This window comes from Pelodiscus sinensis, chromosome 1 (assembly GCF_052426305.1).
Source record: "Pelodiscus sinensis isolate ZL-2025 chromosome 1, ASM5242630v1, whole genome shotgun sequence".
In the NCBI taxonomy this organism is placed as follows: Eukaryota; Metazoa; Chordata; order Testudines; family Trionychidae; genus Pelodiscus; species Pelodiscus sinensis.
Genome location: NC_143052.1, coordinates 358,492,489 through 358,562,461, shown reverse-complemented (window position 1 = coordinate 358,562,461; position 69,973 = coordinate 358,492,489). Strand labels below are relative to the sequence as shown.

Sequence of the window (69,973 nt, the reverse complement as noted above, 5' to 3'; positions counted from 1 at the left end):
TTGGAGGTCCCGCCTGCAAATAGAAATGTGTCACCTGCTGTTCTTTATCACTGGACTCAAAGGGTTTAATGTGCCAAAGGACAATTCAATCACCCATCTGAGCTCCTGTGCAGACGTTCCTCCCAGTTGCCCCGTATGCAGCCCCCTGACTCAGGCCTGGTCCCTGCCAGGGTTTTACATTGGGGAACGCTGCAGGCCGGGGCGGCAGTCCATCGGTTTCAGCAATGCCATGTAGACAAGCAAAATCCGTCCCCATTTCTGCTCTCCAGTCGCCTGTTTTTGCACCCTAGACTCCTATCAGCCTTTTTGGTCATGGTATCGCCCAGGAGCCCAAAGGGAGAGGGTCTCCCCATGGTCCCTATCGCCGATTTGGAGACCCAGGGGTCCGTAACCCGGGGCATTCCCTAGTCCACGCATTTCACTTCCGTTGGTACTTTGTGTGCGTGGTCCCAGCTCACCAAATGCTCCAGATCAATTCTCAGACCTGCCCTGTCCTCCTCCTAAGGACAGCAGAGCGGCCAGACTGAGTCAGACCAATGGTCCATCTAGTCCATGTTACACTTTGGTTCCTAAACTTTGCTGTACTTAACTAATTACAAACTTCTTTGATTACAATTCAGCTATACCAAATCACTGTCTCTAATTTGCTTAACAAAAGATACAAAAACAAAGCCAATATAATGATAATAAAAAACTCCGTCCAAAGCCAGCACCTCTATGGTTATTTTAGGGCAGCTGGTGGAGTTAGTCATAAATCTACTTTTACAACTTAACAACTCCTGGGCTTCTATTTCTAACACTTAGACTTAACCTAAATACAACACTGCTACGCAACACAAGATTAGACAATTTACACAGTGTGGTTAACAGAACTTAGATACACTTTACAGAATTACACAGTGAAATTAACACAATGTAACTATTAATTAAACCAATAACCATACATTTAAGGAATACTTACAAATCCAGCAACGATAACAACACAAAGACACACTAGAACTTGGAGCATGCTCAGGACTCGCGCACCCCTAGATTTGTCTTGAAGGGTGGGGAGGCAGCCTCAGGGTGATCAGTCCTTTAGAGAGGCACAAAAAAGACACGTGCCCTCAACACACGGAACCTCCGTCGAACAAAGGGGTTGAGGGTCTTTTATACCAAAATTGGATGTCTAATGCCATGCTAGGGTCTGTATTTGGCAGGGCCTGATAGGCTCGTGATGAGGTAGTATGAGAATACTGCCCTATAGGAATTTTCATGATGTATATATGATCCCCTTGTGGACAGGACTAGATGGGGCATGGTTAGTGTGAGACAGTTGTGTTTTATTACCCTATGTTTTCTTTTTCTCTTGCCTCTAAGACCGGTCAAGCTCCGGTCAAACGAGGCTCATCCGTAACTGCAGCTAGGCGCTATCTAGTCATGCTCACCTCCCTGTTTTCTGGTGCCTGTGAGTCTCAGGAAGCCTGTAAGGTCAAATTCTGTTCACAAAAACTGCACTGTGCACTTACAAGTTATGCTTTCTCAAAGTGTGACAGAGGCCTACATTTCCTGTGAGCTGCTTTGTGCGGCTGGATGGGCTATACGCGAAGGCCATGGACAGAAAAAGCCTGCTTTGCAACAGTCCAGTGTCCTGTCTGCCCACAGTGGTCAAAGCAGATGCCCCAGAGGGAGGGATCACAACTAGTAATCCTCACACGATGCCACCTCCAGAGGCCAGAGACGCCGTTCCTACCCATTCTGGCTAACAGCCATTGATGAACCCAACCTCCGTGAATTAATCTAGCACTTTTTTGAACCCTGTTAAAGTCCTGGCCTTCACCCCATCCTCTGGCAAGGAGTTCCACAGGTTGAATGTGCGATGAGTGAAGAAAAACTTCGTTTGGTTTGTTTTAAACCTGCTGCCTGGTTAATTTTATTTGGTGACTCCGAGTTGTTGTGTAATGGGAATAAGTAAATACCTTTTCCTTATTCACTCTTTCCATACCAGTCATGATTTTATAGACTTCTATCATATCCCCCCTTAATCTCCTCTTTTCTAAGTTGAAAAGTACAAGTTTTTGTAAACTCTCTTCATATGGGACCCATTCCAAACCCCTAATAATTTTTGTTGTCCTTTTTTGAACCTGTTGTAATGCAGATAGATTTTTTTGAGATGAGGTGATCACATCAGGACACAGTATTCAAGATGCGGGGTCACCGTGGTTTTATACAGAGGCACTAAGATATTCTCTGTCTTATTCTCTGTCCCTCTTGTCATGATTTCTAGTAGCTTTTCTGACTGCCTCCACTTGTGCATGCCGTGTGTCATATTAACGTTGTCTCTCCATCCAGGCATTTGTGCTGTGACCATCACCCTAGAACCTGGGCCTATATAGCCATTCAAGGGATCGTACTGTACATGCAGGAGACACGGTTCTGCCTCAGAGATCTACACCTCCTCTGCTCCATGTCAAATACCAACAGAACCCATTTCACCAACCCCTCCACCTTCATCCTTCTGGGCATCCCTGGATTGGAGCCGTTCTATGTCTGGATCTCCATCCCCTTCGGGGCTATGTACGCCATAGCCCTCTTAGGGAACTCCACCATCCTGTTCATCGTGAAGACGGAGCCGAGCCTCTATCAGCCCATGTACTATTTCCTCTGCATGCTGGCCATCACCGACCTGGTCCTGACCACCTCCATCCTACCCAAATTGCTGAGCATCTTCTGGTTCAATTCCAGAGAGATCGATTTCAGTGCTTGCTTCACCCAGATGTACTTTGTGGTCTGCTTCTCAGTGATAGAGACTGGGATCTTTGTGGCCATGGCGTTGGATCGCTACGTGGCCATTTGCCACCCCCTGAGACATTCCACCATCCTGACAAGCCCCATTGTGGCCAAGATTGGCCTGGCCGTGGTGCTGCGCGGTGCCGTAATCACCCTGCCCTTTCTCATCTTAGCAAGGCAGTGGCCATATTGCAGAACCAATGTCATCCCCGAGCCATTCTGTGCGCACATCACCGTGGTGAGTCTGGCCTGTGGCGACACCCGTGCCAGTAACTACTATGGCCTCTTTGTGCTGTTCTGTGTAAATGGTCTGGATGTGACTTTTATTACTATTTCCTACACCCAGATCCTCAGGGCCATCTTCCGCCTCCCCACCAAGGACGCCCGGCTCAAGACTTTTGGGACCTGCACCTCCCATCTCTGCGCCATTGTGGCCTTTTACATCCCAGGTCTCTTCCTCTCCCTCTTGCAACGTTTTGCACACAACATGCCTGTGTATTTCCATGTTCTCTTTTCCAGTATGTGTCTCTTATTGCCCAACATGCTCAACCCCATAATCTTTGGGATGAGGACCAAACAGGTCTGGGAAAGACTCTTTGGGCGCTTTAGACTCAAAGGGACCTAACGTTTTTTCCTGGAGCTGTAGGGAGAAGTGGGCATGAAAGAAATGGAACCTCCCCAAACCAGTTTATTCCATCTCTGCTACAACATGTCTAAAGTTGTATGTATTTCATTCCTTTCAACATTTCCTTCCTTCCTTCCTTCCTTCCTTCCTTCCTTCCTTCCTTCCTTCCTTCCTTCCTTCCTTCCTTCCTTCCTTCCTTCCTTCCTTCCTTCCTTCCTTCCTTCCTTCCTTCAACATCCAAGGAAGTGAGTTGTAGCAGACGAAAACTTGTGCTCTTACACCTTAATAAATTACAACAAATCATAGAATCATAGAATCATAGGACTGGAAGGGACCTCGAGAGGTCATCGAGTCCAGCCCCCTGCCCTCAAGGCAGGATCAAGCTCCGTCTACACCATCCCTGACAGATGTCTATCTAACCTGTTCTTAAATATCTCCAGAGAGGGAGATTCCACCACCTCCCTTGGCAATTTATTCCAATATTTGACCACCCTGACAGTTAGGAATTTTTTCCTAATGTCCAATCTAAACCTCCCCTGCTGCACTTTAAGCCCATTACTCCTTGTCCTGTCCTCAGAAACCAAGAGGAACAAATTTTCTCCTTCCTCCTTGTGACACCCTTTTAGATATTTGAAAGCCGCTATCATGTCCCCCCTTAATCTTCTTTTTTCCAAACTAAACAAGCCCAGTTCATGAAGCCTGGCTTCATAGGTCATGTTCTCTAAACCTTTAATCATTCTTGTCGCTCTTCTCTGTACCCTTTCCAATTTCTCCACATCTTTCTTGAAATGTGGCGCCCAGAACTGGACACAGTACTCCAGCTGAGGCCTAACTAGTGCAGAGTAGAGCGGCAGAATGACTTCACGAGTTTTGCTTACAACACACCTGTTAATACAACCTAGAATCATATTTGCTTTTTTTGCAACAGCATCACACTGTTGACTCATATTCAACTTGTGGTCCACTATGACCCCTAGATCCCTTTCTGCCATGCTCCTTCCTAGACAGTCGCTTCCCATCTTGTATGTATGGAACTGATTGTTCCTTCCTAAGTGGAGCACTTTGCATTTCTCTCTATTAAACCTCATCCTGTTTACCTCCGACCATTTCTCTAACTTGCTAAGGTCATTCTGAATTATGTCCCTATCCTCCAAAGAAGTCGCAACCCCACCCAGTTTGGTATCATCTGCAAACTTAATAAGCGTACTCTCTATCCCAATATCTACATCATTGATGCAGATATTGAACAGTATGGGTCCCAAAACAGACCCTTGAGGAACTCCACTTGTTATCCCTTTCCAGCAGGATTTAGAACCGTTAACAACCACTCTCTGACTACGGTTATCCAGCCAATTATGCACCCACCTTATCGTGGCCCTATCTAAGTTATATTTGCCTAGTTTATCAATAAGAATATCATGCGAGACCGTATCAAATGCCTTACTAAAGTCTAGGTATATGACATCCACCGCTTCTCCCTTATCCACAAGGCTCGTTATCTTATCAAAGAAAGCTATCAGATTAGTTTGGCATGACTTGTTCTTCACAAACCCATGCTGGCTATTCCCTATCACTTTCGTCAGGTGATCTGAAGAAGTGGGCTGTTCCCATGAAAGCACATGATCCCATCGACATATTTTGTTAGTCTATAAAGTGCTACCAGACCATTTGTTGTTTTTTTCTGTAAGGGTATGTCTACACTACAGCGCTATTTCGAATTAACTTATTTTGAATTAGTTAATTCAAAATAAGCTAAATGGAAATAGCGCATCTAGACACAAAAACTAATTCGGAAGAGCATTTTTCTAATTCGAAATAGTGAGTCCACAGTGAGTGGACCCTGAATCGAAGGTAAGGCTGGCCGGAACCAGTGCCAGCAGGGCATCAGGGTCGGACTTACTGTGTGGGGCTGCTGCCTCAAGCTAGCCTAGGGCTGTGCTTAAAGGGACCCGAGCCCCACCCCGGACAGACAGTTCTCAGGTTTCTCTGTTTGCTGGTCCACCTCGCTGAGGGACAGCAAAGCATTTGTGTCTCTGTGTGCTCTGCTTGCCCTCACTCGGGACACCACAGCACTCTGTAAAATGGAACCAGACCTGCTGCTATCTGGGAGGACCATCAAGGGACTGTCAGGGTCCAGGGGGCCCTGTGGGAGAGCTTTTGCCCTGAGGGGTGCTAACAGTCTTCCTGGTCGGACCCACTGGGAGCTTGTGTCCCATTCCTCCCTCTCCTCCTTCCACTTACCCTTCCCTAGCCCCCTCCCCTTCCTGATGTCAAATAAAATACGTGTATTTTCAAAACTAGAAACTGTCTTTATTTAACACAACTAGAGAGGGGAAATGAAACTCTGGGTAGACGGGGGAAAGGAGGTGGGAGAGGGCAGTAGAAAGGGTGGGAAAGGAGAGGAGGAAAATTGGGAGGAGGGAGCTAGAAGGGGGAAACAAGGAGAAGAAGGGGAAGGCGAATCTTAGGGTTCTGGGTGGGGGGTCTCGTCGGGCCACATGTCTCCCACCATGGCGAGTACGGGGGCCATGGCATCCCCGAGAAAATAGGAAGGAGGGTGCAGAGGTTGAGGTGGGGGGTGTGGAGGTTGAGGAGGAAGAGGTGGGAGTGGGGCAGGAGTGGGAGGAGGAACAGCAGTTGGGTGGGCAGCAGGCACAGGACCGGCACGGGGCAGCACGCTCTGCAGCAGGGCCTGCAGGTTTGAGCACATGGCACGGTCCTGAGGTAGCTGCTCCTGGTGGAGCTGCAGGTCCTCCTGCACCCAGGCCTGGCTGGTGCGGTGCAGGGCTCACAGGGCCCCCAGGTGCCTCTGCCGTGTTGCAATGGTTCTGCTGAGGCCGCGGGTGCGGGAGCATGTCCCGGGCGGGGTGATGCTCCTGCACAAACATCTGGTGCAGCTGTAGAGACAGAAGAGATGTGGTCAGTTCTCCCTGGGGACACAGTGGATGATGCCGTGCTCCCTCGCGACATGAGGGCGACCATATCCTGCACCGTCAGAGCCACTGTGTCAGGATGTCTGGCTCTCCCCAGGACTGGGAGCTGCCCCAAGACTGCATCCATGCTCCTGTGCCGTGTATAGTGCGGACGGGGTTGTGGGACGGGGGGAGTAGATGTCCCCTGCCTCTGTGCAGAGGGGGCGTGTGAAGAGAGAGCAACCTGCTGGGTCCAGCCCTGGGGTCGGGAGCGTGTCAGGTGTCTTCACACACGCGTGTGCCTATTGGGCCACGGCCCCTGGGTGTCACGCAGCTGGAGCCACCTGCCCAAGGTTGACATGGCATGTGCTCACACGTGCACAGGTGGCTGCATGATCTGTGGGATGCGAGGCCCACATGCACGGTCCCTGATCTCCCTCCCCACCTCCGCCCCGCGTAGGAGCCAGTGCTGGCACTTACCTGGTATAGCCTCCCTGGACAACCCTGCCGACTGCGGTACTGGGACAGATGGTGGTGGCCCCTCTGGTGTGCCTGGGTCAGGGCCCTCAGCTCCCGGCTTGCAGTCTCCTGCGCAGGCGCGGACCGCTCCACCCTCTAGGATTCAGTCAAGGGTGGGGAAGTAGGGCTGGGGTGAGCCCCTGCAGCAGCGCCGCCCCTGGTGGCCCTGGTGTACGCCTGCCACAGCGCCTTCACCTTCAGGTGCACCTGGGTGTGCTAGTGGCCTTTCCTAGCCATGGTGGCTGCTATGTGGCCATAGACGGCTGCGTTCCTCCACCTAGTGTGGAGATCATGGACGTTGGGGGCCTCCCCCCAAACCTCAATGAGGTCCATGATCTGAGCACTAGTCCATGACGGCGTGCGCAGTCTACGGCCTCTGGTTGGCCCTGGGGTGCTGGCGGTCTGGGCGGGGGAGAGCTGGCTGCCATTGGCTGCCATTGTGTGGCCACTGGCTGAGAATCTGTGGCCGCTGGCAGGCCTGGCTCTTGCACGTGGGAGAGGAGAGGAGTTTTCCTGGTTTGGCCCAGACTTGCCACCAGGGGAAACTGGGAAGGGCTGGAGGCCCCCTAATTTGAAATAAGTGTCTACACAGAACTTATTTCCACTCAGCTATTTCAAATTTGGTGTTATTCCTCGTAGAATGAGGTTTGCCAAATTCGAAATAAGGGCTCCGCTATTTCAAATTTATTTCGAAATAGTGGTTTGTATGTGTAGACGCTATTACAGTTAATTCGAAATAACGGCTGTTATTTCGAATTAACTTTGTAGTGTAGACATACCCTAACAGACTAACTCGGCTACCCCCTGAAGCTCTTAATAAATTGCTTCGTCTTTAAAATGCCACCAGACTCCTTACTGTGTCTGCGGAAAAGGACTAACCATGTATCTCTGAAACGTGCTGTGGGGAGTTTCCTATTCCCACGGCTTTTCACAATCTGAGACTGGGAAAAAGGATATCTCTGCCATAAATGTGGAAGTCACAACACCCCAGCTGGAGCAGAACTCAGAGAAAAGCCCGGGCTGGCATGGATATACACACCAGCAAAAGAAATAGCTGTTAATTGTAGGAACAGGTCTATGTCTAGACCACAGAGTTTTGTTGGAAAACCCACTGGTTTTCTGACAAAACTTGAGATACGTTCACACTGCAAGCACATTCTTCTGAGAGTAAATCAAAAGAACAACGGGCTTTTTGCGCAATTGGTAATCCTCATTCTACGAGGAAGGCGCGTTTTTGTGTTATTGAAGAACATGAATCTATAACAATCTAATGATCCGGGAAGAGGGCCAGCCAGATGCTGGAGAAGTGGGAGATGCCCAAGTCCATGGGCCAAGATCTTTCCTAGCGATATCGCACTTGACAGCATTGGTACAAGTGTTGCGGCAAATGGAGAACCGTGACTGTGCACTCGGAGGAAGCAGAGCGGGTTCGTAGTCCAGCCCAGCCCTGCTTCAGGTTGGTCCCACAACAGTGTGTGTTCTCTGGCTTATGCTTGGACCAGACAGCTGTCAAGATGCCCAAGCCCTAGTTCATGGTGGGCACCACAGAGCCCAGGGCTCAGCCTCTGCTCTGGCCGAGCTGCAGCCAGTTCACCCGGGCCCCAGCTCAGGGCAGGGCGACACGTAGCCCAGTCACTCAGGCCTCTGCTCAGGAGCAGTGACTGCGAAGAGGCCCAGGCCCTTGACCAGGGCAGGACAACGAGATGCTAGAAGGCTCAGGCCGGGTTCCAGGCCGAGCCGCCGTCAATAGGCCCAGGCCCTAGTGCTGGGCTGGGCGACAAGCAGAAGCAGTTCAGGGAGGTCAGGCTGAGCGACAGTTCTCAGGCCCAGGCCCTGCTCAGGGCGCCCAGCCGGCAGCCTGTGGGGTCAGGCCTGTGCTCAGGCTGGGTGGCTGTTGGGTCCCTGGCTCAGATAGAGAACCGACAAGTGCAGCTGCTTTGCCCCGAAACGGGGGAACCTGCCACCAAGTGAGTGTGGTTCCAGGGGGATGCAGGGGGGATGCAGGCGGTTCCAGGGCGGATGCAGGGGGGGATGCAGGCGGTTCCAGAGGGATGCAGGGGGGGGGGATTCAGGCGGTTTCAGGGGAATGCAGGGGGGGATGCAGGCGGTTCCAGGAGGGATGCAGGGGGGATGAAGGCGGTTCCAGGGAGGATACAGGGGGGGATGCAGGCGGTTCCAGAGGGATGCAGGGGGGGATGAAGGCGGTTCCAGGAGGGATGCAGGGGGGATGAAGGCGGTTCCAGGGAGGATACAGGGGGGGATGCAGGCGGTTCCAGAGGGTTGCAGGGGGGGATGAAGGCGGTTCCAGGAGGGATGCAGGGGGGATGCAGGCGGTTCCAGAGGGATGCAGGGGGGGATTCAGGCGGTTTCAGGGGAATGCAGGGGGGGATGCAGGCGGTTCCAGGAGGGATGCAGGGGGGGATGCAGGCGGTTCCAGAGGGATGCAGGGGGGGATGAAGGCGGTTCCAGGGAGGATACAGGGGGGGATGCAGGCGGTTCCAGAGGGATGCAGGGGGGGATGAAGGCGGTTCCAGGGGGATGCAGGGGGGATGCAGGCGGTTCCAGGGGAATGCAGGGGGGGATGAAGGCGGTTCCAGGGGAATGCAGGGGGTGGGATGCAGGCGGTTCCAGGGGGGATGCAGGGGGGGATGAAGGCGGTTCCAGGGGGATGCAGGGGGGGATGAAGGTGGTTCCAGGGGGATGCAGGGGGGGATGAAGGCGGTTCCAGGAGGGATGCAGGGGGGGATGCAGGCGGTTCCAGGCGGGACGCAGGAGGGGATGAAGGCGGTTCCAGGGGGATGCAGGGGGGGATGAAGGCGGTTCCAGGGGGATGCAGGGGGGGATGCATGCGGTTCCAGGAGGGATGCAGGGGGGGATGAAGGCGGTTCCAGGGGGATGCAGGGGGGGATGCAGGCGGTTCCAGGGGGGATGCAGGGGGGGATGAAGGCGGTTCCAGGGGAATGCAGGGGGGGATGCAGGCGGTTCCAGGGGGGATGCAGGGGGGGATGAAGGCGGTTCCAGGGGGATGCAGGGGGGGATGAAGGCGGTTCCAGGCGGGACGCAGGGGGGGATGCAGGCGGTTTCAGGGGGATGCAGGGGGGGATGCAGGCGGTTCCAGGGGGATGCAGGGGGGGATGAAGGCGGTTCCAGGGGGATGCAGGGGGGGATGCAGGCGGTTCCAGGCGGGACGCAGGGGGGGATGAAGGCGGTTCCAGGGGGGATGCAGGGGGGGATGCAGGCGGTTCCAGGAGGGATGCAGGGGGGGATGCAGGTGGTTCCAGGCGGGACGCAGGGGGGGATGAAGGCGGTTCCAGGGGGATGCAGGGGGGGATGAAGGCGGTTCCAGGGGGATGCAGGGGGGGATGAAGGCGGTTCCAGGGGGATGCAGGGGGGGATGAAGGCGGTTCCAGGGGGGATGCAGGGGGGGATGCAGGCGGTTCCAGGGGGATGCAGGGGGGGATGAAGGCGGTTCCAGGGGGATGCAGGGGGGGATGAAGGCGGTTCCAGGGGGATGCAGGGGGGGATGAAGGCGGTTCCAGGGGGGATGCAGGGGGGGATGAAGGCGGTTTCAGGGGGATGCAGGGGGGGATGCAGGCGGTTCCAGGGGGATGCAGGGGGGGATGAAGGCGGTTCCAGGGGGATGCAGGGGGGATGAAGGCGGTTCCAGGGGGATGCAGGGGGGGATGAAGGCGGTTCCAGGGGGGATGCAGGGGGGGATGCAGGCGGTTCCAGGGGGATGCAGGGGGGGATGAAGGCGGTTCCAGAGGGATGCAGGGGGGGATGCAGGCGGTTCCAGGGGGATGCAGGGGGGGATGAAGGCGGTTCCAGGGGGGATGCAGGGGGGGATGCAGGCGGTTCCAGGAGGGATGCAGGGGGGATGCAGGTGGTTCCAGGCGGGACGCAGGGGGGGATGAAGGCGGTTCCAGGGGGATGCAGGGGGGGATGAAGGCGGTTCCAGGGGGATGCAGGGGGGGATGAAGGCGGTTCCAGGGGGGATGCAGGGGGGGATGCAGGCGGTTCCAGGGGGATGCAGGGGGGGATGAAGGCGGTTCCAGAGGGATGCAGGGGGGGATGCAGGCGGTTCCAGGGGGATGCAGGGGGGGATGAAGGCGGTTCCAGGGGGATGCAGGGGGGGATGAAGGCGGTTCCAGGGGGATGCAGGGGGGGATGAAGGCGGTTCCAGGGGGATGCAGGGGGGGATGAAGGCGGTTCCAGGGGGATGCAGGGGGGGATGAAGGCGGTTCCAGAGGGATGCAGGGGGGATGCAGGCGGTTCCAGGAGGGATGCAGGGGGGGATGAAGGCGGTTCCAGGGGGATGCAGGGGGGGATGAAGGCGGTTCCAGGGGGATGCAGGGGGGGATGCAGGCGGTTCCAGGGGGATGCAGGGGGGGATGCAGGCGGTTCCAGGAGGGATGCAGGGGGGGATGCAGACGGTTCCAGGCGGGACGCAGGAGGGGATGAAGGCGGTTCCAGGGGGATGCAGGGGGGGAATGAAGGTGGTTCCAGGGGGGATGCAGGGGGGGATGAAGGCGGTTCCAGGGGGATGCAGGGGGGGATGAAGGCGGTTCCAGGGGGATGCAGGGGGGGGAATGAAGGTGGTTCCAGGGGGGATGCAGGGGGGGATGAAGGCGGTTCCAGGGGGATGCAGGGGGGGATGAAGGCGGTTTCAGGGGGATGCAGGGGGGGATGAAGGCGGTTTCAGGGGGATGCAGGGGGGGATGAAGGCGGTTCCAGGGGGATGCAGGGGGGGGAATGAAGGTGGTTCCAGGGGGGATGCAGGGGGGGATGAAGGCGGTTCCAGGGGGATGCAGGGGGGGATGAAGGCGATTCCAGGAAGGATCCAGGGGGGGATGCAGGCGGTTCCAGGCGGGACGCAGGGGGGGATGCAGGCGGTTTCAGGGGGATGCAGGGGGGGGAATGAAGGTGGTTCCAGGGGGGATGCACTGGAGGATGCAGGTGGTTCCAGGGGGGCTGCAGACCCAACTGCTCCACTGTGTCCCAGCCCGGGGTCGGTGGGGAGCCTGGCCACAGCATACCTACCCACTCACTGGCTTAGCGCCGACACTGACTGGACTATGCTGCCCAGTTCAGCTCCATGTCCTCAGCCGGACAGGGGTTGGATACCCCTGGGCTGCTTCCCAGTCTCCCTGTGGGCCTCACTGGGCCTAGCGTGGTTTTTTTTCTCTAATCAACTAGAATTCTTAAATATACAGAGATGAGCAGCCAATTCCTCGCTGACCCAGCCCGGAGCCCAGGAGTTCTCCTCTCTCGTGGGGCAGGGCCCTTAATTGCTGTTTACTCTACAAGCTGGGTAATTAGCCCAGAAGCCCAGACAGGCTGGTCTGCAGCCTCTTTGCATCCAGACGCTGCTTCTCCCAGAGGCTGAGGGATCCCCCGGGCCGGCCCAACGCTGTGCTATAAGAATGCCCTCTCCTCTGCCGGCTCTCGGCGCGGCGTGTTCCTGCCGGTGCTGGGCTGAGAGAGGCGGGGACGCGGCCGCCTTAGGGGGGTTCCCAGGGAAGACACGTCCCTCTCAGCACTCACAGGCACCGTCTCTTCATGAGGAGCTGCCCTGTTTGCCAAATCCAGGCCGACGGGGGCTTGGTGGGACTGAGGGTGAGTCTCTTCACCTTGAGACGTTCGGGGCCCTTCCCACCGGGGGTGAGTTTGCTCCAGTATCACACAACGTCCCTCTGAGCCCCTGATCGCCCCCGCTGGCGCGCTCCAGCTCTGCAGTGGCTGCATGTCCGTGGCGCAGGGACACGGCAGGGTGGGGGGTGTCCGTCGATGGGCAATACGAGGCCACGATTTGAGCCCTAGGCCCAGCGTTTGCTCAGGCCACTCGGAGGTAAATCTCCCCTTGGAGGGAGACGCCAATAAGGACCTGGAGGCCCAGCCGTGCGCACCGGGATCAGAGTTCCTGTCCCCCAGACTGTCCCGGAGCCAGGGGAAATTCTCGCATTCTGTGCCTGGCTCTCACTGCTGGCTGGTGCAGGGAGGAGGCAAACGAGTCATTTGCAGCCTGCAAGCTCCTTCGCCTCACTCCAATAGTCCGGGCCACAGGACGGAATGCGAGTTGTGTCCCGCTGCACACGGCTGCTGCCCCCACCCCCTCACTCTGCCACCCTGCCGTGTCCCCGCTGACACACTCCATGGTGGCCGCATGTCTGTGGCGCAGGGACACAACAGGGTGGGGTGTGTGATGGACCCCTCCTATGGTTTATGAACTGGACTCCTGGACATGAATATACAGAACTCAAAGGTGGTTTGAGCGGATTATTTCACGTAACCCATCGATCTGCATGTCATGGTCTGCTGGTTCTGTTGATCTTACTCTGTTGTACGTATCATTTGTGTGTGGAAAATTAGACACATGGAGCGGGGATACTCGGTGACTTTCCAGTGTGTGAAGGGGAGACATGGAGGGTGTTACCCGCAACTTCTAGATGAGCCGCTGTTCAACAATCTTTTCTCCTTCAGTCTGAGCAGTGGTTGGTAGGGAGGGGCCTCAACTCCTTAACAAAAGGAATAGGGAAGGAGGGGCCTGGGTCTTTTGGCTGGGCTGCACCTGAGGGAAGGAGTCGGAGACCCCAGGGTGGGGAAGGCAGCCCTGGTTTGAGGTGCAGTTGATAAAGGGGTTTGAGGATGAGTGTGAGTGTGAGGAGTTGGCACTGAGGTTTCAGTGGAGAATTAGCCAAGCGGTTTTGTTTCTTTTAAGAACATAAGAACGGCCGTACTGGGTCAGACCAAAGGTCCATCTAGCCCAGTAGCCTGTCTGCCGACAGCGGCCAACACCAGGTACCCCAGAGAGGGTGGACTGAAGACAATGATCAAGCGATTTGTCTCCTGCCATCCCTCTCCAGCCTCTGACAAACAGAGGCCAAGGACACCATTTCTATCCCCTGGCTAATAGCCTTTTATGGACCTAACCTCCATGAAATTATCTAGCTTCTCTTTAAACTCTATTATAGTCCTAGCCTTCACAGCCTCCTCTGGCAAGGAGTTCCACAGGTTGACTACACGCTGTGTGAAGAAGAACTTTCTTTTATTAGTTTTAAACCTGCTACCCATTAACTTCATTTGGTGTCCTCTAGTTCTTCTATTATGCGAACTAATAAATAACTTTTCTTTATCGGCCCTCTCCACACCACTCATGACTTTATAGACCTCTATCATATCCCCCCTCAGTCTCCTTTTCTAAACTGAAAAGTCCCAGTCGCTTTAACCTCTCCTCATCTGGGACCCGTTCCAAACCCCTCATCGTTTTAGTTGCCCTTTTCTGAACCCTTTCCAAGGCCAAAATATCTTTTTTGAGGTGAGGAGACCACATCGTACACAGTATTCAAGATGTGGGCGTACCATAGTTTTATACAGGGGCAGTAAGATATTCTGGGTCTTATTTTCTATCCCTTTCTTAATAATTCCTAGCATCCTATTTGCCTTTTTGACCGTCGCTGCACTCTGTGTGGAAGTTTTCAGAGAACTGTCCACGATAACTCCAAGATCTCTTTCCTGATTTGTCGTAGCCAAATTAGCCCCCATCATACTGTACGTATAGTTGGGGTTATTTTTCCCGATGTGCATTACTTTACACTTATCCACATTACATTTCATTTGCCATTTTGCTGCCCAATCACTCAGTTTGGTGAGATCTTCTTGGAGTCCCTCACAGTCTGCTTCTGTCTTGACTATCCTAAACAGTTTGGTATCATCTGCAAACTTTACCACCTCACTGCTTACCCCTTTCTCCAGATCATTTAGGAATAAGTTGAAAAGGATTGGTCCCAGGACTGACCCTTGGGGGACACCACTAGTTACCCCTCTCCAATCTGAAAATTTACCATTTATTCCTACCCTTTGTTTCCTGTCTTTTAACCAGTTCTCAATCCAAGAAAGGACCTTCCCTCTTATCCCATGGCCATGGAATTTACACATTGATTTGTAACCTACTTTGTTCTGCTTGTTTTCACTTATTACCACTTAAATCCTACTGCTTCCACTTCATAAAACCATTTTTAGTTTCTTTCAAGCCCAGTGCAAGCGATTGTTACCTGGGAAGCAACCACTGTGCACGTTCCCCCTTTCATTGCTAAAGGGGGCTCACCTAATTCTTAGGGGTCTGATCCCATCTGGGGAGGGGTCTCCCAGGGTGCTGGGCCCTAAACTGCCCTCTCCTTGGACCTGGAGTGGCTCAGTGTCTGTGCTACTTCTCGGTGGGGGCAGGGACGTCGGCTCAGGGCTTTGGCTGGGGGAGAGCAGAGGGCTGGCCCAGCAGGACCGGGCGGTGAGGAGCCCCAGAGAGAGGGAAGGTGAGTGGCAGTGGCTGCGTCAGCACCCTGGGTACCCCTGCCCCCGAAGGGTCATCTGTGACCTCACCCCGTTCCAGTAGACCCTGCTCGCTGGGGGTCCTCACCGCCTGGTCCTGCCGGGCCAGCTCCCTGGTCTCCCCCAGCCAAGGCCCCGAGCTGACATCCCTGCCCCCACCGAGGCACAGCACAGACCCTGAACCATTTCAGGTCCAAGGCGAGGGCAGTTTAGGGCCCAGCCTCCTGGGGTACCCCTCCCCAGATGGGATCAAATGCTATACGCTTACCACACTCCTGTGCTGTCATTTGCCTGTTTGATCGTTTCTTTTCGCTTTGATCCTGACTGTGTGCATCTGCGTCCCAGGGTGATATGGGGTGGATCGGGCCGGGGGTAACCGTGCTCTTTCTAACACTAAGGTTCCATCATTGATGCTGTTGAACATCCTACTTCAGTGCTGAGGACTGGAAACTGAGTCGGGGCCTCTGTCTCTACCTGCAAACCATCCGGCTACTTTGCAAGGGCGGAACAAGCCTAGTCCCTGAACACGTTTCTTCTTCAGATCCTCGACTCTCTGGTTTATCATCCTCAGCACTGACAAGCCTGGATCTTTCCCTCCTCTCCTCCGTGCCCCTTCTCAATTTCCGTCACTTCTCATTTGTGTTATTTTCAGTCTAGTTTCGCTTTTGCGCATTTGTTTCCCCTCCACATGGCTGCCTCCCCTTTGCCAGTTAGCAAGGCCTTTCTCCAAATTGCCCCCTCTCTTCAGTGTGGAAATGTTTAACTATGTAATAATCTCTTTTAAAGGAACTCCCAGTGTTCATTCCCTTCTTTCTGTCAATAATTTTCACCCAAACAGTTTAGCTGATAATCTGCCGCTGGGTAATTAGCTGTTTTAAAGGAGTAACTAGCTCAAACCTTACTAGCTGAGGATAGTTCTCTCTCTTTTGAATATAGTCCAGTCCATGCTGTGTTTTGCTCCCCTCTATCACATACCCCCTTCCTTGTCTCTTCTCCAGGTTTAAAATTAATAAAAGAAAGTTCTTCTTCACACAGCGTGTAGTCAACCTGTGGAACTCCTTGCCAGAGGAGGCTGCGAAGGCTAGGACTATAATAGAGTTTAAAGAGAAGCTAGATAATTTCATGGAGGTTAGGTCCATAAAAGGCTATTAGCCAGGGGATAGAAATGGTGTCCCTGGCCTCTGTTTGTCAGAGGCTGGAGAGGGATGGCAGAAGACAAATTGCTTGATCGTGTCTTCGGTCAACCCTCTCTTGTCCACCAATTCTGTCCACCAATTCTATCCCCTGGCTAATAGCTATTACGGAATAGGGGTCAATGTAGACACAGCCTAATAGATTAGTAAGACAGGATTTCCCTTTACAGAAACCATGTTGACTTTTGTCCAACAAATTATGTTCTTCTACATGCTTCACAATTTTATTATTCACTATTGTTTCTACTAATTTGCCCTGTACTGAAGTTAGACTTACCAGTCTGTAATTGCCAGGATCGCCTCTAGAGCCCTTTTTAAATATTGGTGTCACGTTGGCTACCTTCCAGTCATTAGGTACGGACGCCGATTTAAAGGATAAGTTACAAACCACAGATAATAGCTCAGCAATTTCCCATTTAAGTTCTTTTAGAACCCTTGGATGAATGCCATCCGGTCCCAGAGATTTGTTAACATTAAGTTTTTCTATTTGTTCCAAAACCTCCTCTAATGACACTTCAATCCGGGACAGTTCCTCAGATTCATCACCCACAAAGGACGGTGCAGATTCGGGAATCTCCCCAACATCCTCAGCCATGAAGACTGAAGCAAAGAAATTATTTAGTTTCTCCGCAATGGCTTTATCGTCCTTGATTGCTCCTTTTATAGCTTGATCATCTAGGGGACCCACAGGTTTTTTAGCAGGCTTCCTGCTTCTAATGTACTTAAAAAACATTTTGTTATTTCTTTTTGAGTTTTTGGCTAGCTGTTCCTCACAATCTTTTTTTGCTTTTCTTATTACAGTTTTACACTTGATTTGACAGTGTTTATGTTCCTTTCTATTTATCTCACTAGGATTGGACTTCCACTTCTTAAAAGATACCTTTTTGTCCCTCACTGCTTCTTTTACATGGTGGTTAAGCCACGGTGACACTTTTTTAGGTCTTGTGCTATGTTTTTTTAATTTGGGGTATACATTTACCCCAAATTAAAAAACATAGCAAGAGACCTAAAAAAGGTCGTGTGGAGAAAGTGGTGTGGAGAAAGTGAATAAGGAAAAGTTATTTACTTGTTCCCATAATACAAGAACTAGGGGCCACCAAATGAAACTAATGAGCAGCAGGTTTAAAACAAAAGAAAGGAAGTTCTTCTGCACACAGAGCATAGTCAACCTGTGGAACTCCTTGCCTGAGGAGGCTGTGAAGGCTAGGACTAGAACAGAGTTTGAAAGAGAACTAGACAAATTCATGGATGTTAAGTCTATCAATGGCCATTAGGCAGGCTGGGTAGGAATGGTGTCCCTAGCCTCTGTTTGTCAGAGGGTGGAAATGGATGGCAGGAGAGAGATGGCTTGATCATTACCTGTTCAATTCACTCCCTCTGGGGCACCTGGCACTGGCCACTGTCGGCAGACAGGGTACTAGGCGGGATGGGCCTTTGATCTGACCCAGTATGGCCGTTCTTATGTACAGGTTTTTGTATATTGCCATTCGTAATATCTGATTTGTGTCCATTTATTCTTTTCCATTGGTAGAGGTGCAGGTGACGGAACCCATGATGGCGTGGCTGATCTGGTTAGGTCCTGTGATGGTATCGCGGGTGTAGATATGTGGGCAGAGTTGGCACCGAGGTTTGTTTCAGGGATTGGTTCCTGAGTTAGTTACTGTGGTGCGGTGTAAAGTTGCCGATGAGAATTTGCTTCAGGTTGGCAGGTTGTCTGTGGGCGAGGACTGGCCTGCCTCCCAAGGCCTGTGAAAGCGAGGGATCATTGTCCAGGATGGGTTGTAGATCACTAATGATGCGTTGGAGAGGTTTTAGCTGAGGACTGTCGGTGATGGCCAGTGGTGTTCTGTTGCTTTCTTTGTTGGGCTTGTTTTAAAGTAGGAGACTTCTGGGTACAAGTCTGGATTTGTCGATCTCTTTCCTCACTTCCTCGGGCATTTTTTGGTCGGGTGACCAATCTGCTTCTCCCATAAGAATAGCCTCCATTTGTGCATGTCGTGTGTCATACTAACATTGTCTCTCTACCCAGGAATTTTTCCTGTGACCATCACCCTAGATCCTGGGCCCATGCATCCACTCAGGGGATAGTATGATACATGCAGGAGACACGGTTCTGCCTCAGAGATCTGCACCTCCTCTCCTCCATGTCAGATACCAACAGAACCCACTTCACCAACCCCTCAACCTTCATCCTGCTGGGCATCCCTGGATTGGAGCCGTTCTATGTCGGGATCTCCATCCCCTTCGGAGCTATATACGCCATAGCTGTCCTGGGGAACATCACCATCTTACACATCGTGAAAACAGAACTGAGCCTCCATGAGCCCATGTACTATTTCCTCTGCATGCTGGCTGTCAGTGACCTGGTCCTTCACACCTCCATCCTGCCCAAATCGCTGAGCATCTTCTGGTTCAATTCCAGGGAGATCGATTTCAGTGCTTGCTTCACCCAGATGTACTTGGTGCTCTGCTTCTCAGTGATAGAGACTGGGATCTTCGTGGCCATGGCGTTGGATCGCTACGTGGCCATCTGCCATCCCCTGAGACATTCCACCATTCTGACAAGCCCCATTGTGGCCAAGATTGGCCTGGCCGTGGTGCTGCGCGGTGCCGTAATCACCCTGCCCTTTCTCATCTTAGCAAGGCAGTGGCCATATTGCAGAACCAACCTCATCCCTCAGCCATTCTGTGCTCATATCGCCGTGGTGAGTCTGGCCTGCGGCGACACCCGCGCCAGTAGCGACTACGGTCTCTTTGTGCTGTTCTGTGTAAATGGTCTGGACGTGACTTTCATTGTCATTTCCTACACCCAGATCCTCAGGGCCATCTTCCGCCTCCCCACCAAAGACGCCCGGCTCAAGACTTTTGGGACCTGCGGCTCCCACCTCTGCGCTATTGTGGCCTTTTACATCCCAGGTCTTTTCCTCTCCCTCTTGCAACGTTTTGCACAGAACATGCCTGTGCATTTCCACATCCTCTTTGCCAATCTGTGTCTCTTGACACCCTCCATGCTGAACCCCATAATCTTTGGGGTGAGGACCAAACAGGTCTGGGAAAGACTCTTTCGGCTCTTTTGCCATAAAGAGGCCTAAAGTTTGGTCCTGGAGCTCAGGAGAGGGGTGGGAATGAAAAAAATGGAACCGCTCCAATACAGTTTATTCCATTTCTGCTACAACTTTAGAAATGTTTTACGTATTTGATTATTTTCACAATTTCATCTTTCTTTCTTTCTTTCTTTCTTTCTTTCTTTCTTTCTTTCTTTCTTTCTTTCTTTCTTTCTTTCTTTCTTTCTTTCTTTCTTTCTTTCTTTAACATCCAAGGAAGTGAGTAATACCTCATGAAAGCTTGTGCTCTTACACCCTAATAAATTGCAACAATTGCTTGGCTACCCTCTGAAGCGCGTAATAAATTGCTTATTCTTTAAAATGCCACCAGACTCCTTACTGTGTTTTCGGAAAGTGACTAACACGTCTACCTCTGACACATGCTGTGGGGAGTTCCCCATTCACGTGGTTGTTCACAATCTGAGACTGGGAAAAAAGGAAATGTGGCAGCAGGAACACCCCAGCTGGAGCAGAACTCAGAGGAAAGCCCGAGCTGGCATAGATAGCAGCTCATTCTCCTGCTCTTCTGCAATAGGGGCCCAAAGAAAGGCAATGCTCACATACCCTAAGGACAAGGATCTAGACCTGATCTAGAAGTACCTCAGTTTTGGTCTCCCAGTCTCTCAAAAGCAAATCACAGAGAGCAAGGGGATTTCTGTGACTCTCTGAATGGAGGATGCTGCTGTATGAGGAGAGCCTGAAAAGTCTGGGACTGTTAGATTGAGAGAAGAGATAAGGAAGAGAGAGAGGAGAGCAAAATACAGCCTGGAATTGATCATAGGAACGGTCAGACTGGGTCAGATGAAAGATCTTCTAAACCAGTGTCCTGTCTGCCCACAGTGGACAATGCCAGGTACCCTAGAGGGAATGGACAGAACAGGGATCATCATGTGATCCCTCCACTATCAGCCATTCCCAGCCTGACACACAGAGGCTGTGGGCACCATTTCTACCCATCCTGGCTAATAGCCATTGATGGACCTAACCTCCTTGAATTTATCAGTTCTTTTTTGAACCCTGTTAAAGTCCTGGTCTTCACAACATCCTCCAGAGTGAGAGAGAACAGTCCCCAGCTAGTAATGTTTATAGATACTTACTCCTTTAAAATAGCTAATTACCCAAAGGCGAGGCAAATCATCAGGAAAAATGTTCGGAAGGGAAAATATAGACAGAAAAATGGGAATGAAAACTGGGAATTCTTTTAGAAGCCATTATTAGATACCTAAAAGCACAAGATTCCACACTGAAGAGAGGGGACAGCTTTGGGCTATGTCTAGACTGCAGGGTTTTTTCGAAAAAAGTAGCCTTTTTTTAAAAAAATACACCTGAGTCTGGACTACAGCCATGTTCTTTCAAAATTAAATTGAAAGAACGCGGCTTTTCTTTCGACGGCGGTACTCCTCATTTCACAAGGATTAACGCCTTTTTTCAAAAGTGCGCTTTCGAAAAAAGGCGCTATGTAATGCAATCTGTGCTTTTTCGAAAGAGAGCATCCAGACTGCCTGGGTGCTCTCTTTCGAAAAAGCAGCTTTCTTTTTTGAAAGTACTGACTGTAGTCTAGATGCTCTTTTTCAAAAGAAGCTTTTTTGAAAGTATCTTTCGAAAAAACCTCTTTCAAAAGAGGCTTGCAGTCTAGACGTAGCCTTGGAGAAAAGCCTCCTTAAGTGGCAGAATGAAGACAGCCACTTGGAGGAACAACACTATGAAAGAAATGGGGAAAAGGGAAATTGGAAAATAATATGTATTAGAAATCATGAAAATGGATAAGAGACGTTGAAGACATTGGGGAAACATCCATGCTTGTCAGTGCTAAGGTTAATAAAACTAGATATTATCAAGTCTCACAGGGGTTACCATGTTAGTCTGTAACTTTAAAAAATGGGTTGTCATTTGGCACTGTTGCAGCAAATGCTCCTCTCTGGTTCGGCGGCTGATAAATAGCTTTATTGATCAATAAGGCACAAAGTGAGCCAAACGTGGTCCCAGCAGTGCCGGGCCCAGTAAGGCTGCTCAACCCAATCAATCCTAGTATCCCAGCAGAGCCGGGCCCCAGCTCAGGGCAGGGCAACACATAGCCCAGTCACTCAGGCCTCTGCTCAGGAGCAGTGACTGCGAAGAGGCCCAGGCCCTTGACCAGGGCAGGGCAATGAGCTGCTAGAAGGCTCAGGCTGGGTTCCAGGCTGAGCCTCAGTGAATAAGCCCAGGCCCTAGTTCTGGGTTTGGCAACAAGCAGAAGCAGTTCAGGGAGGTCAGGCTGAGCGACAGTTCTCAGGCCCAGGCCCTGCTTAGGGCGGCCAGTCGGCAGTCTGTGGGGTCAGGCCTGTGCTCAGGCTGGGTGGCTGTTGGGTCTCCTGGCTCAGACAGAGAGCTGACAAGTGCAGGGTTTGTATGGAAGGGTACAGCTTGCTCAGGAAGGATAGACAGGGGGAAAAGGGAGGAGGTGTTGCATTATACGTTAAAAATGAACACACTTGGAGTGAGGTGGAGATAGACATAGGAGACGGAAGTGTTGAGAGTATCTGGGTTAGGATAAAAGAGATTAAAAACAAAGGTGATGTCATGCTAGGAGTCTACTACAGGCCACCTACCCAGGTGGTAGAAGTGGATGAGGCTTTTTTTTAACAACTAACAAAATCATCCAAAGCCCAAGATTTGGTGGTGATGGGGGACTTCGACTATACAGATAAATGTTGGGAAAATAACACAGCGGGGCACAGACTATCCAATAAGTTCTTGGACTGCATTGGAGACAGCATTTATTTCAGAAGGTTGAAAAGCTACCGGGGGGAAGCTGTTCTTGATTTGATCCTAACAAATAGGGAGGAACTAGTTGAGAATTTGAAAGTGGAAGGCAGCTTGGGTGAAAGTGATCATGAAATCTAAGGAAGGGTAGAAGAGAGAACAGCAAAATAGAGACCATGGATTTCAGGAAGGTGGATTTTGGTAAGCTCAGAGAGCTGATAGGTAAGGTCCCATGGGAATCAAGACTGAGGGGAAAAACAACTGAGGAGAGTCGGCAGTTTTTCAAAAGGGACGTTGTTAAGGGCCCAAAAGCAAGCTATTCCTCTGTGTTGGAAAGATACAAAACGACCGCCTTGGCTTAACCACGAGATCTTGCATGATCTAAAAATAAAAAAAGGGTCACATAAAAAATGGAAAGTAGGACAAATTACAAAGGATGAATATAGGCAAACAGCACAGGAATGCAGGGGCAAGATTAGAAAGGCAAAGGCACAGAATGAGCTCAAACTAGCTACGGGAATAAAAGGAAACAAGAAGACTTTTTATAAATACATTAGAAGCAAGAGGAAGACCAAGGACAGGGTAGGCCCACTGGTCAGTGAGGAGGGAGAAACAGTAACAGGAAACTTGGAAATGGTAGAGATGCTCAATGACTTCTTTGTTTCCATTTTCACCGAGAAGTCTGTTAGGAATGCCTAACACAGTGAATGCTAGTGGGAAGGGGGTAGTTTTAGAAGGTAAACTAAAAAAAGAACAAGTTAAAAATCACCTAGAAAAGTTAGATGCCTGTAAGTCACCAGGGCCTGATGAAATGCATCCTAGAATACTCAAGGAGCTGATAGAGGAGGTATCTGAGCCTCTAGCTATCATCTTTGGAAAATCATGGGAGACAGGAGAGATTCCAGAGGACTGGAAAAGGGACAATCTAGTGCCCATCTATAAAAATGGAAATAAGAACAACCCAGGAAACTACAGACCAATTAGTTTAACTTTTTGCCAGAGAAGATAATAGAGGAAGTAATTAAGGAAATTATCTTTAAACATTTGGGCTACGTCTACATTGGCATCCCTTTCCGGAAAAGGGATGCTAATGTAGACTTCTGAATTGCAAATTCCGTGGGGGATTTAAATACCCCCGCAGCATTTGCATTTACATGGCTGCTGCTTTTTTCCGGCTTGGGGATAAGCCGGAGAAAAGCGCCAGTCTAGATGTGATTCTCCAGAAAATAAGCCCTTTTCCGGAGGATCTCTTGTTCCTACTTTCAAGTAGGAATTTGTAAAGAACATGGATTTGTAAAGAACAAATCATGTCAAACCAATCTGATAGCTTTCTTTGATAGGATAATGAGTCTTGTGGTTAAGGGAGAAGCTGTGGATGTGGGATACCTAGAGTTTAGTAAGATGTTTGATACGGTCTCGCATGATATTCTTATCAATAAACAAGGTAAATACAAATTAGATGGGGCTACTATAAGGTGGGTGTATAACTGGCTGGATAACTGTACTCAGAGAGTAGTTATTAATGGTTCTCTATCCTGCTGGAAAGGCATAACAAGTGGGGTTTCGCAGGGGTCTCTTTTTGGATCAGCTCTGTTCAATATTTTCATCAACGATTTAGATATTGGTATAGAAAGTACGACTTATACCCCAAGGAGAGGGCGGGAGCGATGTACAGCAGCGCTGCTCCTCCCTCACCTCTGCCTCCTCTATGGGAAACTGTCTGTAAGGCAGTTGGCAGACCTCTAACTCAGAAAGAGGTTGAGCTTCTCCTACGGATAGAGGAGAGGCGAGCACAAACTGAGCGTGAGGAACAAGAACACCAGGCAAGGCTAGCACAACGAGAGGCCGAGGCCAGGCGTGCACAACAAGGCTGTGTGTAGACTACATGCCTCTGTCGTCAGAGGCATGTAGATTAGGGTTATAGGCAAAGGCAAATGAAGCCGCGATTTAAATGTCGACGCGCGGGTGTCGACATCAAAGCCCTTTGTCGGCAGCCCCGTTATTCCTCGTGGAATGAGGTTTACCGGAGCTGCCGACAAAGGGCTTTGATGTCGACAGGGGGAATGTCCAGACTAGCGGCCGAGCCGACAAACAGCTGATCAGCTGTTTGTTGGCTCAGCGCGGCAGCCATGTAAATGTAAATGAAGCCGTGATCATTTAAATCGCGGCTTCATTTACCTTTGCTGAATAAACAAATCTACATGCCTCTGCCGACAGAGGCATGCAGTGTAGACGTACCCCAAGAGACCTCGGCCGAGGCCAGATGGGCACAAAGAGAGACCTCGGCCGAGGCCAGACAGGCACAAGGAGAGGCCGAGGCCAGGCGTGCACAACAAGAGACCTCGGCTGAGGCCAGGCGGGCACAAGGAGAGGCCGAGGCTGAGGCCAGGCGGGCACAACAAGAGGCTGAGTTCGAGGCCAGGCGGGCACAAGGAGAGGCCGTGGCCAGGCGGGCACAACTAGAGGCCGAGTTCGAGGCCAGGCGGGCACAAGGAGAGGCAGAGTTCGAGGCCAGGCGGGCACAAGGAGAGGCCGAGTTCGAGGCCAGGCAGGCACAAGGAGAGGCCGAGTTCGAGGCCAGGCGGGCACAAGGAGAGGCCGAGGCCAGGCGGGCACAACGAGACGCCGAGTTCGAGGCCAGGCGGGCACAACGAGAGGCCGAGGAGAAGCGTGCCCAGCAAGAACATCTGGAGAGACTAGCAGCAATAAAAGCAGAGACAAGGCGAATGGAAGTAGAAGCAGAGGCCAAAAGAGCCAGACTAAAAGAAAAACCCCAAATTCCTTTGTCCCAGTTTGAAAGTCCCACCTACATTCCTATTGGCCACCCCACCTGGCTAGGTTTAGTTAACCCCTTAATCCCCAGGCTGCTGGCTACCCCTCATAGTCATGCCAGGGAGGGTCACTTGGTGATTTCTTGTTCGGTTCGTGCCCTCTGGGGCACCCGGCATTGGCCGCTGTTGGACAACAGGCCACAGGGCTGGATGAAACTTGGGTCATTCTCATGGTGGCAAAGGCCATGGGGCGCTGGCAGTTGAAAGGGTGGAAAGGTGGATTTCATGCCCCTGTTCAGCTCGGACAGGAGGTTTGTTCAGTCTCGTTCCAGTGCAGAAAACCTCATGTCCTCCGCCCCAGAGCAATAGCCCCATTAGCCAGAGGGGCAGGCAGAGCCCAGCGCTGGGGGTCCGGAAGGCAGAGACCAAACCAACGCCAACACCAGTCCTGCCTGTATCCTGCCTACAGGGCCCCCCTTGGACCAGAGCCGCTGTGGGGCCGAGGGGAATGTCTCTGTCCGCTCTGCAGAGCCCCGGCTACACTGCGCTCGCGGGAACAGTCTGTTCCTGTTGCCCTTAGTGAGTCGGATCCCGCAGAGCGACCCCAGGGCCGGTGCTGGGTGGGCAGGTCTCTGAGTGAGAGGGGAAGGGGAGTCTCAGGAACTCCCAAACTCCAGCCAGCTCTGAGACCTTCAGGTCCCGCTGGCGAGGACGGGGAAGACTCAGCCCCATCTCCCAGCCTTTCCTCTGCCTCCCACCTCACGAACGGTCCCCACCAAGGGACCGCTGGCATGAAAAGAGACTTAGACGTGGCAGGGGAGTCAGGACTCCTGGCCTCTGTCTGTCATCCTGCATCTCATTCCCTGTGTGTCTTTGGCCAATTCACGTCGCCCTGTGCCTCAGTTTACCTATCCGTAGAATGGGGATCTGAGCTCCCTGACACACTGCCCTTCCTATGTCATTTCAAGGCCTTTCAAGGGAAGGGGCTGCCCAGGATCAGGCTAGTTACTGGGGAGTATCATGGATCTGTGGGGCCTTAACGAGAGGCCCTTGTGCCTGCAGAAAGTCTTGTGTCCCGTCAGTCTTGTGTGTGCAGATCTGCCTGTCTGCCACCTTCCCATCCCCCCCGGGCGTCCTGTTGTATTACACTCTCTGGAAACGCATCCCTGGGGTGTTTTTTTTTTCCCTAATCAACTATAATTCTTAAATATACAGAGATGAGCTGCCAATTCCTCGCGGACCCAGCCTGGAGCCCAGGAGTTCTCCTCTCCTGTGGGGCAGGGCCCTTAATTGCTGTTTACCTCTACAGCTGGGTAATTAACACCAAAGCATGGACAGGCTGGTCTGCAGCCACTTAGCATCTAGCTGTTGCGTGTCCCCGGGCCGGCCCAGCGCTGTGCTATAAGAATGCCCTCTCCTCTGCCGGCTCTCAGCGCGGCGTGTTCCTGCCGGTGCCGGGCTGAGAGAGGCGGGGACATGGCCACCTGACTCTACCCTCTCGGAGCTCACAGGCACCGTATCTTCCTGAGGAGCTGCCCCGCTCGCCCAGCCAGGCCAACGGGGACGTGGCGGGACTGACGGTGGGTCTCTTGTATTTACTTTTTGGAGACATTCAGGGCCCTTCCCCCGGGGGTGAGTTTGCTCCAGTATCACACAACGTCCCTCTGTGCCCCAGCCCGCCCCTGCTGACCTGCTCCGGCACGGAAGTGGCTGCATGTCCGTGGTGCAGGGAGATGCAGGGTGGGAGAGGTCAGTCGATGTGCAAGGCGAGGGCAAAATCTAAGGGCCCGGCCCATACTTTGCTCAGGCCACTCTGAGGAGAAGCTCCCTTGGAGTGAGACGTGAGCACAGAGCGGAGCAGCCGGCTGAGGGTCACTGCACGGAGCCTGCCCAGCCCCCTCCGGCCCCTCAGGCTCCGGCTGATCAGCAGGGAGGGGAAGTAGCTGCTGACTGATGTTTATCTCCTGGAAAGCCAGGAGGTGGCCGGTAATGTGGTTACAATTCATGTCCTGTGTTATGTAGGAATCAGACTGGGTGTGCCCCGACCCAGGCCCGGCTCGCACTCAGATTGTGCTTTGCAGAATCACGGAGCAGCAGGGTCAGAAGGGACGAAAAAGTCCAGCTAGTCTGACCCTGCCAAGAGGCAGGACGTGTTCGGTCCAAACCATCTCTGGACAGGCGGGCGTCCTGCCTCTTTCTGAAAACTGCCACTGAAAGGCCTTCCATGCGCTTCCCAGGCATGTGAACCTTCGTTCTCTGCTTCCTGGTCGGAAGTTTCTCCTGAGACTTCATCTCCGTTCTCTGAGCAACCGTTTGGACCAATTCCCTCTGGCCCTGCCCTGTGCGGGAAGAGAACAAATCGCTCTGTCACGTACCTCTGAATCCCTCCCGTTTCCAACAGCCCAAGCTGAACACAGAGCTCCATGGGCCTGTCCACACCATGTAAAGTGTTACCCTCACCGTCTGACGGGCATGCCCTGTGCCTGGCGATACACCCCCACTGCATTTCCCTTTTTAGAAACAGATACAAACCCACCCGCCGTGATTTGTGGCTATTTCCCCCTGACTCCACTGCAGAGAGCCTGAAATCTCCAGGCGAATCCCTCCCCTCACCTAGCTGCCGGCTCACGGGGAGGGGTTACCTGCGCTAAGGGGGGAACCCTGCGGGCTGTGTTACTGGTGTCTCCAAGGAGCGCTGTGCCGGGGCTGTGTGGCCTTCTCAGCACAGACAAGCCCTCAGCAGATTGGCCAGAAAAGTCTGGCTCTGCCGACACGGGGCGCTGGAGAATCTCCCACGTCCCTGGGCAGGCTACACGAATGGTTAATCATTCCGAGTGTGCAACCTTTGGCCTCGTTCCCAGCTGGGATGCGTCTCGTTTACGTTTCCCCATTTGGGCCTTTCTCGGCCAGGTTCTTCTCTGTGATTACTGTGTAACACAAAGGAAAGTTGTTTTCCCTGTTACAGCCCTTTGTCCAGCACCCGGTCGTTCCGGAGCTCTCTTCCGCTCCCGTTCCACACGTTCGGCATCCCCATTGTCGTGTTGGCACCAGGGCTGCGCACTATTGTCACCAGGGCCACGTCCAGAGGGGAAACTCTTCCCCTCCTCCAGCTCACCTCTCCCCTGATGTGGTGTCCATGGATCGCACCAGATCTTCATGTCACCATATCACACGAAGAGCTCACGAGGAGTGGGGGCTGCACTTTGACCCCTAACTCTGGCTCAGGGTCCCTGGGTTCCACAACCCAGCTCCCGGGTCGCAGGGTCTGTCCTGCCTTCCCTGTTCTGAGCAGGTAACTTTGCATTTCTCTTTATTCAGCCCTTCTGTTTGCCTGGTCCCCACTCACCAATGCTCCAGATCAATCCGTGCCTGCCCTGGACTCCCCATTGTCACCCCTCTGCCGGCCTTTGTGTCGGCCACAGATTTTATCGGCAGTGAGTTTCTCTGTACGTCCAGATCCCTGATGGAAATAGTGATGAAAATCAGACCTAGAATTGATCCCAGCTCAATCCCATTGGATACAGCCCCTTTTGCTGCCAATTGCCCATTGACGACGCCTTTCTGCATTCGCTCAGTTACACGCCATTCATTCCCTTTCACGTGTGCTCTGCTGGAATTGGATAGTGTTGGTTTTCATACGAATATTTTCCCCTTCTAAAATGAATGCGGCAGCGAAACACAAGTCTGTTGCATGTGCAAGATTCCCCTGATCACCCAAACATGACATTAAATGATGAAAGAAATCTGAGTTCACAAGACCTGTTTTCCATTTTGTTGATTGGCAAGATATAATTCCTAGTCTTCTCTAATTACTCCAAGCCCAGCCCTTCCACTGTTCCTAACATTTCTCCAAAATATTTGTTTAAATAATCTCTTAGGCTATGTCTACACTAGCCCCCTAGCTCAAACTACCTGTTATTCCTCCTGGAATGAGGTTGAACAGGTAGTTCAAACTAGGGCTTTAATTTGAACTACCGGTTTCCTGCCACGTGTAGACGCGGGCAGTTAGTCCAGACTTGTAAATTTCAAACATGGCGACCGGCCAGGAAGATGCAAATCAAGCGCGGGATATTTAAATCCCGGGCTTGATTTGCAACTTCGAATGCCTACATTTAGCCTCCCTAGTGCAAACTAGAGGGCTAGTGTAGACATACCCTTTTGATTTTCATAGAATCATAACACTACAACTGGAAGGGACCTTGAGAGGTCATCAAGTCCAGTCCCCTGCCCTCATGGCAGGACCAAGCACCACAGACAATCCCTGATAGATGTCTATCTAACCTGCTCTTAAATATCTCCAGAGATGGAGATTCCACAACCTCCCTAGACAACTTATCCCAGTGTTTCACCACACTGACAGGTAGGAAGTTTTTCCTGATGTCCAACCTAAAACTCCCTTGCTGCAGTCTAAGCCCATTGCTTCTTGTTCTATCCTCAGAGGCCAAGATGAACAAGTTTTCTCCCTCCTCCTTATGACACCCTTTTAGATACCTGAAAACAGCTATTATGTCCCCCCTCAGTCTTCTCTTTTCCAAACTAAACAAGCCCAGTTCTTTCAGCCTTCCCTCATAGGTCATGTTCTCTAGACCTTTCATAGAATCATAGAATCATAGAATAATAGGACTGGAAGGGACCTCGAGAGGTCATCGAGTCCAGCCCCCCGCCCTCAAGGCAGGACCAAGCTCCGTCTACACCATCCCTGACAGATGTCTATCTAACCTGTTCTTAAATATCTCCAGAGAGGGAGATTCCACCACCTCCCTTGGCAATTTATTCCAATATTTGACCACCCTGACAGTTAGGAATTTTTTCCTAATGTCCAATCTAAACCTCCCCTGCTGCACTTTAAGCCCATTACTCCTTGTCCTGTCCTCAGAAACCAAGAGGAACAAATTTTCGCCTTCCTCCTTGTGACACCCTTTTAGATATTTGAAAACCGCTATCATGTCCCCCCTTAATCTTCTTTTTTCCAAACTAAACAAGCCCAGTTCATGAAGCCTGGCTTCATAGGTCATGTTCTCTAAACCTTTAATCATTCTTGTCGCTCTTCTCTGTACCCTTTCCAATTTCTCCACATCTTTCTTGAAATGTGGCGCCCAGAACTGGACACAGTACTCCAGCTGAGGCCTAACTAGTGCAGAATAGAGCGGCAGAATGACTTCACGAGTTTTGCTTACAACACACCTGTTGATACAACCTAGAATCATATTTGCTTTTTTTGCAACAGCATCACACTGTTGACTCATATTCAACTTGTGGTCCACTATGACCCCTAGATCCCTTTCCGCCATGCTCCTTCCTAGACAGTCGCTTCCCATCTTGTATGTATGGAACTGATTGTTCCTTCCTAAGTGGAGCACTCTGCATTTCTCCTTATTAAACCTCATCCTGTTTACCTCTGACCATTTCTCTAACTTGCTAAGGTCATTTTGAATTATGTCCCTATCCTCCAAAGAAGTTGCAACCCCACCCAGTTTGGTATCATCTGCAAACTTAATAAGAGTACTCTCTATCCCAATATCTACATCATTGATGAAGATATTGAATAGTACGGGTCCCAAAACAGACCCTTGAGGAACTCCACTTGTTATCCCTTTCCAGCAGGATTTAGAACCGTTAACAACAACTCTCTGACTACGGTTATCCAGCCAATTATGCACCCACCTTATCGTGGCCCTATCTAAGTTATATTTCATCATTCTTGTTCCTCTTCTCTGGACCCTCTCCAATTTCTCCACATCTTTCTTGAAATGTGGTGCCCAGAACTGGACACAATACTCCAGGTGAGGCCTAATCAGTGCAGAGAAGAGCGGAAGAATGACTTCTTGTGTCTTACTCACAACATACCTGGTAATGCATCTCAGAATCAAGTTTGTTTTTTTGCAACAGTTGTCACACTGTTGACTCATATTTAGCTTGTGGTCCGCTATGTCGCCTATATTTGTACACTATAACACCAAGATCCCTTTCTGCCGTACTCCTTCCTAGACAGTGTGTGTGAAACTGATTCTGTGTGTGTGAAACTGATTATGCCTTTCTAAGCGGAGCACTTTGCATTTCTCCTTATTAAACTTCATCCTGTTTACCTCCGACCATTTCTCCAGTTTGTCCAGATCATTTTGAATTTTGACCCCATCTGCCAAAGCCCTTGTCACCCTTGCTAGCTTAGGATCATCTGCAAACTTAATGAGTGTACCCTCTATACCAATATCTACATAGTTGATGAAGATTTTGACCAGAACCAGTTCCAAAATAGACTCCTGTGGAACTCCATTTGTTAGGCCTTTCCAGTAGGATTGTGAACCATTAAGAACAACTCTCTGAGGGTGTGTCTAAACTACATGGCTCCATCGATGGAGCCATGTAGATTAGGCTGATCGGCAAAGGGAAATGAAGCGGCGATTTAAATAATTGCGGCTTCATTTAAATTTACATGGCTGCTGCGCTGAGCTGACAAACAGCTAATCAGCTGTTTGTCGGCTCAGTGCACTAGTCTGGACGCTCCCACGCTGACCTGAAAGCCCTCTATCGACCTCCCTGTTATGCCTTGTAGGATGAGGTTTACCGGGGAGGTCGATAAAAGTCTTTCATGTCGACAGGGGAGCGTCCAGACTAGCGCGCTGAGCCAACAAACAGCTGATCAGCTGTTTATTGGCTCAGTGTGGCAGCCATGTAAATTTAAATGAAGCCGCGATTATTTAAATCGCGGCTTCATTTCCCTTTGCCAAACAAACAAATCTACATGGCTCCATCGACGGAGCCATGTAGTTTAGACGTACCCTGAGAATGGTTACCCACCCCTCCTGGTGAACCAGTCACCACCTCCTCTTGCTTAGTTACCATCCCTTACCTCATGTGGGGAGGTTCAATTTCTATCGCTCCTGCTGTCAGTTGACACCCCGTACTGAACCCGGGTCAGTGGGTTCCTGTTATCCATACGGAATGTATTGGTACCAAGATCTCTTTTCACCAGGTGTTGTGTTACCACCCCTCTGGAATGTGCTCACAGCCTGTACCTCATGCCTCTTGTGCCTGGGTGTTTCTGTGATATCAGCCCTAATCTTGCCAACTTCCGTGGCTCACCACTTCCCTCTGCTTTCTATGAGCAAAGTCTCCCCCATTGCTGCCTAGGCCTGAGGCCTCACGCCCGCCCTGTGATACCCAGGCTTCTATTTCAGACTTTCCTCTTAGTACAACAGCATTCTCCATTCGCAAAGCCAGCCTCAGAAATTCCCTTGCTCTCTGTGACAAGCTTTACAGGGACCATGCCACCCAAACCGAGGCAGGCCAGTTGGTCCCCAGCCTGTAACAGTGTTTGGGATTCTTCCACACCAAGTGTGGGATGCTGCACTTGTCCTTGTTGAATCGCATCAGATTTCTTTTGGCCCAATCTTCTAATGTGTCTAGGTCACTCTGGACCCCAATCCTGCCCTCCAGTGTATCTACCTCTCCCCCTAGCTTAGTGTTATCTGCAGCCTTGCCGAGGGTGCAATCCATCTCCTCAGCCAGGTCATTGATAAAGATGTTGAACAAAACCGGCCCTAGAAATGATGCTTGGGGTGCCCTGCTTGACAACGATCGCCAACCAGACATCGAGGCACCCCGTAGCTAGCTTTCTATCCAGCTGACAGTCCATTTGTCCAATGCATAGTTCCTTAACTTGCTGGCAAGAATATTGTGGGAGACCGTATCAAACACTTTTTACTAAAGTCAAGGCATATCACATCCACTGACTTCCCTATGTCCACAGAGCCTGTTACCTCATGGTGGAAAGCAATCAGGTTGGTGAGGCATGACTTGCCCTTGGTGAATCCATTTTGGCTATTCCAGTTCACTTTCCTCTCTTTCAAGTACTTCAAAATGGATTCCTTGAGGATCCCCTCCATGATTTTTCCGGGGACTGAGGTAAGGCTGACTGGTCTGTAGTTCCCTGTTTTGTCCGTCTTCTCTTTTTTAAAGATGGGCACGACATTTGCTTTTTTCCAATCATCTGGGATCTCTCCCGATCTCCACAAGTGTTCAAAGATAATGGCCAAAGGCTCCGCAGTGACATTTGCCAACTCCCCCAGCACCCCCAGATGCATTAAACCCAAACCCATAGATTTACATATGTCTAGGTTTTCTAAATAGTTCTTCTCCAAAGCTGTCCACCACCTTCCCATACTGTGCTCCCCAGTGCAGTAGTCTGGGAGCTGACCTGGTCTATGAAGACAGACATGAAGGAAGCATCGAGTACTTCAGCTTTTCCCATATCATCTATCACTCGGGCTATGTCTAGACTGCAGGTTTCTTTCAGAAGAAGCTTTTCCAGAAGGGATCTTCCGAAAGAAACTTCTTCCGAAAGGGAGCGTCAACACAGCAGAAGTGAATTGATGATCTGCTTTTTCGAAAGATAGCGTCCACGCTGAACAGAGGCTATCTTGCATGTATGTATGTGCTTTCTCCTCTGTCCTCTTCTTTTGAAAGAACTCCCTCTTCCCCGTCCACACACACCTTCAAGAGTTCTTTTGGAAAAAGGTTTCTTCCTCATAGAAAAAGGTTTACCAATGTTGGAAAACCCCTCTGTTCTTTTGATTTTTGTTTGAAAGTGGTGGAACAAGGTGTACCGATAGTTCGGAATAGGAAGCCTAATCCGAACTACTTACTCCATGCCGCGTGTAGCCGCGGGCACGGAGTCCGAACTAGCAGGGATTTAAAAATGGCGATGCCCAGCAAGATGCAAAAGAAGCCCAGGAAATTTAAATCCCGGGCTTCATTTGCAACTTCGGTTGCCTACATTAACCACCCTAGTTCGAACTAGGGTGGTAGTGTAGACATACTCTATGGCTATGTCTAGACTGCAGGCTTCTTTCGAAAAAGCCTCTTTCGAAAGATCGCGTCTAGACTGCAGGCGGATCTTTCGAAAGAGAAATCCGCTTTTTCAAAAGAGAGCACCCAGCGAGTCTGGATGCTCTCTTTTGAAGACGGCCTATTTACATTGAAGAACGCGTTCTTTCGAAAGAGGAACTTTCGAAAGAAGGCGTTCTTCCTCGTAAATTGAGGTTTACCGCCATCGAAAGAAAAGCCGCGTTCTTTCGAAATAATTTCGAAAGAACGCGGCTTGAGTCTGGACGCAGGGGAAGTTTTTTCGGGAAAAGGCTACTTTTCCCGAAAAAAACCCTGAGTCTGGACACGGCCTATATGTGATTGCATTGTGGACATAACTGAAGGTTTATTCAGAAAATATGGCCGTTTTTCCAGAAAAACTCTCTGCAGTGTAGACATACCCTGGGTCACCTCACTCAGCCTGTAAGGGCCCCACACCCTCTCTGATCACCCTCTTATTGCTAACATCCTTGGAGAAACTTTTCTTGTTACCCTCCCCGTCCTTTGCTGGCAGCAATTCCAATTGCACTTTTGCCTTCCTGATAACTCCTCTACATGCTCAAGCAATATATTAATACGCCTCCCTAGTCATCTGTCCAAGTTTCCACTTCCTATAAGCTTCCTTTTTGTGTTTAAGATCTCCAAGGATTTCATTGCTACGATAATCTTATCACCTACCATATTTGCTTTTCTTACTGACCATCGGGATGGTTTGTTCCTGTGCCTTCAATAAGGCTTCTTTAAAATACTGCCAGTTCTCCCGGACTCCTTTCCCTTCATGTAAGTATCCCAGGGAATCCTGACCATCAATTCTCTGTGGGAATCACAGTCTGCTTTTCTGAAGTCCTGGGTGTGTATTTTGCAGCCCCCCTTTCTTCCTTTGGTCAGGGTCCTGAAATCGACCATCTCATGATTACTACTTCCCAGGTTGTTACCTCTACTTCCCCCACTCATTCCTCCCTGTTTGTGAGCAGCAGGTCATGCTGTGCATGGTCCCTGCTTGGTTCCTTCACCACTTGCACCCCAACGTTCTCCAAAAACTTCCTGGATTGTCTGTGTACTGGTCTCCCAACAGATAAATTAAATTAATTGAGATTGCCTATCTCCAAGAACTGGAAGGGACCTTGAAAAGGTCATTAATACCAGTCCCCTGCCCTCACAGTAGGACCAAGGATCACCCCTGACAAATTTTTGCCCCAAATGTCCTCTACAAGGATTGAACTCACAACCTTGGGTTAGCAGGCCACTGCTCAAACCACTGAGTCCCCCATGAAAACCAAGGCCTGTGATCTGGAATCTTATCTCAGTTGTCTGAAGAAAGCCTCGTCTGCCTCACTCACCTGATCCAGTTGTCTAGAGCAGACACCAACCACTACATCACCCCTGTTGCTCCCACCTCTGAATTTAATCCATAGACTCTCAACAGGCTTTTCTCCCTCTATAAACTGAAGATCTGCAGGGCCGGCCCACAACATTTTGGCACCTGAGGCGGGGAGCTCAAATGATGCCCCCATGTCCTGTTGCTTGGGCCAAAACTTTGAAAGGTCTCAATTCTGCCTTCTTCCTGTTCTTCTCCTCTCATGGGACTGCTCTGCTCCCTACCCCAATAAAGGAGAACTAACAGCAGCAGACACAAGTGTCTATACTCTGGGTCCTAGTGGCACCCTCCACTCCAGTCTGGCACCTGAGGTGGCTCCCTCAGTTTACCTCATGGTAGCGCTGGCCCTGGAGCTCTGAGGAATCCTTCTGCTCTCTTACATACAGTGCAATTCCTCCTCCTTTTCCTCCCTGAACAATTTATCCCCCCTCCATGACAGTACTTCAGACATGTGAGTCATCCCACCAAGTCCCCATTGTTCCAGTCAAATCATAGGAATTATGGACACGTTCCAAAAATATGGAGTTGGCATCAAAGTGGTTAGTTATTTATATTCATTTTTCTGAACACTGAAAATGTTTTTCTGTGGGTGAAGTGTGACCAATCTACTGCAACCAGGAGAAGAGTCTCCAGTTTTGCATGCACTGTCTAATATTAACATTGCCTCTCTATCCAGGCATTTGTGCTGTGACCATCATCCTAGACTCTGGGCCCATACAGTCACTCAGGGGATTGTACGGTACGTGCAGGAGACGCTGTTCTGCCTCAGCGTTGGACATCCTCTACCCTGCTCCATGTCCGGTTTCAACACAACCCACTTCACCAACCCCTCCACCTTCATCCTGCTGGGCTTCCCTGGACTGGAGCCGTTCTATGTCTGGATCTCCATCCCCTTTGGAGCCATCTATGCCATAGCTATCCTGGGGAACATCACCATCCTGTTCATCGTGAAGACGGAGCCGAGCCTCCATGAGCCCATGTACTATTTCCTCTGCATGCTCTCTGTCAGTGACATAATTCTGTCCACAACCATCCAGCCCAAGTTACTGAGCATCTTCTGGTTCAAATCCAGGGAGATCGATTTCAGTGACTGCTTCACCCAGATGTACTTGGTGCTCTGCTTCTCTGTGATGGAGTCAGGGATCTTCGTGGCCATGGCGTTCGATCGGTACGTGGCCATCTGCCATCCCCTGAGACATTCCACCATCCTGGCAAACCCGATTGTGGTCAGGATTGCTCTGACTGTGGTGCTGCGTGGTGCTGTAATCACACTGCCCATTCCAGGGCTGGCGAGTCGATGGGTGTATTGCAGAACTGACCATATCCCTGGTCCATTCTGTGCGCACATCGCCGTGGTGAGCCTGGCCTGCGGTGACACAAGTGCCAGTAACTACTACGGCCTCTTTGTGCTGTTCTGTGTAAATGGTTTGGATGTGACTTTTATTACTATTTCCTACACCCAGATCCTCAGGGCCATCTTCCGCCTCCCCACCAAGGACGCCCGGCTCAAGACTTTTGGGACCTGCACCTCCCACCTCTGCGCCATTGTGGCCTTTTACATCCCAGGTCTCTTCCTGTCCCTCTTGCAACGTTTTGCACAGAACGTTCCTCTGCATTTCCACGTCCTCTTTGCCAATCTGTGTCTCTTGACGCCCTCCATGCTGAACCCCATAATCTTTGGGGTGAGGACCAAACAGATCCGGGAAAGACTCTTTCGGTTCTTTCATCATAAAGAGGCCTAAAGTTTGGTGCTGCAGCTCAGGGGAGGCGTGGGAATGAAGGAAATGGAACCTTCCCATGACAGGAACAGAGAGAGCAAGTGTTGGTTCAGACCTTCAGAGTCACAGAGGTTTGACTGAGCTCTTTGCAGAAGGAGCTGGCGACACGGTACTGGGTCCTCTCACCCACATTTTTTTATTGTAGAGCCAGTGAATAAAGAAAAGTTATTCATTAGTTCCCATAATATAAGGACTAGAGGACACCAAATGAAATTAATGGGCAGCAGGTTTAAAACTAATAAAAGAAATAGAAATGTAGCCGTGTTAGTCTGGGGTAGTTGAAGCAAAATGCAGGACAATGTAGCACTTTAAAGACTAACAAGATGGTTTATTAGATGATGAGCTTTCGTGGGCCAGACCCACTTCCTCAGATCAAATAGTGGAAGAAAGTAGTCACAACCATATATACCAAAGGATACAATTAAAAAAAATGAACAAATATGAAAAGGACAAATCACATTGCAGAACAGAAGGGGGATGCGGGGGGGGGGTGGGAAGGGGGAGGAAGGAAGGTAAGTGTCTGTGAATTGCTGATATTAAAGGTAGGGAGAGTGGGATGTTTGTGAGTTAATGGTATTACAGGTGATAATTGGGGAAACTGTCTTGGTAATGGGTGAGAAAGTTCAAAGACTTGTTAAGTCCTTGTTGGCAAGTGTCGAATTTTAACATGAATGACAGTTCAGAGGATTCCCTTTCAAGTGCAGATGTAAAAGGTCTTTGTAGCAGAATGCAGGTGGCTAAGTCATTTAGAGAGTGTCCTTTCTGGTTAAAATGGCAAGAAACTGTTTTCTCTTTGTGATCTTGTCTGATATCTGTTTTGTGGGCATTAATCCTTTGGCGAAGTGTCTGAGATGTTTGTCCAATGTACATAGCAGACGGACACTTTCGGCACATGATAGCGTAGATTATATTTCTGGATGCGCAGGAATATGTGTTCTTGATCTTATAACTCACTTGGTTAGGTCCAATAATGGTATCAGCAGAATGAATATGTGGACAAAGCTGGCAACGGGGTTTGTTGCAAGGGGAGGTACCAGGGTTGGTATTAGTGTGGTATGTCCTGTGGTGGTTGGTAAGAATCATCTTGAGGTTAGGTGGTTGTCTATAGGAGACTATGGGTCTGTCTCCCAGAGCCTCTTTGAGTATGGTATCCTGTTCCAATATAGGCTGTAGTTTATTGATAATGTGTTGGACAGGTTTAAGTTGGGGGTTGTAGGTGATGACAAGTGGTGTTCTATTGTTGGTTTTCTTGGGTCTGTCTTGAAGTAGATGGTTTCTAGGTATTCGTCTGGCTCTTTCAATTTGCTTTTTTGTTTCTCTGGGTGGGTAGTTGAGATTTATAAATGCTTGGTAGAGATCCTGAAGCTTCTGGTCTCTGTCAGTGGGGTTAGAGCAGATGCGGTTGTATCGAAGGGCTTGGCTATAGACGATGGATCGTGTGGTGTGTTCTGGATGGGAGCTGGATGCATGTAGGTAACTGTATGAGTCGGTGGGTTTTCTGTAGAGAGTGGTGTCTAATTTTCCATTGTTGATTTGTACGGTGGTGTCCAGGAAGTGGATCTCTCGTGTAGAATGGTCCAGGCTGAGGTTGATGGTGGGGTGTAGGTTGTTGAAATCTCTGTGGAATATCTCCAGTGTTTCTTGGCCGTTGCCAGCTTTGTCCACATATTCATTCTGCTGATACCATTATTGGACCTAACCAAGTGAGTTATAAGATCAAGAACACATATTCCTGCGCATCCAGAAATATAATCTACGCTATCATGTGCCGAAAGTGTCCGTCTGCTATGTACATTGGACAAACATCTCAGACACTTCACCAAAGGATTAATGCCCACAAAACAGATATCAGACAAGATCACAAAGAGAAAACAGTTTCTTGCCACTTTAACCAGAAAGGACACTCTCAGAGGGTATGTCTACACTAGAAAGTTAGTTCGAACTAACGGACGTTAGTTCGAACTAACTTTCCTATGCGCTACACTAGCGCTCCGTTAGTTCGAACTTAATTCGAACTAACGGAGCGCTTAGTTCGAACTAGGTAAACCTCATTTTACGAGGACTAACGCCTAGTTCGAACTAGCTAGTTCGAACTAAGGGCTGTGTAGCCCTTTAGTTCGAACTAGTGGGAGGCTAAGGCTTCCCAGGTTTCCCTGGTGGCCACTCTGGCCAACACCAGGGAAACTCTATTGCCCCCCTCCCGGCCCCGGAGCCCTTAAAGGGCCACGGGCTGGCTACTCACTTTGTGCCAGTTGCAAGGCTGCCAGCACCCGTGCCTGCACAGCCTGCACCTGCCACACAATGAGCCAGCCATCCGAGGGCTCCCAGCCCTCCACTGCTCCCCACGACCAGCCTGGCGGCTCCCAGGAGCCTGCCCGGGGGCGCAAAAGGCGGGCGCCCGCCTGGTCAAGTGCGGAGATCGTGGACCTCATCGAGGTTTGGGGGGAAGCCTCCAATGTCCACGATCTCCGCACTAGCCACCGGAATGCGGCCGTCTATGGACGCATGGCTGCCAGCCTGGCCGCCAGGGGCCACCAGCGCAGCCGGGAGCAGGTGCGCTGCAAGATTAAAGACTTGCGGCAGTCCTACTCCCGGGCCTGCCTGCCAGGGGCTGACCCGGAGGCCTGCCCCCACTTCCATGCCCTGGACCGCCTCCTGGGGGCTCATGCCGTCCCTGCCCCCCGGGACGTGATTGACCCCGGGGCAGAGGGACCGCTCCTGGACACCGAGGAGGAGCAAGAGGGCTCTGAGAGCCAGGAGCCTGCTGCCAGCCTTCCCAGGACCCGGGACCCCCGAGGCACCCCACAGAGCCGCTCGCCTGCATCATCAGAGGCCGGGGAGGCGTCCACCTGTGAGTACCCTCGTGTTCCCCTTATGTGTACGGGGGGCTGGGGCGAGAGGGAGCCCCGGGACCGTGCGCCTGGGCCTTGCCCACCACGGAGCAGCAGCTGGGGATCCTGCAGGGGCCCTGGCCTTGCAGAGGGGAGCTGGGTTTCACACACCTGGGCCCCTGGGGTAATTGACCGCTGGTCTTCTTGCACCACAGCTGCAGCACCGGGGACTGCAGGGCGCACCACACCGCCTGCAGCAGCCGCCCGCGCCCGGGCAAGCAGGACAGCCAGGAACCAGGAGGACTACCAGAGGCGGCATCTCCGGTTCCTGGACCGACAGCTCCATCTCCAGGACCACTGGGTCCAGGAGGACCTCAGGCTGCGCCAGAGGAGTCTGGAGGCCCTGGAGGAGCAGGGCCGTGCCCTGCGAGGCCACCTCCAGAGCCTGCTAGACCGCTTTCCATTTCCTCCTCCCCCTGCTCCCCCTCTTGCTCCCCCTCTTGCTCCCCCTGCTCCCCCTCTTGCTCCCCCTCTTGCTCCTCCTGCTCCCCCTCTTGCTCCTCCTGCTCCCCCTCTTGCTCCTCCTGCTCCTCCTGCTCCTCCTGCTTCCGCTCCTGCTTCCTCCACACCCCCTGTCCTCTCTGCCCCCCCCTCCACAACCATTCCCCACCGACGCCCCCGGACCCGCAGTGTGGCGAGACGGGAGAGGCACCCAGACTCCCACCCCTGAGCTTTCCTTTCCCTTCCTCCCTTCCCTCCCCTCCCCTTCCAGCTCCCTCGTCCCAGGTTTCCCCCTCCCTTCTCCCACCTTCATTCCTCCCTCCCCCACCCCAGTTCTGTGAAATAAACAGACGTTTTTGTTGGAAAAACAGGTGTCTTTATTTGACAGTAGGTAGGGAGGGGAAAGGGGAAGGGGGGGGTAGGGTGGAAGAAGGCCCCGGTGGGGCATGCAGGGAGAGGTCAGTCCTCCTCCTCCTCCACCTGGAAGCTCTCCCGCAGGGCTTCCCGGATCCGGATGGCCCCCCGCTGGGCTTCCCGGACGGCGGCGGTGCGGGGCTGACCGTAGTGTCCAGCCATGCGGTCAGCCTCAGCCATCCAGGCTGGCAAGAAAGCCTCCCCCTTCCGCTCACACAAATTGTGGAGCACACAACATGCCGCCACCACGGGAGGGATGTTGTGCTCGGCCAGGTCCAGACGGGTGAGGAGGCATCGAAAGCGGGCTTTCAGTCGCCCGAAGGCCCCCTCCACCACGATGCGGGCCCTGCTCAGCCTGTTATTGAAGGCCTGGCGGGAGGGATTGAGGTGTCCCGTGTAGGGCTTCATGAGCCAGGGCTGCAGTGGGTAGGCGGCATCCCCCACCAGGCAGACGGGCATGTCCACGTCCCCGACCCTGATGTGGCGGTCGGGGAAGAAGGTCCCGTCCTGCAGCCGCTGGCACACGGAGGAGTTCCGGTACACCCGGGCGTCGTGTGCTTTGCCGGACCAGCCCACATTTATGTCCGTCAACTGTCCCCGGTGGTCACATACGGCCTGCAGGATGACGGAGAAGTACCCCTTGCGGTTCACGTACCGGGACGCCTGGTGTTCCGGGGCACGGATGGGGATGTGCGTCCCGTCGATGGCCCCCCCGCAGTTGGGGAAGCCGAGGGCGCCGAATCCCCGGATGACGGCATCCGGGTTGGCGAGGCGGACCACCCTGCGGAGCAGCACCCGGTTGATGGCCTTGACCACCTGCGGAGAGAGACACAGCAAAGCGTCAATCAGTGGGGCGCCCGGGTGGCTGGGAGCGTGCGTGCCCTGGCAGTGCCCCGCGCCCCACTCCCGGAAGCAACCCCCCTGGCGGCGTGTAGTACGGCCGGGACAGCCCGACCCCTCCGGTGCGGGGCGCTTTCGCCTCCTCCCGCCCCCCCCTTTGTCCCTGGGGCGGCCCATCCCCTCCTCGCAGCCCCCCTCCCCCCCGGCTCGGTGGCCGACGAGCGCCGTACCTGCATGAGCACTGCTCCGACAGTGGATCTCCCCACGCCGAACTGGTTCCCGACGGATCGGTAGCTGTCCGGCGTGGAGAGCTTCCAGAGGGCGATGGCCACCCGCTTCTGGAGGGGGATGGCGGGCCTCATGCGAGTGTCCCTTCTTTGCAGGGCAGGGGCGAGCCACTCGCAGAGCTCCAGGAAGGTGTCCCTCCTCATCCTAAAGTTCTGGGTCCACTGTCGGTCGTCCCAGTGCTCCAGGACGATGCGGTCCCACCAGTCGCTGCTGGTGTCCAGACGCCAGATGCGGCGGGGCACGCCGGTGCCGGGGCGCCGCCGCGGCTCCTCCACGGCCCCCAGGGCGGCCAGGCGGAGAGGCAGGGGGCTGACGTTCCCCAGGTGGTGCCAGGCAGCCTCGAGCCATTGCTGGCAGGCTTGCAGCAGCAAGTCCAGAACGTGCACCAGAAGGTGCAGGGCGAGCCGTGGCTCCATGTTGCCACCTGCGGCGGCCCCCCCGAAGGGAAGCACCGACACAGACGGGCACAGAGACCGACGCTTTGCTGTCCCTCGGCGAGGTTGGCAAGCAAGCAGGAAAAGCTGAGAACCGGCTGTCCAGGGGGGGTCCCTTTAAGCACGAGCCTCAGATAGCCTCAGACAGCAGCCACACAAAGCAACTGCTGACCTGATGCCCTGCCAGAACCGGTTTCAGCTGCCCTTAAATGCCCCCCTGCGTCCAATCAGTGTGGACGCGCTAGTTCGAACTAGCAAAACGCTAGTTCGAACTAGTTTTTAGTTCTAGATGCGCTAGTTCGAACTAGCTTAGTTCGAATTAACTAATTCGAACTAAGTTAGTTCGAACTAGCGCTGTAGTGTAGACGTACCCTGAATGACTTAGCCACCTGCATTCTGCTACAAAGACCTTTTACATCTGCACTTGAAAGGGAATCCTCTGAACTGTCATTCATGTTAAAATTTGACACTTGCCAACAAGGACTTAACAAGTCTTTGAACTTTCTCACCCATTACCAAGACAGTTTCCCCAATTATCACCTGTAATACCATTAACTCACAAACATCCCACTCTCCCTACCTTTAATATCAGCAATTCACAGACACTTACCTTCCTTCCTCCCCCTTCCCACCCCCCCGCATCCCCCTTCTGTTCTGCAATGTGATTTGTCCTTTTCATATTTGTTCATTTTTTTTAATTGTATCCTTTGGTATATATGGTTGTGACTACTTTCTTCCACTATTTGATCTGAGGAAGTGGGTCTGGCCCACGAAAGCTCATCATCTAATAAACCATCTTGTTAGTCTTTAAAGTGCTACATTGTCCTGCATTTTGCTTTAATAAAAGAAAGTTCTTCTTCACACAGCGTGTAGTCAACCTGTGAAACTTCTTGCCAGAGGAGACTGTGAAGGCTAGGACTATAATAGAGTTTAAAGAGAAGCTAGAAAAATTCATGGAGGTTAGGTCCATAAAAGGCTATTAGCTAGGGGATAAAATGGTGTCCTTGGCCTCTGTGTGTCAGAGGCTGGAGAGAGATGGCAGGAGACAAATCGCTTGATCATTGTCTTTGGTCCACCCTCTCTGGGGCACCTGGTACTGGCCACTGTCGGCAGACAGGCTACTGGGCTAGATGGACCTTTGGTCTGACCCAGTATGGCCATTCGTATGTTCTTACGTTATGTTCTTATGTAAGTTCTGAGCAAAGCACTGAATGTCTCATTCTAACAGCAGATGCACCCCAATGATGCCGCTCAAGCCATCAGCTGCAAGTCTGCAGAAAGAACTTTGCAACTGTTGTATGTGTTTGATTCCTTTTGCCATTTTAACTTCCTTCCTTCCTTCCTTCCTTCCTTCCTTCCTTCCTTCCTTCCTTCCTTCCTTCCTTCCTTCCTTCCTTCCTTCCTTCCTTCCTTCCTCCCAACAGTGGAACATGGGAAGCACCAGCTACGCTGAACTGACTTTCCTGCAGACCTGCGATCTTGAATGTGGGCTGTGACAGCCACCTAGAAAGAGCCGAGTCATGGACAGACAGGGGACTTGCATGGTAGCTATTGCAGCCTGACAGGGGGCCTGCTTGTAGGCAGGCGATGGCCCCAGCTGAGCAGGGGCAGTCCTGTGCTAATGACCCCCCTGCTATGCAGGGATCAGACACAGCCATGCCCCTGCCAACCAGACGCGCTAGTTCTAAGCGGGGTACGTGGTAACCCTCACTGCCAACCCCACAGAGAAGGCAAAAACCCACTGTCCAGACCAAACCAACTCTGGGCGTGGAAGGAAGGGAACCTCCCCCTGAAAGGGAGCAGAGAGGGGAGAGGCTGGGCCCAATTTTTTGAAAACACACAGATTGGATGAGCCAGAAGACATTGGGGCAGGAGAAAGGCACGAGGGCAGCAGGGGAACTCTGTTTTTTTGCAGCATTGTGGTTGCAGCAGACAGAGAGACTCCAGCTCAACCAGAGGCCAGGAGCTGCAGGAAGTAGCTCTGGACACCCTAGGAGGGTTGGGCCAATTCCAAAGGGAGCTTCAGGGAGAAAGTGAAAAGATAACCCCAACTATCGATATCAAATGGCCCGGTCTGTATTCTAGCCAAGCTTTGTAGTTCATTGAGGGGATGATGAGTCCATGCGCTACGTCATCTATTGTCACTGGCTGTTACTTAGGGTTACACTGTGGGGCTACAGAAGTGTAGGGCTGGTCAGCATTTAGAGGACCCAAGCACTAGGCGAGTCACACAAGCTGGAGCACAAGGACCTGTAGGTAGAGGCCTGCAACATTTTCGCTTCGCTATTTTAGGTTTTAGAGACAAATACTAACGAGAGAAATGACCAGAAGACAACCTGAGGCCTTAAGACTATGGGACCGAGACATTCCGAGATAATACTGTGCAAAATTACTCAGAAGCTTGATACATACAAAAGTTTAAAAAAAAATGTGAAGCAAGCAACAGAGACACTCCAGTGATGCCATTTAAGCCAGCAGTTTACTGCCTGCACTGAGAACTTCACAATTGTTGGATGTTGTTGGTTTTCTTTCTTTCTTTCTTTCTTTCTTTCTTTCTTTCTTTCTTTCTTTCTTTCTTTCTTTCTTTCTTTCTTTCTTTCTTTCTTTCTTTCTTTCTTTCTTTCTTTCTTCCGACAATGAAACCCTGGGAGGCTCCCAACTCAACTGAATGCACTTTCCTGCAAACCCTCAATCTAGAGAGATGGAAACGGCATCCATCTACCAGTTGTGCCTTTACAGGTGACTTGCCCAGGGCACACCTTGTCCCTGACTTCTCTAGTCTCCTCCCCCAGTTGCTCATTGGATCTTCTCCACTCCCAAACTTGATGGTATAAGTGACCAGGAAACAACCTGATGTCTGAAGATTCTGGATAAGGAGCATTAACTGATAATTATCAGAGGGGTAGCCGTGTTAGTCTGAATCTGCAAAAGCGACGAGGAGTCCTGTGGCACCTTATAGACTAACTGAAATTAACTGATAATATTACACTAAATATTAGAATATTAGATACAAAATTTGTAAAAGTGCATCTGTCTCAGACATGTCTTACTCACAGGATACAGGTTAACCCTACATAGAATTGGGGGCCCACTGATTTGCAGGAGAGACAGACCAAGAAGAGAAAAGAGGGCTAACACTGTTCCAGACATGCACAGAATGTTGTTGTAGGTAGACTCTCATTATAAAAAGATAGTGGGGAATGAATTTTATGATGTGCACCAGTAGCGAAGTAATGAATAGATTTGTGTTATTGGTAATAACAAATAAGTTATCTCAGTGGTAATTACTCCAGCCTGCTTGGCTTGGGCATTTTTAATTTGTTACTGTAAGAATTACATTTAAGCATCCGAGAGAAATGAAATTTTGAAATGCTCAGAGCAGGAAACAAACTAAAATAACAACCCTTGGATATAATAAACTTCAGGAGATGTATGTGCATTGGAAAGTATCCAGAAATTTGAGCAACTGCTGTAACACACAAGTATGTGCTACGAGCTGAGTGTGAAACAGAGTTTGTCTGCAGGTGAGGCTGAGGCAGAGTGTGTGGGTGTGCATGTGTGAGAAAGAGAGAGCTTGTAAGAAAGAGACACACAGATTCTATTGTAGAATAGTGATAGAGATGTAGCCGTGTTAGTCTGGGGTAGCTGAAGCAAAATGCAGGACTATGTAGCACTTTAAAGACTAACAAGATGGTTTATTAGATGATGAGCTTTCGTGGGCCAGACCCACTTCCTCAGATCAAATAGTGGAAGAAAGTAGTCACAACCATCTTGTTAGTCTTTAAAGTGTTACACAGTCCTGTAAAAAGACGTTGTGTCTTGGAAAAGAGATAACTAACGGGGCTGTGAGAGGTGTGTAAAACCAGGATTTGTGTGGAGAAATTGAACGAGGAAATATGATTTCCCCCTTCACATAACACAAGGCCTAGGGATCACCCAATGCGAGTAGCAGGCAGCAAATGGAAAATAAACTCAAGTAAATATTTCCTCTCAGTAGACCCGGGGCCCTCTGGGATGTTGTGAGGGCCAAAACTATATCAGGGTCCACTAAAAACTAGATAAGTTTGTGGAAGGTGGGTCCCTCAATGGCTAGTATCCGGTATCAGCCGGGGTTGTGTCACTATTTTCTGTTTGCCACAAGCTGGAAATGGACGACACGGCTTGTGTCACTTGTTTGGCCTCTTCTGCTCGTTACTCTGAAGCACCTGGCATTGGGCATTGTCAGAGGACAGGACACGGGGCTAGACGGACCATTGCTCCGGCCAGAATGACTGATCATAGAATCCCAGGGCTGGAAGGAGCAGGACCAACCCAACTCAATCATTCCAGCCAGGGCTTTGTGGAGCTGGGACATAAAAACCTCTAGGGATGGAGATTCCACCCCCTCCCTAGGAAACCCAGCCCAGCGCTTCCCCACCCGCCTAGGGAAATAGTTTTTCCTAATGTCCAAGCTGGACCTCCCCCACTGCAACTTGAGACCATTGCTCCTTGTTCTGCCATCTGCCACCAGTGAAAACAGCCTCTCTCCATCCTCTTTGCCGCTCTCCTTCTGGGAGCTGAAGGCTGCTACCAAATCCCGCCATTTTGGAACCCTCCTTCAGGGAGTTGAAGTTTGCTAACAAATCCCCCCTCGGTCTCTTCTGTACACTGAGAGCTCTGTAGACTGTTCCTAGGTTCATGGGCATAGGATGTGCTGTGCTGTAGTGTGTTTAAGAACATAAGAACATAAGAATGGCCGTGTTATAGTGTGTTTAAGAACATAAGAACATAAGAACGGCCGTACTGGGTCAGACCAAAGGTCCATCTAGCCCAGTAGCCTGTCTGCATACAGTGGCCAGCATCAAGTGCCCCAGAGAGGGTGGACCGAAGACAATGATCAAGCCATTTGTCTCCTGCCATCCCTCTCCAGCCTCTGACAAACAGAGGCCAAGGACACCAATTTCCTAGATCTGTGTGTCTCTATATTATGGGATCTGTGTGTCCCTATATTATGGGATTTGTGTTGCAACCTGTAACCAGGGTTCTGGGGGCAAGGAGAATACACTGAAACGGATCAGTTAGGGCAAATTACACATAGTAGGGCTAAGCCCCCCTGAAAAGTGGTGGTGGTTCTAACACTTGAATTTACCAAGACAGAAAGAAAACAGCTTTCCCGGTGCTCTACTGGTCACACCGACACCAAACCGGCTTCCACCCAGACAGCCAAGTCACATGTGACGATGGTTATTGAATATCTTATTCATCATATCCAAAATTCTTAGAATCCCAAAGAGTTGGACACGTCGTCTCCCAGGTGACAGACTATTTCAGATCTGACCCAAAGACACGCTGTGACAAAGGATGTTACCGAGAGCATCCGATTCAGGGCAAACAGCTTAGAGCAGCCACATCTCAAGTGTGATCCTCCGCTGTAAGTCTCTTGTCCATCATTCTGGCTAACAAGAAGCCACACGAGCAATTCCCTCAGACACGCCCATTCCCCTGTGCACCATCACCAGGAGCTCTCTTCATGCAGGCATGACAACCAATCTCATCAAAATAAAAGGTCCTTCCGTTCCCAAAGAATCAACCACATTCCCAGGTCAATTTATAAGTCTGATCTTACCCAAAAAAGCATAATGGGCCCTCTATTAATGTCCATGATCTAATGGTTTATTCATAAAAAGTGAAAGGATGAGAGCTAAAATTGTAAAAGGAATCCACTACCTACAACCATTGCAATACCCTTGGTTCGGGCTTCTAGCCGTGCTGGAATAAATTCCTGGCTTTAGTCTCTGGAGTACATCTGCAGCTTGGATACTCATTTAGTCCTTTATTTAGAGCTTCAGAATGTGTCAAAAGCCTTCTGAGGGGAGGAGCAGGACTGAAGACAAAAGGGAGGGGTTTGGGGATTTCATAGACCTTTCACCCCACCCCCTTAGTTATTTCTTTTCCACGATGAACAATTTCAGTCTGTTTAATCTCTGAAGTATCTGTCTCCTTGTGCATTTGGTCTTCTCCTGCCGTCTTCACCACACTCCATCTGCTAAGGGGGAGGAGGCATCTGCCTACACATAGTATTTAATGACCAACTTGTCCCTCTGACAAAATCTCACCCAGAAAGAAGAAGGGAGTACAGGCAGTCCCCGGGTTACGTACAAGATAGGGACTGTAGGTTTGTTCTTAAGTTGAATTTGTATGTAAGTCGGAACTGGTACATATTGTAGGGGAAACTCTAGCCAAACATTTTTTTTAGTTTTGGATAGCATAGGGAAAGGTTAACTCCCCTCTAATGTTTGTTTTGCTGTCTGTTCCCCTGTTCAGAAGATTTCACATCTATTTCTGTCCCTGTGACAAACTCAGGACTAAAGGAGTAACTCATCAAATACCAAACAGCTCTGCACCATGCTTTGAGCTAATAGCTTTATTTCCACACACCACCCAGGGTTCTAGGAGGAGGGTCCTTTTTTTGCTAACACAATGAGGCCAGCACTTTGTTTGTTTTGGTGGAGTCTTTGTTTGCCCAGGGAGCCCAGCATGTATAGGGGGAGGAGGGGCGGAGAGGCTGCTTTTGTCTGCTGTTCGGCAGCCTGTTGCTCAGGGGAGGGGGCAGCCTGTTGCTGGCAGGGGGGGAGGGGGGAGGCATGCAGGATGCGAGGCCACGGGGGGGGGCAGCGGGCGTGGGGAGGCACTTTTCCTCTGCCCGGCAGCTCTGCGGGATCCCTGTCCCTGTGGCCAGCTGCTGCAGGCAGAGGCCAGTTGGAGCCGGCCGAAGAGGAGGAGACGGTGGATTCTAGGACCCAGGTGAGCGAGCCCCGGGGACGCTGCTGCGCTCCGGGAGCCCGGCATGTATAGAGGGGAGGAGGGGCAGAGAGGCTGCTTTTGTCTGTTCGGCAGCCTGTAGCTCAGGGGAGGGGGCAGCCTGTTGCTGGCAGGGGGGTGGGGGGGGCAGCGGGCGTGGGGAGGCACTTTTCCTCTGCCCGGCAGCTCTGCGGGACCCCAGTCGGAGCCGGCCCGAGGAGGAGGGGGATCCTAGGACCCAGGTGAGCGAGCCCCGGGAATGCTGCTGCGCATGTGCGGGAGTTGCCTCACCCCGTTCGTATCTAGGGATCCGACGTAAGTCGGATCCACGTAAGTCGGGGACTGCCTGTAAACCAATTCTACATCAAAGCAGTTTTCTGTCATTTGGGGGGAATTCCATTGTTCTTGCTGTAGAAAAGTACAATCAGATGGTGTTTGGGGGTCTCATGAGCATGTCACCTGTCCATAAAGGACTCCGTTCTTTGCAGGTAGAAATCATCGCTCCCAGGCTGGTCTGAATGTTCACAGGGAAGCTCATCCAATGTGGACTGGCACAGCCCAAGACCCACTGGCAGCCAAACACTTCTATTCCACTTGAACAGGTCCTTCGCCATACACTGGGCGAGTCTTCTGTTGGGGCGCATCTACACAGCAACGTTATTTTGGAATAACGGCACCTTGTCATCAGCAAGCTCACAAGAAGCTCAGTCTCAGGGCCAGAGCACCAGGGGAAAACATCACTCCGTCTGAGTTATGAGCCGCAGCAGCCTGTCCTGGATCTGTTTGGTTCTCACCCCATAGATAATGGGGTTCAGCACGGGAGGCACCAGCAGGTGCACATTGGCCATGAGGATATGGAAATACAGGGGCACATGGTGGCCAAACCGGTGTGTGAACACGGTGAAGAGAACTGGGATGTAAAAGGCTGAAGTGACACAGAGGTGGGAGCTGCAGGTCCCAAAGGTTTTGAGCCAGGCGTCCTTGGTGGGGAGGCTGAAGATGGCCCTGAGGATCTGGGTATACGATACAGTGATGGAAAACACATCCATAACACCCACCAGGATTGTTACAATGAGGCCGTAGTAATTACTGATGTGGGTGTCAGCACAGGCCAGTTTCACCACGGCCATCATCTCACAGAACGAGTGGGAAACAACGTTGGTGCGGCAATATGGCAACTGTCTCGCCAGGAAGGGAGAGGGCAGTGAGAAGATGCAGCTGCGCAGCACCACGGCCAGGCCTATTTTGGCAACCACAGAGTTTGACAGGATGGTGGAATGTCTCAGGGGATGGCAAATGGCCACGTAGCGATCCAAGGCCATGGCCACAATGATCCCAGACTCCATCGCCAAAAAGCTACCTATGAAGAACATCTGGGTGAGGCATGAACCAAAATCGATCTCCCTGGAATTGAACCAGAAGATGCTCAGTGTTTTGGGCAGGGTGGACGTGGACAGGACCAGGTCGGTGACGGCCAGCATGCAGAGGAAATAGTACATGGGCTCATGGAGGCTTGGCTCTGTCTTCACAATGAAGAGGATGGTGAAGTTCCCCAAGATGGCCATGACGTACATGGCACAGAAGGGGATGGAGATCCAGCCATGGGCTGCCTCCAGGCCAGGAATGCCCAGCAGGATGAACATGGAGGGGCTGGTAAAGTTGATTTTGTTGGACTCTGACATGGATCAGAAGAAAAAATGTCCAACCCTGAGGCAGAACAATGTCTCCTGCATGTACCGTGCACTTCCCTGACTTCCTGAATCTGCTCAGGATCCCAGGAGATGATCATAGAATCAATGCCTGGAAGGAGAGACAATGTTAATATGAAACACGCCCCGCACTGCTGGCGGCTGTTCTCACATGCGAAGCAAACTGATCACTCTTCATACTTCAGAGAAGTGAATTTGGAGCAACTTACCCAGCTCATTCAAGTTCCCTATTTTGTGGTGCTCTATGAGTTGATAACACCTACATGTCGTGATGTGAGAAACCTCAGTTGGCACCAGCAGGAAACACAATCATGATATTGGTCATCCTGTTGGGATTAAAAGTTTTATCCTTTTTATATCTGTATTTTAGAATTAATCTTGTAGGAAACACAATCATGGATACTGGTCATTCCTCCTTATTCTAGACTGTCGGGCAGTTTGTGTTCCCCCACCTGATTCCACAATATCTGAGATTTGGAAAAAATTAAGCTTTGCCAAGATTAGTACCATGGGAAAACTGGACCACACCTTGGGGAAAGGCCTCGGTGTCACTGATGGTAACTCAATGGAAACATCTGCTCAATCCCAGCAGGGGACAAAGAGAGACCATGTTTGTATACCTAAGAATGGGATGGAGGAGAACCTGCTCTGGACATGTGCTCCGCTGTCACCTCTTCTCTATAAAGGACACAGCAGTTAGAAAGGGATTACTTGTGACAAGCCATGAGAATGGGGGGAGTCTGCCATGTGAAGTTTAGTGAGGATGAAGTTTAATAAGGGCAAATGTAAAGTCCTCCCCTTAGGAAGGAACAATCCATTTCACACATACAGAATGGGAAGCGCCTGTCTAGGAAGGAGTACGGCAGAAAGGGATCTAAGGATCACAGTGGACCACAAGCTAAATAAGAGTCAACAGTGTGACACAAAAAAACAATTCCGGGAGGCATTAACAGGACTGTTGTGAGCAAGACACGGGAAGTGTTGATCAGGCCTCAGTTGGAGTATTGAGTTTTTTCTGGACACCACATTTCAAGAGAGATGTGGAGAAATTGAAGACGTTCCAGAGAGGAGCAAGAAAAATGATGGAAGGTCTAGAAAATATGAGCTACAAGGGAAGAAAGAACTGGGCTTGTTTAGTTTGGATATTCCACACCACTCTTCATTTGCATAAGCTTTTCTGCAAGAAGGCTATAGTGTAACCGTAGCCCTTGATGTTGCTTGGTCCTGCCGTGAGGGCAGGGGACTGGACTTGATGACCTCTCGAGGTCCCTTCCAGTTCTAGTGTTCTATGATTCTATGATATGCAGACAAACTGAATTGTCTCGGGTTCTTCTATTCAGAGAAGAGACAAAGAATGGAGCATAATATAGAGGAGTAGAAAATAAAGAATGGAAAATATTACATTCAAATGAACCAACAAAGAAGTATTCAGTCACTTAGTGCTTCAAAAAGGCTAATTCTCTGAAACTGAGAAAATTATCATCAGAACTGATTAGAAGGGAAAAAATTGCATAGAAAAATGAGAGTGAAAACTGGGAGGTCTTTAAGAAGATATTTGTAGATCTCTAAAATGACCCAATTTTACAATTCAGGAAGAAGAGAATTTTGGACTAAAACCAGTGGAAAAGAAAAGGGAGCCATCGGGGAAGGGTGAAATCCAGAGTTAGGGGTAACACAAAGGAAAGTATAACTATTATAATATAAAAAGATTTTGGGTCGTTGTTAGAGGGTGAGAGAAAACGTGTTAATATTACCGAGAAGATGTTTGTGTGCCAAAAATACAGTCCTGCATTTGGAAAGAAGAATGTGACAAAGCCCTGGCTGGGATGATTGAGCTGGGTTGGTCCTGCTTTGGGCAGGGGTCTGGACTCGATGACTCCTGAGGCCTCTTCCAGCCCTGGGATTCTGTGATTCTATGAAAAAAGGCCAATACAGTGTTGGGGGCAGGAGCAGAAGCACGACAAGCAAGTCACAGGAGGTGATATCATTGCTGTATCGGGTGCTGGTTACGCATCAGAAAAAGTCCCGTGTTCGATTCTGGGCACTGCTGGACAGAGAGATGCAGAGAACTTGGAGAGGACCCAGAGGCGAGTGACAAAGTTGCCCCAGAGGGTGGAACACCAGCCCTCCGAGCAAAGGCTGGTGTAAGGGGTGATGTTGAGTTTGCAAAGGCAGCAATGAAGGGCAACCAATACAACTCTCTTCAAAGACTGAAAAGGAGTCAGAACAAGATGGGGAAAGTTGTTCTCCCTCTGCCAGAGCGCACAGCACAGGAGGCAAGAGGGTCCAGTTACAGCCGAGCCGATACAGACGAACTATCCAGCTAGAATTCGTAACCACCGCAGGGGAAGGGAAAGATGCCCTGGGAAGTAATGGAAGCTCCTTCACTGGTGGGTTTCCAAACTAGGTGGCTATTAACCTCCGTGACATTGGCTAGACACAACCAACCTTGCATCCCGGCAGGGGTTAGAGGAGTTGTCCCATGTGATGCCTCGTAAACTGGGGCTCTCGGACGTAAAGTCCTGCTGTAGAAAAGGCCTCATACAAAAATAAGTCAAGGGGCTCAGAACAGGGGTAACTGGGGGGAATGTAATGGCCTGTGTTGTACAGGAGGTCAAACTGGGAGCTCTCCTGACTCGAACCCTACGAGTCTGTGGACAGAGAGAGCCGAGCAGGCATTTCTCTTGACTGCGTCTCACGACACGCAGGCAGGAGAACCATCGATTCCATTGAGTCGCTGAACGTATGACACTGGGAAGAGAAGATTGTTACATTCTACCTATTGGACCTGTGGAACTCCTTGCCACAGACATTATTGGAGCTAAGAGCTTAGCTGAGTGGGATTCATGAATCCATTGGCCAATGCAGGTGGTGCTGGTGGCATAATTCAGGCTGTCTGACCCCTTTGGCTTTTATTAGTCGCTGGTAAGTTTGATGACCTTGAAGCATTTTGACTGAAATGTCTCCCACTTAGTGTCTGCTTCTGGCCGAATTGTTTTGTGAACGTTTCAGGCCTCATAGTTTAAGAGACTTCTTAAGTGAAGTGAGGAGAGACCATGCCCTGCCCATGTGGGAAAGCCCTGGTAATGGTCCCAGTGAGTAGCCCTGGTATCGAAATGATTTATAGCAAACAAACATCACGTACCAACCCATGAAGGATTAAATTAATGTGTTGTCAGTATAACACACAACACCTCTGTGTGACCTGGATGTTAAGCCTGGTCTTTGTAAAGAGGTATGTGCATGGACACAGGTATACAACCAGGAGGGGATCGGTGAAACTGGAATAAACCTGCTTTACTGCTTTGAACCTGTTGTAAGGCCTGGGAAGGGATTATGAGGGGGTAGGTAATGACTGGAGGGAATTTGGTGCAAGGGCCAGGACCCGTGTGGTAATGATTTGGTGCACCTGTGTATGCATGCAACTGTAAGTGGTCAGTGGGAAAGGGGTAATTACCATATAAGACATTGCCCTTTGTTTGAGAAGTTGCAAAAACTTTTCCTGAGAGTATCCTGGAGATTTTTGCCCAGGAATGCATTCCTGAATAAAGCTGGTTGCTTAAGAAGGGTGTCTGGAATTCATTTGGTAGGGGTTTTGAACCCCCATCCGAACCTCCATCACCCACCACCACAGCCAGGGCTCTGACACGCAGGAGGACGAGCTGACGATCTCTCTGCATTAACACACAGCTGCCCCCGGGACTCTCACTCCAAGGGGAGCTTCGCCTCAGTGAGGTCTGAATACAGAGCCGGCTACAGCCCGAGAACCTGGCTTGTGTTGGAATCTAGGGTGTGTCTAGACTACATGCCTCCTTCGACGGAGGCATGTAGATTAGCCAGATCGGAAGAGGGAAATGAAGCCGCGATTAAAATAATCGCGGCTTCATTTAAATTTAAATGGCTGCCCCGATCTGCCGATCAGCTGTTTGTCGGCAGATCGGGGGAGTCTGGACGCGCCGCGTCGACAAAGAAGCCTTTCTTGATCGGCACAGGTAAACCTGGTTTCACGAGGCTTACCTGTGCCGATGAAGAAAGGCTTCTTTGTCGGCGCATCGCGTCCAGACTCCCCCGATCTGCCGACAAACAGCTGATCGGCAGATCGGGGCAGCCATTTAAATTTAAATGAAGCCGCGATTATTTTAATCGCGGCTTCATTTCCCTCTTCTGATCTGGCTAATCTACATGCCTCCGTCGAAGGAGGCATGTAGTCTAGACACACCCCTACCGAGCCCTTCCATCCGGAAGGATCCCCCTTGCCACTGAAATTCAGCCACCATGGGAGAGACCATCAGGCATCCGAGAGCAGGGGACACAGCTCAGAATCATAGAACACTAGGACTGGAAGGGACCTTGAGAGGTCATCGAGTCCAGTCCCCTGCCCCCATGGCAGGACCAAGCACCATCTAGACCATCCCTGATAGACATTTATCTAACCTGCTCTTAAATATCTCCAGAGACAGGGATTCCACAACCTCCCTGGGCAATTTATTCCAGTGTTTCACCACCCTGACAGTTAGGAACTTTTTCTTAATGTCCAACCTAAACCTCCCTTGCTGCAGTGTAAGCCCATTGCTTCTTGGTCTACCCTCAGAGGCCAAGAAGATCATTTTTTCTCCCTCCTCCTCGTGACACCCTTTTAGATACCTGAAAACGGCTTTCATGTCCCCCCTCACTCTTCTCTTTTCTAAACTAAACAAACACAATTCCTTCAGCCTTCCCTCATAGCTCATGTTCTCTAGACCTTTCATCATCCTTTTTGCTCTTCTCTGGACCCTTTCCAATTTCTCCACATCTGTCTTGAAACGTGGTGCCCAGAACTGGACACAGTACTCCAAGTGAGGCCTAATCAGTGCAGAGTAGAGCGGAAGAATGACCTCCCATGTTTTGAGAAGTCATGGTGTTTTAGACACTGTTACTCATGTCCCGTGGCAAGGGCGCTGGGGTGTTGAGTGGCCACTCAGCGGGGAACGGACCATAAGCTTACTCTCTGTCACCCACACGCCCATTGCACCGGGATGGGAAGCAGTCAAGCTCCTTAGCAAGGGATGGGCCCCAGTGAACTTCCCCCACAATCTACCTCAGCTTGGTGTGTCCCGCCCGCCTCTCACCCCCGCCTCACACCACGAGAGCGCCCAGGTGTCTGTTAACGTTGAAAACTAAGCGGAGCCGAAAGGACCCAAATATCGTCTGTGCCCCTCACACCCATGGTTCACTGAGTTCATCACACAGGTTAGCTCCTCCCCAACGATGGTACCTGTGAATTCTGAGTCAACAGCGTCCTCCCTGGGAACCTCTCTCACGGAGCGGAGCCCCACACCGCTCTCGCCCCCGCACCGGCAGCAACATCTGAGAGCAACCCAGGGCTATGCCAAGTGCAGTGTTTATAACTCAGCTGTGCTCAATCCCCATGAGGGTCCCTCGACCTCTAGAGAACAGTCCAGCATCTGACTGTAAACAGGCTGGCACCTGGAGACGCACTAGCCAGTGTCTCTGTTTCCACATCCGTGCTTCTGCGCTTTGTCCAACTCTAAGGATAAAGGATAATTAAGGGACCTGCCTGAGGGAAAGGAGAACTCTCGCGCTCCGGGCTGAGTCAGAGAGGAATTGCCTGTTCGGAGTATTTCATTATATTTAACAAAAAATTGATTAACAGGAAATCAAGGGATAAACCCAGATTTGTTTGAGATCTGATACCTTCTACATGTCCACGATGGATGTGTAAATAGTAGTTATGACAGATCAGAGGGAACGTTACGAATCTGTAGGATTAGAGATGAGTAATTATCATCAGTAATTATCACCATCCTGTGAGGCAGCTTTCATTGATGGTTTTACCAAACACCTATGAAAGGAAAGTCACTATGATCATATGCACATTCATGGATAGGTAAACTGAGGCACAGGGCAATGTAATTTTGTCAGGGTCACAGAAACTAGGAGTCCTGGCTTCCAGATGTAACCGCTGTCTCCCATCACTAACTGAGTGCATGCCCAGAGGGAATGGGAGTCATAGAATCATAGAATGCCAGGGCTGGAAGAGACCTCAGGAGTCATCAAATCCAGCCACCTGCCCAAAGCAGGACCAACCCAACTAAATCAACCCAGGCAGGGCCCTGCCATGTTGTTCCCCCTCCCTAGGGAACCCATCCTAGTGCTTCCCCACCCTCTTAGTGAAATAGTTTTTCCTAATATCCAAGCTAGACCTCCCCCACTGTAACTTGCAACAATTGCTCTTTGTTCTGCCATCTTCCACCACTGAGAACAGCCTCTCTCCATCTTCTTTGGAGCCTCCCTTCAGGGACCTGAAGACTCCTCTCAAATCCCCCCTCGCTCTTCGCTTCTGCGCACTAAACAAACCCAAATCCCTCAGCCTCTCCTCATAGGTCATGTGCTCCAGCCCCCTCAGCATTATGGTTGCCCTCTGGTGGACCGTCTCCAATGTGTCCACATCCTTTCTATAGTGGGGGGCCTGGAACTGGATGCAATACTACAGATGTGACCTCACAAGTTCCGAATAAAGGGGAATAATCACTTCCCTAGATCTGCTGGCAATGCTCGTTCTAATGCACCCTACCATTCTATTCGCCTTCTTGGCTACAAGGGCTACTGCTGACACCTATTCAGCTTCTCATCCACTGTAACCCCCAGGTTCTTTTCTGCAGAACTGCTACTTAGCCAGTTGGTCCCCAGCCTATAACAATGCCTGGGATTCGCTCCTGACAGGACCTCTGCTCCATCGGTGATGAGAAACTTTCGGCTGTGTGCGTAACAATCGGTACTCCCTTTATCTAGAGAGTTAGACCCTGTGCACTTGGGTCAACACAGGAGATCTCTGAGAGGCCCCGGAAACAACAGATGCAGGCAAGGCTTGAAATCAATCGAGCAGGTTTATTGTCAAATGCGAAGCTCTACCAGTTGGTAACAGAGATCAGTACAATGTTACACCACTGGGCACTATGGCCCGCGTTGACAAGGTACCAACACCGGGCAGGCCTGTTGCCGTATAACAGATATTAACTGCAGTCGGTCAGAGTTTAAGCTACTGTGCATTCTGTAAGTTTAGTCAATGACACCTGCCGTTCAAGCGCCTAGGGCGCCTCCCCCCAAGGTCGGCCAGAGAGCACCTTTTATAGACAGGTATAAACAACTTACATCACTTCTTTACGTACCAGGTTACCACCCTCTGTTGCCTAGTTACCACCCCTCACCTTACGGAAGGGGGGCTTACTTACTATCCTTCATGATGTCAATTCCAACATGGCCCTGAACCTAGGTCGGTACGAGTATTAGTTTTTGGGGAGTCTTTGTACTAAGACATTTCTTATTAGATGTTCTGTTACTCCCCTTTGGCTCACAGTCTGTACCCAGTGCGTCCCTGTGTCCTTCCATGCTCGACCTAACTTACACAATCACACAGTTATCAGTAGGGCCTCTTTCTTGGCTCCTGTGTTACTGAACCAAAGTCTTGCTCACTAGATTACAGGCCTGTTGCTGCTTTCATGCTACAGGCTTCTGTTTAGGCCTGCTGACTCCATGTTACTGATCCTCGACTTACTACAGGTGCATGTAATGTATTCTCCTTAACAACCTTACTCTCGTGCTTTTTTTTTTTATTAATAAACCTTTAGATTTTAGAGTATAAAGGATTGGCCCAGCGTGCCCTTGTGGGTAAGATCCAAAGTGTAAATTGAGTGGGATCTGTGGCTGGTTTCTTGGGACTGGAAGAACCTGTTTGGGATAGGTAAGATTGGTTCTATAACCCCTCCCCTGTATGTTGGCACGGGGCTCATTGTGGCACAAGGAGAGCTGCGTGCCTAAGGGGTTTTCCTCATGAGGCATCCTGCTGCGCGGATTGGCAGCTGGAGCACTTGGTGTGACTGGTGTGTGACCTATTTGGGATAGAGGCTGTAAGCAGCCCTGTTTTTGAGCAATTTGTCCTGAGCAGATGTCCTCAGCAGTGCCCAGACCCAGACTGGTTCGTCACAGAGGGATTTGGGTTGGTTTAGTCTTCAAAAGAGAAGCGTGAGGGGGGATTTGAGAGCAGCCTTCAACTTCCTGAAGGGAGGTTCCAAAGAGGCTGGAGAGAGGCTGTTCTCAGTAGTGACAGGTGGCAGAACAAGGAGCAATGGTCTCAAGTTGCAGTGGGGGAGGTCTAGGTTGGAGATTAGGAAAAACTATTTAACTAGGCGGGTGGGGAAGCGCTGGGCTGGGTTCCCTGGGGAGGGGTGGAATCTCCATCCCTAGAGGTGTTTGAGTTCTGTCTTGACAAGCCCTGGCTGGGATGGTTTAATTGGGTTGGTCCTGCTTGGCCAGGGGGCTGGACATGCTGACTCCTTAGGTCTCTTCCAGCCCCGGGAGTCTGTGATTCTAATTCCATGAAGCCAGCCCCAGGGTGAGATCACTCATCCCCACAGTGTCCCCCCTTGGCTCCCTCACCTCCTAGATCCACTGCTATTGTCCCTGGTGGGAGGGAAGCAGGGAAAAGGGAAACCAGAAAAAATCAAAGAACTTCCATGTCCCTAGTGATAAAAAGGCACAAAGATGGGAGTGGGGGATGTCTCAAAACTTAACATAAAGTTTCTGTGCCTCAAATTTGGGCAGCACCAAGTGGATCAGGTTACATATGTACCAGACCTCTCTGTGGCTCTCAGCTCCTCAACAGGGACATCGGTCCTCTAGCAAAATCGGCAGTGGGAAAGAAGAAAGCTCCAAAGAGGCGCCTCCTCGTGCTCATGGGTGTGACCCTGAATTTTCTCTCAGTCCCTAAGGAGAGACCTTGAGGAGGAGACTCCCTGCAGCAAAGCTACGGGAATCTTTGACATTGCCCCTGCCCTACAGCCTGTCCCACCTGGCCGTTGCCATGGACTCTCTGTGAGGTCACCGCCTCCCAGCCTCCTTTGACCAATAAGCTGAGGTGCCGCAAAAGACCCTTGTGATGTCACTGCCATACCCAGCCCTGCCCTGAAGCTCCAATGTCCTTCCCTGGCCAGTTGCTTTGCATGTTTGAGCTGCTCCCCCTGTGTCAGCCCCACACTCCGTGTTAGTTCTATGGATCAAGCAGGCTGCAGGGGCTGCTCAATGGGTGACCCTCGGTTTGGCGTAGATTTGTCGACTTTAAGTTCTAAAGAGACTTTTAGATCATCTGATCTCACCACCGCTCCCTGCAGATCACAGTCCGGCTGGAGGACGCAGCTGTGAGTTTTGGACCAAAGCACACTCCACGCGGGCATTTGGTCTTTATTGGAAGACACCAAGAGATGGAGAAACCAGCCGTTCCGTGGGGAGTTTGGAGGACACTGATGCAGTGACAGGAAGGGAATGGACCACAAAGCCACACCTATGAATCTGTATCCTACCCCACAGCACAACCGCTCTGGGCAAAGGTTTTACTAGTAACCCTCACACTGATCTTTACAACCATTGAAAGGCCTGGTCTCCTCATAGGTCATTATACGTATCGAATCCTTTTGGGGAGGCGTGACTGGCGTTACTTATTCCTACCTAAGAGATGTCCCAGAACAGCTTACAGCTTCATCAAACTGCCTTCCGCCCATAGCTTATTGCTCTCACTACCACCCCCTCTATGTTTGGGGGAGTTTGTCAGTGAGTGAGTGAGTCTGTCCGCTTGTTCATAAACTTCTCTTACATGGTAAGAGTTAGAACCAGCGAATTTGGCACACAGCTTCCTCTAATTGTAACTTAAGGCAAGTTAGAGTTTGGTTGTGCTGGTGGGGTAGAGGGAGGACGTTTCCCCCACCCTTGTGTGCAGGGTCACAATACACCATATAGTAAAGGGATGGAATGACCAGGCAGGTGAAAGGGGCAGTTTGGGGCCACCGTTTCCCCTCCTGAGCAGCCCCAGGCCTGAGCCTCCAACCCCCCAGGCACACCTTCCGGAGGTAGGGGGCCTGCTATCCCCCTCCCCCACCATTTGTACTGGAATACTGCGGGCTGTCCCCCTTACTCAGGGAGCGAGCAGAAAGTGCCCGCCTTGCTGCATTCCTCTCTTTGGCTGGGGGACTCATGGAGCAGAGGAACCTGGATCTGCCCCAGCCAGGGGACATGCACCCTGCCCCCAGCTGTGATGGAGAAACATGAGAACTGAGTGAAGTATCTGAGCATTGCCAAGTACATTTTCGATTGCTGATACCATGTGAACTAGACCAGTAGCTCATGCGGGATGAATTCCTATTGTGAACAAGCCCCTGGTCTCCACACACATGTCGCTTAGGGCTTCTCCAGTGCCATGATTCTATGATTCCCCAGTTTGTATTGTAGTTACAGCCCTGTAAGGCCATGAAGGGGCTTAATATCTGTCTAACTGCCCGGGCATGGAGTTAGGGGAGAGGACTCAGCACCTTGTCATCAGCAAGCTCACAAGAAGCTCAGTCTCAGGGCCAGAGCACCAGGGGAAAACATCACTCCGTCTGAGTTATGAGCCGCAGCAGCCTGGCCTGGATCTGTTTGGTTCTCACCCCATAGATGATGGGGTTCAGCACGGGGGGCACCAGCAGGTGCACATTGGCAATGAGGATATGGAAATACAGGGGCACATGGTGGCCAAACCGGTGTGTGAATATGGTGAAAAGAACTGGGATGTAAAAGGCTGAAGTGACACAGAGGTGGGAGCTGCAGGTCCCAAAGGTCTTGAGCCGGGCATCCTTGGTGGGGAGGCTGAAGATGGCCCTGACGATCTGGGTATACGATACAGTGATGGAAAACACATCCGTAGCAGCCACCAGGAGTGCTATAATGAGGCCGTAGTAATTACTGAGGCTTGTGTCAGCACAGGCCAGTTTCACCACGGCCATCATCTCACAGAACGAGTGGGAAACAACGTTGGTGCGGCAATATGGCAACTGTCTCACCAGGAAGGGAGTGGGCAGTGAGAAGATGCAGCTGCGCAGCACCACGGCCAGGCCTATCCTGGCAACCACAGAATTTGTCAAGATGGAGGAATGTCTCAGGGGATGGCAAATGGCCACGTAGCGATCCAAGGCCATGGCCACAATGATCCCAGACTCCATCGCCGAAAAGCTAACTATGAAGAACATCTGGATGAGGCACGAACCAAAATCGATCTCCCTGGAATTGAACCAGAAGATGCTCAGTGTTTTGGGCATGGTGGACGTGGACAGGATCAGGTCGGTGATGGCCAGCATGCAGAGGAAATAGTACATGGGCTCATGGAGGCTCGGCTCCATCTTCACAATGAACAGGATGGTGAAGTTCCCCAAGATGGCTATGACATACATGGTGCAGAAGGGGATGGAGATCCAGCCATGGGCTGCCTCCAGGCCAGGAATGCCCAGCAGGATGAACATGGAGGGGTTGGCAAAGTTGGTTTTGTTGGACTCTGACATGGATCAGAAGAAAAAATGTCCAACCCTGAGGCAGAACAATGTCTCCTGCGTGTACCGTGCACTTCCCTGACTTCCTGAATCTGCCCAGGATCCCAGGAGATGATCATAGAATCAATGCCTGGAAGAAGAGACAATGTTAATATGAAACACGCCCCGCACTGCTGGCGGCTCTTCTCACATGCAAAGCAAACTGATCACTCTTCATACTTCAGAGAAGTGAATTCTGAGCAACTTACCCAGCTCATTCAAGTTCCCTATTTTGTGGTGCTCTATGAGTTGATAACACCTACATGTCGTGATGTGGGAAACCTCAGTTGGCACCAGCAGGAAACACAATCATGATATTGGTCATCCTGTTGGGATTAAAAGTTTCATCATTTTTATATCTGTATTTTAGAATTAATCTTGTAGGAAACACAATCATGGATACTGGTCATTCCTCCTTATTCTAGACTGTCGGGCGGTTTGTGTTCCCCCACCTGATTCCACAATATCTGAGATTTGGAAAAAAATTAAGCTTTGCCAAGATTAGTACCATGGGAAAACTGGACCACAACTTGGGGAAAGGCCTCGGTGTCACTGATGGTAACTCAATGGAAACATCTGCTCAATCCCAGCAGGGGACAAAGAAAGACCATGTTTGGATCACTAAGAATGGGATGGAGGTGAACCTGCTCTGGACATGTGCTCCCTTGGTCACCTCTTCTCAATAAAGGACACAGCAGTTAGAAAGGGATTACTTGTGACAAGCCATGAGAATGGGGGGAGTCTGCCATGTGAAGTTTAGTGAGGATGAAGTTTAATAAGGGCAAATGTAAAGTCCTCCCCTTAGGAAGGAACAATCCATTTCACACATACAGAATGGGAAGCGCCTGTCTAGGAAGGAGTACGGCAGAAAGGGATCTAAGGATCACAGTGGACCACAAGCTAAATAAGAGTCAACAGTGTGACACAAATAAAACAATTCCGGGAGGCATTAACAGGACTGTTGTGAGCAAGACACGGGAAGTGTTGATCAGGCCTCAGTTGGAGTATTGAGTTTTTTCTGGACACCACATTTCAAGAGAGATGTGGAGAAATTGAAGACGTTCCAGAGAGGAGCAAGAAAAATGATGGAAGGTCTAGAAAATATGAGCTACAAGGGAAGAAAGAACTGGGCTTGTTTAGTTTGGATATTCCACACAACTCTTCATTTGCATAAGCTTTTCCGCAAGAAGGCTATAGTGTAACTGGAGCCCTTGATGTTGCTTGGCCCTGCCATGAGGGCAGGGGACTGGACTCGATGACCTCTCAAGGTCCCTTCCAGTTCTAGTGTTCTATGATTCTATGATATGCAGACAAACTGAATTGTCTCGGGTTCTTCTATTCAGAGAAGAGACAAAGAATGGAGCATAATATAGAGAAGTAGAAAATAAAGAATGGAAAATATTACATTCAAATGAACCAACAAAGAAGTATTCAGTCACTTAGTGCTTCAAAAAGGCTAATTCTCTGAAACTGAGAAAACTATCATCAGAACTGATTAGAAGGGAAAAAATTGCATAGAAAAATGAGAGTGAAAACTGGGAGGTCTTTAAGAAGATATTTGTAGATCTCTAAAATTACCCAATTTTACAATTCAGGAAGGAGAGAATTTTGGACTAAAACCAGTGGAAAAGAAAAGGGAGTCATTGGGGAAGGGGGAAATCCAGGATTAGGGGTAACACAAAGGAAAGTATAAATATTATAATATAAAAAGATTTTGGGTCATTGTTAGAAGGTGAGAGAAAACGTGTTAATATTACCGAGAAGATGTTTGTGTGCCAAAAATACAGTCCTGCATTTGGAAAGAAGCATGTGACAAAGCCCTGGCTGGGATGATTGAGCTGGGTTGATCCTGCTTTGGGCAGGGGGCTGGACTCGATGACTCCTGAGGTCTCTTCCAGCCCTGGGATTCTGTGATTCTATGAAAAAAGGCCAATACAGTGTTGGGGGCAGGAGCAGAAGCACGACAAGCAAGTCACAGGAGGTGATATCATTGCTGTATTGGGTGCTGGTTACGCATCAGAAAAAGTCCCATGTCCAATTCTGGGCACTGCTGGATAGAGAGATGCAGAGAAACTGGAGAGGACCCAGAGGCGAGTGACAAAGTTGCCCCAGAGGGTGGAACACCAGCCCTCCGAGCAAAGGCTGGTGTAAGGGGTGATGTTGAGTTTGCAAAGGCAGCAATGAAGGGCGACCAATACAACTCTCTTCAAAGACTGAAAAGGAGTCAGAACAAGATGGGGAAAGTTGTTCTCCCTCTGCCAGAGCGCACAGCACAGGAGGCAAGAGGGTCCAGTTACAGCCGAGCCGATGCAGACGAACTATCCAGCTAGAATTCGTAACCACTGCAGGGGAAGGGAAAGATGCCCTGGGAAGTAATGGAAGCTCCTTCACTGGTGGGTTTCCAAACTAGGTGGCTATTAACCTCCGTGACATGGGCTAGACACAACCAACCTTGCATCCCGGCAGGGGTTAGAGGAGCTGACCCGTGTGGTGCCTCGTAAACTGGGGCTCTCGGACGTAAAGTCCTGCTGTAGAAAAGGCCTCATACAAAAATAAGTCAAGGGGCTCAGTACAGGGGTAACTGGGGGGAATGTAATGGCCTGTGTTGTACAGGAGGTCAAACTGGGAGCTCTCCTGACTCGAACCCTACGAGTCTGTGGACAAAGAGAGCCGAGCAGGCATTTCTCTTGACTGCGTCTCACGACACGCAGGCAGGAGAACCATCGATTCCATTGAGTCGCTGAACGTATGACACTGTGAAGAGAAGATTGTTACATTCTACCTATTGGACCTGTGGAACTCCTTGCCACAGACATTATTGGAGCTAAGAGCTTAGCTGAGTGGGATTCATGAATCCATTGGCCAATGCAGGTGGTGCTGGTGGCATAATTCAGGCTGTCTGACCCCTTTGCCTTTTATTAGTCGCTGGTAAGTTTGATGACCTTGAAGCATTTTGACTGAAATGTCTCCCACCTAGGGTGTGTCTAGACTACATGCCTCCTTCGACGGAGGCATGTAGATTAGCCAGATCGGAAGAGGGAAATGAAGCCGCGATTAAAATAATCGCGGCTTCATTTAAATTTAAATGGCTGCCCCGATCTGCCGATCAGCTGTTTGTCGGCAGATCGGGGGAGTCTGGACGCGATGCCCCGACAAAGAAGCCTTTCTTCATCGACACAGGTAAGCCTCGTGAAACCAGGTTTACCTGTGTCGATGAAGAAAGGCTTCTTTGTCGGGGCATCGCGTCCAGACTCCCCCGATCTGCCGACAAACAGCTGATCGGCAGATCGGGGCAGCCATTTAAATTTAAATGAAGCCGCGATTATTTTAATCGCGGCTTCATTTCCCTCTTCCGATCTGGCTAATCTACATGCCTCCGTCGAAGGAGGCATGTAGTCTAGACACACCCTTAGTGTTTTCTTCTGGCTGAATTGTTTTGTGAACGTTTCAGGCCTCATAGTTTAAGAGACTTCTTAAGTGAAGTGAGGAGAGACCATGCCCTGCCCACATGGGAAAGCCCTGGTAATGGTCCCAGTGAGTAGCCCTGGTATCTAAATGATTTCTAGCAAACAAACATCACGTACCAACCCATGAAGGATTAAATTAATGTGTTGTCAGTATAACACACAACACCTCTGTGTGACCTGGATGTTAAGCCTGGTCTTTGTAAAGAGGTATGTGCATGGACACAGGTATACAACCAGGAGGGGATCGGTGAAACTGGAATAAATCTGCTTAACTGGTTTGAACCTGTTGTAAGGCCTGGGAAGGGATTATGAGGGGGTAGGTAATGATTGGAAGGAATTTGGTGCAAGGGCCAGGACCCGTGTGGTAATGATTTGGTGCACCTGTGTATGCATGCAACTGTAAGTGGTCAGTGGGAAAGGGGTAATTACCATATAAGATAGTACAAAAGACATTGCCCTTTGTTTGAGAAGTTGCAAAAACTTTTCCTGGAGATTTTTGCCCAGGAATGCATTCCTGAATAAAGCTGGTTGCTTAAGAAGGGTGTCTGCAATTGATTCGGTAGGGGTTTTGAGCCCCCATCTGAACCTCCGTCACCCACCACCACAGCCAGGGCTCTGACACGCAGGAGGACGAGCTGACGGTCTCTCTGCATTAACACACAGCTGCCCTGGAGGTCGACTCTCACTCCAAGGGGAGCTTCGCCTCAGTGCGGTCTGAGTACAGAGCCGGCTACAGCCCCAGAACCTGGCTTGTGTTGGAATCTACCGAGCCCTTCCATCCGGAAGGATCCCCCTTGCCACTGAAATGCAGCCACCATGGGAGAGACCATCAGGCATCCGAGAGCAGGGGACACAGCTCAGAATCACAGAACACTAGGACTGGAAGGGACCTCAAGAGTCATTGAGTCCAGTCCCCTGCCCCCATGGCAGGACCAAGCACCATCTAGACCATCCCTGATAGACATTTATCTAACCTGCTCTTAAATATCTCCAGAGATGGGGATTCCACAACCTCCCTGGGCAATTTATTCCAGTGTTTCACCACCCTGACAGTTAGGAACTGTTTCCTAATGTCCATTCTAAACCTCCCTTGCTGCAGTTTAAGCCCATTGCTTCTTGTTCTATCCCCAGCGGCCAAGATGAACAAGTTTTCTCCCTCCTCCTCATGACACCCTTTTAGATACCTGAAAACAGCTATCGTGTCCCCCTTCAGTCTTCTCTTTTCTAAACTAAACAAACACAATTCCTTCAGCCTTCCCTCATAGCTCATGTTCTCTAGACCTTTCATCATCCTTTTTGCTCTTCTCTGGACCCTCTCCAATTTCTCCACATCTGTCTTGAAACGTGGTGCCCAGAACTGGACACAGTACTCCAAGTGAGGCCTAACCAGTGCAGAGTAGAGCGGAAGAATGACCTCCCATGTTTTGAGAAGTCATGGTGTTTTAGACACTGTTACTCATGTCCCGTGGCAAGGGCGCTGGGGTGTTGAGTGGCCACTCAGCGGGGAACGGACCATAAGCTTACTCTCTGTCACCCACACGCCCATTGCACCGGGATGGGAAGCAGTCAAGCTCCTTAGCAAGGGATGGGCCCCTGTGAACTTCCCCCACAATCTACCTCAGCTTGGTGTGTCCCGCCCGCCTCTCACCCCCGCCTCACACCACGAGAGCGCCCAGGTGTCTGTTAACGTTGAAAACTAAGCGGAGCCGAAAGGACCCAAATATCGTCTGTGCCCCTCACACCCATGGTTCACTGAGTTCATCACACAGGTGAGCTCCTCCCCAACGATGGTACCTGTGAATTCTGAGTCAACAGCGTCCTCCCTGGGAACCTCTCTCACGGAGCGGAGCCCCACACCGCTCTCGCCCCCGCACCGGCAGCAACATCCGAGAGCAACCCAGGGGTATGCCAAGTGCAGTGTTTATAACTCAGCTGTGCTCAATCCCCATGAGGGTCCCTCGACCTCTAGAGAACAGTCCAGCATCTGACTGTAAACAGGCTGGCGCCTGGAGACGCACTAGCCAGTGTCTCTGTTTCCACATCCGTGCTTCTGCGCTTTGTCCAACTCTAAGGATAAAGAATAATTAAGGGACCTGCCTGAGGGAAAGGAGAACTCTCGCGCTCCGGGCTGAGTCAGAGAGGAATTGCCTGTTCGGAGTATTTCATTATATTTAACAAAAAATTGATTAACAGGAAATCAAGGGATAAACCCAGATTTGTTTGAGATCTGATACCTTCTACATGTCCACGATGGATGTGTAAATAGTAGTTATGACAGATCAGAGGGAACGTTACGAATCTGTAGGATTAGAGATGAGTAATTATCATCAGTAATTATCACCATCCTGTGAGGCAGCTTTCATTGACGGTTTTACCAAACACCTATGAAAGGAAAGTCACTATGATCATATGCACATTCATGGATAGGTAAACTGAGGCACAGGGCAATGTAATTTTGTCAGGGTCACAGAAACTAGGAGTTCTGAATTTACAGATGTAACCGCTGTCTCCCATCACTAACTGAGTGCATGCCAAGAGGGAATGGGAGTCATAGAATCATAGAATGCCAGGGCTGGAAGAGACCTCAGGAGTCATCAAATCCAGCCACCTGCCCAAAGCAGGACCAACCTAACTAAATCAACCCAGGCAGGGCTCTGTCATGTTGTTCCCCCTCCCTAGGGAACCCATCCTAGTGCTTCCCCACCCTCTTAGTGAAATAGTTTTTCCTAATATCCAACCTAGACCTCCCCCACTGTAACTTGCATCAATTGCTCTTTGTTCTGCCATCTTCCACCACTGAGAACAGCCTCTCTCCATCTTCTTTGGAGCCTCCCTTCAGGGACCTGAAGGCTGCTCTCAAATCCCCCCTCGCTCTTCGCTTCTGCAGACTAAACAAACCCAAATTCCTCAGCCTCTCCTCATAGGTCATGTGCTCCAGCCCCCTCAGCATTATGGTTGCCCTCTGGTGGACCCTCTCCAATGTGTCCGCATCCTTTCTATAGTGGGGGGCCTGGAACTGGATGCAATACTACAGATGTGACCTCACAAGTTCCGAATAAAGGGGAATAATCACTTCCCTAGATCTGCTGGCAATGCTCGTTCTAATGCACCCTACCATTCTATTCGCCTTCTTGGCTACAAGGGCGCACTGCTGACACCTATTCAGCTTCTCAACCACTGTAACCCCCAGATTCTTTTCTGCAGAACTGCTAGTTAGCCAGTTAGTCCCCAGCCTATAACAATGCCTGGGATTCACTCCTGACAGGACCTCTGCTCCATCGGTGATGAGAAACTTTCGGCTGTGTGCATAACAATCGGTACTCCCTTTTTCTAGAGAGTTAGACCCCGTGCACTTGGGTCAACACAGGAGATCTCTGAGAGGCCCCGGAAACGGCAGATGCAGGCAAGGCTTGAAATCAATCGAGCAGGTTTATTGTCAAATGCGAAGCTCTATCAGTTGGTAACAGAGATCAGTACAATGTTACACCACTGGGCACTATGGCCCGCGTTGACAAGGTACCAACACCGGGCAGGCCTGTTGCCGTATAACAGATATTAACTGCAGTCGGTCAGAGTTTAAGCTACTGTGCATTCTGTAAGTTTAGTCAATGACACCTGCCGTTCAAGCGCCTAGGGCGCCTCCCCCCAAGGTCGGCCAGAGAGCACCTTTTATAGACAGGTATAAACAACTTACATCACTTCTTTACGTACCAGGTTACCACCCTCTGTTGCCTAGTTACCACCCCTCACCTTACGGAAGGGGGGCTTACTTACTATCCTTCATGATGTCAATTCCAACATGGTCCTGAACCTAGGTCGGTACGAGTATTAGTTTTTGGGGAGTCTTTGTACTAAGACATTTCTTATTAGATGTTCTGTTACTCCCCTTTGGCTCACAGTCTGTACCCAGTGCGTCCCTGTGTCCTTCCATGCTCGACCTAACTTACACAATCACACAGTTATCAGTAGGGCCTCTTTCTTGGCTCCTGTGTTACTGAACCAAAGTCTTGCTCATTAGATTACAGGCCTGTTGCTGCTTTCATGCTACAGGCTTCTGTTTAGGCCTGCTGACTCCATGTTACTGATCCTCGACTTACTAAAGGTGCATGTAATGTATTCTCCTTAACAACCTTACTCTCGTGCTTTTTTTTTTATTAATAAACCTTTAGATTTTAGAGTATAAAGGATTGGCCCAGCGTGCTCTTGTGGGTAAGATCCAAAGTGTAAATTGAGTGGGATCTGTGGCTGGTTTCTTGGGACTGGAAGAACCTGTTTGGGATAGGTAAGATTGGTTCTATAACCCCTCCCCTGTATGTTGGCACGGGGCTCATTGTGGCA

The 69,973-nt window shown here is 50.6% G+C and overlaps 4 protein-coding genes and 1 long non-coding RNA gene across 5 annotated transcripts; 2 read left to right on the top strand and 3 right to left on the bottom strand.

Moving 5' to 3' along the window:
• Positions 1-18,439: 18,439 nt before the first annotated feature.
• On the top strand, positions 18,440-19,083 carry LOC149526131 (olfactory receptor 52M1-like). Its single transcript, XM_089774920.1, has 2 exons — positions 18,440-18,852; positions 18,984-19,083. The coding sequence occupies exons 1-2, from the start codon at positions 18,440-18,442 to the stop codon at positions 19,081-19,083; spliced, it is 513 nt and encodes a 170-aa protein (XP_089631046.1).
• Positions 19,084-26,900: 7,817 nt separating this feature from the next.
• Positions 26,901-59,590, bottom strand: LOC142827756 (uncharacterized). Its single transcript, XR_012902485.2, has 3 exons — positions 59,413-59,590; positions 28,307-28,420; positions 26,901-27,299 (listed from the first exon to the last, which is right to left on the bottom strand). It is a non-coding gene; the product is annotated as an uncharacterized LOC142827756 (long non-coding RNA).
• LOC149526130 (uncharacterized) lies at positions 38,972-40,684 on the top strand. Its single transcript, XM_089775841.1, has 2 exons — positions 38,972-39,832; positions 40,028-40,684. Exons 1-2 carry the CDS (start codon positions 39,283-39,285, stop codon positions 40,540-40,542), a joined length of 1,065 nt encoding a protein of 354 aa, XP_089631967.1. The 5' UTR covers positions 38,972-39,282; the 3' UTR covers positions 40,543-40,684.
• LOC142827851 (olfactory receptor 52E2-like) lies at positions 49,807-50,751 on the bottom strand. Its single transcript, XM_075923977.1, has one exon. It carries the CDS (start codon positions 50,749-50,751, stop codon positions 49,807-49,809), a length of 945 nt encoding a protein of 314 aa, XP_075780092.1.
• A 1,606-nt stretch (positions 59,591-61,196) lies between the features above and the next one.
• LOC142818949 (olfactory receptor 52R1-like) lies at positions 61,197-65,409 on the bottom strand. Its single transcript, XM_075902220.2, has 2 exons — positions 65,382-65,409; positions 61,197-62,128 (listed from the first exon to the last, which is right to left on the bottom strand). Exons 1-2 carry the CDS (start codon positions 65,407-65,409, stop codon positions 61,197-61,199), a joined length of 960 nt encoding a protein of 319 aa, XP_075758335.2.
• Between the last annotated feature and the right edge of the window lie 4,564 nt (positions 65,410-69,973).

What these genes read in the sequence shown, in the direction of transcription:
- LOC149526131 (XM_089774920.1), top strand. Translation starts at nt 18,440, where the DNA reads ATGCAGGAGACACGGTTCTGCCTCAGAGATCTGCACCTCCTCTCCTCC. An exon ending in GGGATCTTCGTGGCCATGGC is followed by an intron (nt 18,853 to 18,983) that starts GTTGGATCGCTA and finishes TTCTCATCTTAG; the next exon opens with CAAGGCAGTGGCCATATTGC.
- LOC149526130 (XM_089775841.1), top strand. Translation starts at nt 39,283, where the DNA reads ATGAGCCAGCCATCCGAGGGCTCCCAGCCCTCCACTGCTCCCCACGAC. An exon ending in GGCCGGGGAGGCGTCCACCT is followed by an intron (nt 39,833 to 40,027) that starts GTGAGTACCCTC and finishes CTTGCACCACAG; the next exon opens with CTGCAGCACCGGGGACTGCA.
- LOC142827851 (XM_075923977.1), bottom strand. Translation starts at nt 50,751, where the DNA reads ATGTCAGAGTCCAACAAAATCAACTTTACCAGCCCCTCCATGTTCATC.
- LOC142818949 (XM_075902220.2), bottom strand. Translation starts at nt 65,409, where the DNA reads ATGCCCCGACAAAGAAGCCTTTCTTCAT. An exon ending in ACAAAGAAGCCTTTCTTCAT is followed by an intron (nt 62,129 to 65,381) that starts CGACACAGGTAA and finishes TGTCAGAGTCCA; the next exon opens with ACAAAACCAACTTTGCCAAC.